General features: G+C 40.2%; 1 protein-coding gene and 1 long non-coding RNA gene across 2 annotated transcripts; both read left to right on the plus strand.

Annotated features, from left to right (window-relative positions):
* The first annotated feature begins 9,357 nt into the window (after positions 1-9,357).
* Positions 9,358-47,070, plus strand: piwil2 (piwi-like RNA-mediated gene silencing 2). The gene is made up of 23 exons (XM_048243459.1): positions 9,358-9,511; positions 10,280-10,751; positions 10,858-10,957; positions 11,107-11,215; positions 14,455-14,667; positions 15,661-15,771; positions 16,409-16,526; positions 16,690-16,814; positions 17,247-17,327; positions 17,415-17,528; positions 20,582-20,770; positions 20,875-20,959; positions 21,833-21,922; positions 22,120-22,260; positions 22,598-22,711; positions 28,970-29,158; positions 29,289-29,390; positions 30,113-30,229; positions 31,026-31,114; positions 31,208-31,313; positions 31,504-31,757; positions 46,257-46,364; positions 46,575-47,070. The coding sequence occupies exons 2-23, from the start codon at positions 10,314-10,316 to the stop codon at positions 46,729-46,731; spliced, it is 3,150 nt and encodes a 1,049-aa protein (XP_048099416.1). The 5' UTR covers positions 9,358-9,511; positions 10,280-10,313; the 3' UTR covers positions 46,732-47,070.
* An 850-nt stretch (positions 47,071-47,920) lies between these two features.
* On the plus strand, positions 47,921-53,755 carry LOC125294947. The gene is made up of 3 exons (XR_007193593.1): positions 47,921-48,069; positions 53,204-53,332; positions 53,626-53,755. It is a non-coding gene; the product is annotated as an uncharacterized LOC125294947 (long non-coding RNA).
* Positions 53,756-54,853: the final 1,098 nt, after the last annotated feature.

Genomic DNA, 54,853 nt, shown 5'->3' on the forward strand with positions numbered 1-54,853 from the left:
GGAAAACAAAAATAAGATTGACATACAAAAAGCTGATTTTGGCAAACAGTTTGACCACTCCAGCAGTCTCTCATGAAAATGTGAATAGACACAAATCTAAAGGAAACAGATATGGTTAGACTACCGGAAAAGTACCAGGATGTGGGAACCTTGTTTGTGAAACAGCCATGCTTGATGACCCTTGGGGTTCTGGTGACCATGCATCCCAACACTGCAGCTGTCATTGCTCTGTGTGTGCTGGCAACAGCAGCCCTCACTGGTCATTAGACTCTTTCCAACCTGATGGACAGAATGGTATTGATGTTTGTCACTGCAGATCATGGTTATGGTTATGTTTTCTTTCCCAGTCTCAGGATAAACAGCAATTGCAGGCCAAGATGCACACTGTTGTATGTAAATCATGCCATGCAGGTTTTATATTTTTATATCACCGTAAACATGTACATGGACAACCTTATTCTGATCCCTCAAGATTGGGCCCATTTGCCCATTTCCAGCCTCAGTTTTCATTATATCCACCCCAATGCCATAATCATGATATACTTTGAAGGGGACATTTCTCCCCCAATATTCAAAAATGCTCAAAATGTCCCCCCAAATACCAAGACATAAATTGTTAGGCTACAAAAGTATCACTCACTGTTGTGAAAAATAATCACTTAAAGCTGCAGTTGGCAAGATTTTGTTTTAATCATATTCACTGAAACCGACACTATGCTGTTATAGGAAAAAAAAACACACTTCTACCTCCACCTAGAGCATGTTATTTGTTTTGCAAAAATCCACAGCTCCCGGTTCTTCTGGTCCAATCAGAGCAGGGCTGTGTGAGATCTGACTGTCAATCACAGTCTGGTGCAGTCTGGTGCGCACTGACTCGATGAGAAGGTGCTCAGTGGTATCATTTTCTATTTTATGTGACCATATAATATTAAAATCAAAACAATAGCACCCTAGACAAAGCTATTTTCAACTAGATGAGTCAGTTTTTGCTCCTTTACTCACCCCATGCCATCGTCTCTCTGCCCAAAATTGAATCACCCCCCCTCCCTCTCCCTCTCTTTAGGCACATGAAAGCACATGCAGGTGTTGCACAATCAAGTTTTTGAATGTTTGCTACTTTGACCACAATATCTGGACTTATTTTCTATACCAATGCACAGATTTATGTTCATATGATTATAATGATGGTTGTAATTTGTTCATTTGTTGGCATAAGATAGAATGGCATATTAAAATGGGAAAACATATAAGACACTATTGTTTAAATGAAAGCATACACATATCACCCCATGCATTTATAATAGAATGGCAGGAACTGCACATTTGTTTTTCAGCCCTGTCCCTTGTTTACAAAAATGTCTGAATATTTTAATGAAATTAAGTATATGATGAAATCCTCAAAGTCTTTGCATTTCATGTTGAGGAAAATGTTCTTATATTGTTGATTTGTCCACATAGGTTTTCAGAGTGACGAATCTGCATTTCTGCCTCTTGTTTTCATACCGGTGCTAGTTAGTTGTGAAATGTATTATCTTTCACATTACAACTTCTCTAACTTTTTGTTGCCCCCATCCCAACTTTTTAGAGATGTGTTGCTGAAAGGCTTTTGAATAATTTATTAAAGGTGGTATCTAGGAGACAGTTGAATTTGTAACAACAGATATCAACAGATCAAACAGATACAGCTATTTGAATACATTTTCATGAAGCAACACTATGCAACTAACAATTTTTCACTTTTTGGGTAAGCTTTTATCAGTCAACTAGTTATCATGTTCAAATTGATTTTGATTATATTATCATTCAAAGGACAAATATCCTAAACATTCGTTCCCATCAGCCATCCAGAATGCACAAATCAGTTCGTTGTTCTGAAAGAAAGCCTTTCACGGCATGGCATTAGGATATCGCCAAAAGACACCAGTTAGCATGTTAGAAAGCTTTTAGCAGTGCCAGTAGGCCTCTGTGTGGTGTTAGCAAGATTTTGCAGCATGCCTTTAAGTAGCTATAGCTCATTTTGGAACAAATTTCAATGCTGCTTTAAATGTTCAATTCCAGGTCATCATGGCATGTTGTTTCGATATCAAAAGAACCCAACTACCTTAAAATCATGTTATGAAATGTAGCCTACATTTAAAACCACATGGTTTATAAAAAGGCCTATTTGTAAAAAAAGTGGGGCTATAGGCCTCGGCTATCTGTTTTTTGTTTTTTTGTTTTCACATCAAAGTGTTTCTTATTTATGCCAACACCACTCACAGATGGCTTGTCCCGAAAATCTATAGATTTTTGTTTTCTTGATACTGAGCGGCCTTTATTTATTTATTATTTTCATAATTTAAGTTGTGCTTTAATATGTGTAAACTTATTTATTTTCATCAGGCTCAAGTAGGCTAATGTAATTTTGTTTGTAAAGGCTCATTTAGATTATTATGACCGCAAGAGTTTGCCGGGCGGTCATATAGGTTTAGTCAGATTTTTTTTTTTTTTTTTTTTTTTTTTTTTCGCGATGCCCAAATTTCCGTCAATGATTCCGGGACACTGAAAGACCGGGGTACATTTAAACTTGGTAGACATGTAACCCCACATGGATAGCATGGAACCATCGTTTTTCGTTTTTGATCTGTAGGCCCCTCGCTGAATTGAACCTCGAAAGGAGGGTAGGGCAGACACAGTTTTCTGTGAATATCTCAAAACCGTAGGGTTTAGGAGGACCATTTTTTTTTTGTATGTTGATCTCAAGGGGCCATGTCAACCCATTCCATAACCACTCATTTCATGTATAGCGCCACCTAGTTAAACACAAAAAGTAAAAATGAGGTGGTGTAATTGAAGGTATCTGTGACCTAACATAGTCAAAACTGCACGAAATTGGAAGTGTAGGATCATTATGACACCCTCTGTATGCACGCCAAGTTTTGTGGAATTCCATTCATGGGGGGCCACACAATAAATTAATTTATGTTACTATACACCAACTTGCCTGTAGGTGGCTGGAGACAGTTTTCTGTGAATATCTCGAGAACTGTAGGGCCTAGGAGGTCCACCTTTTTTTTGTATGTTGGTCTTAAGGGGGCATGTCAACCCATCCCATTACCACTTATTTCATGTATAGCGCCACCTAGTTAAAAATTAAACAGCAAAAATTAGGTGTTTTCATCTCAATATCTCTGGCTGACAAGGTCAAAACTGCACGAAATTAAAAGTGTAGGATCATTATGACACCCTCTGAATGCATGCCAAGTTTTGTGTACTTTCGTTCATGGGGGCCTACACAATAAAATAATGTATGTGTACATTTAGTGACGCATACACCAACAAGGATTCCCGGGACACTGAAAGACCGGGTACACAAAACTTGGTGGGCATGTACCCCCACATGGATAGCATGGAACCGCCATTTTTTCGTTTTCATCTGCAGCCCCCCGCTGGACTGGACCCGAAAGGAGGGTAGGGCAGACACAGTTCTCTGTGAATCTTTTATGGTATGTTGGTCTCAGGGCCCACATCAACCTGGCTCATAATCACTCATTTGTGATTTGCCCCCGTAAAAAATGAAAATCAGTAGGATTAAAAGAAAGCCAACATAAATATTCATCATCATCATCATGGCTGCATTTTCAGTATTGGCGTGAAGTAGTCTTTTGTCCACTAGATAGCGATCGTTGCAGTGAGACGTAATTTTGTTGGAAGTTAAAGTGGGTTGGAAAAACAATGGACGCTTCATACAAGGACTGTAATTTACGAGCTTAACATCTAATAAGGATAGGACGATGTTCACATGAAGTGTAATTCCCATTTCTTCTTGAAGTCTAAATAAATCTGAGGATGTTTGGTTTTACTGCAGGCATGCGTTAATCTTGTAATATCAATAAGGACCTAGGTAATGTTACTGTTAGCGTTGGTTGAGTGATGGAGGCATTTGATTTATTGTATTTGTAGAAAACTATAAATGCGGTTATATCAAGCAAATGTATAGCAGCACTGTTTGTATCTTTCGACTGTCATTTATTGCACGTGCTACAAAATCATTCTGTGCAATGGAAGATTTACCAACGATTACACGGTCTGATACAGTTTTGCCTATACATGCGTGAGACTGAGACCCTGTCTGTTTATTTTGTTTTAAGCGTGCAGGGTGTGAGAGGGGAATCGATGTGCTTTGATTCCAGCTTGGTAGTTGTAGTCTGTGAAATTAAAAAGCACGCGGTGTGTGAAGTATTCAAACAATGACACCTTCATTTCATTATGGCTGCTTTTAGCAAAACACCTTTAAAGGGGTCATAGAATGCAAAACCGAGTTTACCCCGTCATAGATGAATAACGATAGTTCAGTGGGTGAAATGGAGATACAGAGAAGTTCAAAACCCCATCCACGCCTCCCTTTCCTTGCAAATCTCACAATTAAAACCCCGCCATAAAACGGGCTTAATCCAAAGAAGCTCAGAGTTTACGCAAACTCTGAAGTGGTGCCTTATTTGGCTCTGGCCTGTACATTTGTCACGCCCCAACATTTACATACAGACCAGCCCACTGGTTCGCTGGCCCAAGAACATGAATAGAGGTCGAAGATGTCAGACACTAGTTTAGCTAGCCTACTGTTGGGTTTACTTCTACAAGAATTACAAAGCAGGCAGTTTCTCTATCAAAATGAGCCAGAGAGGTAAATGCAGTGTTCCAGGCTGCACGGAGAAAGGGAAGTTTGTCACAGTCTTCCCAAGGATCCAAGACTGCGTTAATGTTTGTCTATCAGAAGATCCTGCAAAGTTCGACTCAGCTGTTCATTTGCTCTAAACATTTTACCATCAAGACAGCTTTCAAAATCTTGGACAGTTTAAAGCAGGATTTGCCAAACTTCTTTTACTGAAACGAGGGGCTGTTCCGACCGTGAAGGTCATCACAACCACAAGCTGTAAGTATTATTTTGTCGCTAAACGGTTGATAGCAATGCTAGCATATATCGCGGTATAGCAACATACATGTACCGAGAATGTGTTACGATTCAGTTTGTTAGCAATGGGGGTAACATTATTTCATTCGAATAAATAACATGTTGACATGTAAATCTACACTTTACGATGCACGTTTGTCCAGGTCTTCGTCAGGTTATTTTGTTATTCTATTCCAGCAAGATAGCTAAAGCTGAGTAGAATCACGATAGTTTGGTTGCTAGAAGCTAGCACTAAGCTGTAATGTTACCCACCTAAGTCGATCCTGTTACCACTTTTAGAAGTGGAAACTAGGGAGTAACGTTAACATTATCGTGGTAAAATGATTTCAGAGCACATCACAAGAACAACAAGAACAACCACGAACAAAAGTTGCAGCATGCCAAACAGATCCTCATTGTGTGGCATCTCAAGGACGCAGCTTTCTTTACTACATTGAGACCTCACCAACGAAGCAAAGGTAAACGTTCTAATTATTCTTATGTTATCATGAATATTATCAGACGTGTTATGGTGTTTGTGTGTTCCAAACATGTGTAGCATTATTACTGGGTAGCATTTAGTAGAGCAGTGTTGCCCAATTACTTACCTTGATGACTGAGTACATTAGTGAGCCATTCACAACAAATTAAAGAAGTATTCAGAGTATGAATAGGCGATTCATACTATTCATCTCACTGAATGACCTGCATTTACTTTTTGTGGGGAAGGCTGGTGAAAGTTATTTGTTCAACCAGTATGAATGGGTCTATATACAAAAGATATGACTGATTAGTAAATTGTATGTTGTATCACAGCAGTACATTGTCCTTCGGCACCGAGCAATCCATATGACACCCCACTAAATAGTCTCCCCCTCCCCCTTTGAAGGCATACAGGCAACGCCGCAATGCCAAAGTGTGGCAGTAGGCACAACGGCTCCTTCAGTCTCTGGGCCATTCTCTTCAACTCCTTTGAAGGGTCAGAGGCCAGCAGAGACCTCGCCTTGAATTTGAGGAGGTGGAAGATGTTTCCTCTGCATGCACTGATCCTCAAGATTCCACATAACGATCCTGCACAGTCTGCTACAATGGAGACAGAATCATCTCAGCTTTTTGTAAGTTAAGTTACAACTCTCACAATGCAGCAGTGCTATTTATATGCATTGTGACTGTTGTCAGACAGTACAATTGTTTTTTGACAGATTTTGTTTTGAGCAATGCCTCTTCAGCCTGTTCGAGATCTGCCCTGTGTGCACAAGAACCTGTACATTCCTGCCACGCAGAAGAGGGTCCTTCCTAGCGTCGACCAACTATGCCCCTCACTGCAAGTTCTTCCGACAGTGGAAGAGTCAGCCAGTTATTGGGAGCACCCCTGTGGGCAACCTTCAGCTGTCTGCTGCCATTTACTTTTTGTGGAGCTTCATTTTCAAAGATGAAAAAGGTATCATTGTGCTCATTGTCCCTGCAGGAAGTGTTTGTCTTTCACTGATGACTTCACAACTGATCTACTTTTAATTATTTTATAGATATTTGATGCAATGCAGCTGAGAACACACACGCCTGATGCCTTCAGAAGACATTGTGTACAGAAATGGGTTTTGTTTAGTGAAAGTGTGAGATCAGGCCTAATTGCCAGCCATCAAAATGCAAATCATTACAGTTTTAGGCTGCTCTAACTGAAAGGCACTTGTAACAACACCGGTTAGAGTACAGCTTTGGCACAGCCTACAGGTTTTAGCCAATGCTTTTGCTGTGAGTTAATAGTAGTATTTTGCTTGGTGTGTGCTTTACAAAGTGACAAGTGACAATTGTTACAACATTTCTGCTGTTTCATTTAGGTTGTACCTTGCAGCTATGCATTTCAATGAGAATGCTCAAAGCCTACAACGGAAGACAGCCAAGGGAAACTAATGAACAGGCTTGTGTTTCCAAAGGCCAAAAGGGAGGTTACACGGTCAAAAAGTGAAGACAGAGCCAACGATTTGTAAGTTTAAAATGTATATATTTTTTCATACAAACGATTAGTAAACAAATGTGCAACGGTATAGACACTAACAATAACTTATTAATTCACACACAACAGGCTATGTCTTTTAACCTGATAAGACTGGTGTTCGAAGAGATCGTCCATGACTCCCTTAAGTTTATGTGGATGCCGCCCAGCAGATTCCTGTGCCCCCAAGACTTGTGTGCTCAGCTTCCCAGACCTTCCAGGGAGGATGCTGTCGCTGAGCATGTGTCACGGTTCAGTCGAGGGGGGGTCTGAACCCGACATACTGCCCTGATGTTTCCGGAAACTCCCTCTGTATGCGCAGCACCACACACAACTTCGCCCAAGGAAACCCCAGCACCAGCTCATGAAAGATCTGTAGGCCAAGTGTCTGCATTGCCTTCAGAGAAATCAGAGTGGAAAGGCACACTTTTTTACTATTTATTTTTTGAATATTTTATATTTTTGAGTATAGCACTGTATGATTGTGTTGAAACAAAATAAAGTTTGTCATTTTACTGTTTGCATCAAACTGTGTTTTTTTCGGACCTGCTGAACTAATAATGAATGCATATTGGCTAAAACATTTGATTTATATTATATAGCTGGTAACACTTGTATCAGATTGTCCCTACCTTTCCATCCCTCTTATTCTCAACTGCCCATGGTCAGCTCTGTAGATGTTCATTGCATTTTGTAAAGAATATATGTTGAGGCACACGGTTCAAGGCCAGGATGGTCAATCATACAGGTTATCTCCTCCGGAACCTGGGTCATTCTTCTCATGACCTGTAAAAACAAATATAAAGACCATGCTGTTATTTTGTCATTTTGAATGAGCAGAAAGCACAAATTAGCTTGAGTAAATATCTCCAGTTTTAGTTACCTGGGGTACTTCTTCCGGCAACATATATTTTCTCTCTCCTGAGGCATGCGTTCATAGTTTCCACACGTACACCTGGCAAGGGAGATGGATGTAATTGTAAGTTCACATATCACTACAAGGAACGGGGGTAATAATCTTATAATCCAGATCTAATCAGCAGGATAGAAGTTAGCCTACCGCTGATTAGGCCATCTGGTTATGAGATTATTGTCTTCGCTTCATGTAATAATATATACAACAAGGGACGATGTCAGTTAGTTAGGCAAGAGCCTACTATTAGTGGTAGTTCAGAGGTTATGGTGTTTAGAAATGAGTAGTTTGCTTTCAAGGTCAACAAAAAATATTACCCGTGACATGACGGTGGTAATATTTTGTTGAAGCGAAAGTGAGCAGTAGGCTACTCATTTCATTACGGCCATAACATACTGAACTGGTACTAATGGAAATAGTCTCTTGCCCAGCTAACTGGACGCCTGTTGTAAGATCACATATTACTACTAACGTTACGTGGCAAATAAATGTAGGTAACTCCTAATCAGATAACCCATTCAGCAGGAGAGAACGGTAACAATATACTGACTAAAACGAGAGTATAGGCTATTTTCCTTGCGAAAGCAGCACTCATTTCATTATAGCTATCTGCACGCCACACATTGGCTATGGACTTTCTCGCTTAACTGGACGCCGACAGAAAATGCACGAGGGGTAGCGCTACATGTTGTAAAAAACATTTGTTTGTGTGCAAATGAATAACTGTTATGCTGCTTACAAAGTTAACATAAGACTAATACAACGCTATGCTTAGGCTAGGACACTGAAGTGTGAGTAGGCTATTACATTAGTATTACAGCTAACGGTAGTGCTACGTGTAAAATGATAAAATGAAAAACTTACCATTCTGAAGTAGTCATTTGTAATCTATGGGCGACTGGTTGCTCCTCTACATCAGATTCTTCCTCTGATTCTGGCTCCACATATATGGTTCAACACCTAATGTGTCCATATCAACAATTTCGATGTTTCAGTGAGTGAGTGCTTGTAATATGACGCTGTTTTGTTCAAGAGCTTAAGCTCGTTGTAAACCAACCAATCAATCGACAGCTCATCTTAATATTCATGAGCATACCATAAAGGAGAAAACCTCTCGTTTCATTCTAGGGCTTTTAACCAGGCTTGCATTAGGGCGCATAGGAACAGCACATATGCCATTTTCAGCCCAACCAATGTACACCCTATTCAGAGACCTTAAGGACCAAATAAATTCTATATAATCATTCTATCACCCTACTGTGTAGTGGGTCCCATTTAGAAGTGGCTACTTTCTGTGCATTGCACACACACACTCAGGCATGCCAAACAAAGCATACACAAAAGTTTCAAGAGTGGGGAAAAAAAAATGCAAATTGAAGTGTGATTTAGTGAACGGATGTACAGGACTGTTAGTATCGTGTTCTTTTTTTAAGAAAAAAGAGGGAAAACAGTCATCTGAAGTACCTGCTGTCTGCTTGTTTGGGTGGTGGATCCATGCATCCTACACGTGCAGCTCTTGAAGTGACGTTTTTCCCGGGTCTCCCTTTTCTCTCGCAACGGTCTGTCAGTGCACAGCACGTCTTGGTCTTACCATATAACGGGTCATCAGAGCTTCATTAACGTTACAGAGACATTGGCACAGAAGGCAGAACGACGAGGAAGTACACGTGTTCAGGTATGAATGATGTACCAGGTTGTGTTGTGACTTGATAGATGGAAATATATCCATATTGTTGCCATTTTGAGACCTATTTTACTAGACAAACATTCTGCCATAACATATTTGGCAAAACGCCGAGCGCACCTGACCTGACATCTGTTAACGTTAGACTTCTGACACGTGCCTTTCTCCCATGGTTCAGAAAAGTTAGACTGTTGGCATTAGATACACCTTTATTCATTTAAAGTGAAGAATTGTGAGAAGCCTTACCGTATCTCTACTTGCACCGTAAGTATACCACATAGGCGTCGTTTTTCTCACCTTTGGTAACATTATAGATAAAATGTGGAAGATGGCTAACTAGCATGTTAATAGGAACGTGGCATAGCTAGTCAGCTGTTTGTGCTGCACCTGAGCAGCTAGGTAGCTAACTTACAAGGCAGCTGTGTAATATGGAAAGGAAATCTTTTAAATTTGTTTTAACATTTTGTACATTATGCGAAAGACTTGATCACATCATCAAACTGTTCATTTATTTATGGGTAAGGTGTGGTGGCGTGTTTGCATCAAAAACACGAATCCTACACTTCAAGATTTATGTGAAGATTTCCGATTAATGTTAACTAGCACTCAGTATTTGGCTTACAGTATGTCACACTAGCGGCAAGTTAAGCTCCAGTGTGCCATACTGTATTTTCATGTGGAATAGTAGAACTAATCACTATTCTATATCTAGTTTGTGAAGTCAGGAGTAGCGTGAGTTTCAAGTTAATTTCTTTGCAGGTGTGCCCAGCAGTTACTGGATCGCACTGAAAACATGGATCCGAATAAACCACCATTTTTTGGAACCCCTGGTGCAGTCCACAAGCCAGAGGAAGCTCTCATTGGCCGTGGTCGCAGTCTGTTACTGCCACCAGGAGATGCAAGCTTTGGGAGAGGCAGGGGCTTTGAGCTCATGGCCAGTGCACCAGGTGGTCAGTTTGGTAGAGGGTTGATTTACCCAGGCAGTGAACCCTCTACAGGACTAGCAAGGGGACTGCCTTTGCCTTCAGATGATGGAGGCATGGGCCGTGCCAGAGGGCTGTTTCTTCAAGCTGTTCAACCATCAGTAGGGCTTGGCAGAGCGGCACTCCTTCACGTGGAACCCAGTGTGATGCCAACTCCTCTGGCTCAGCCTGCTAAACCAGATTCGCCTCAAGGCATGCCATCACTGCAAGCTGAAGAGGAGGAGATGGCCAAGAAAAGCCAAGAGGAGGTACATTTCAAAGATTGTGTCATTATTGTGAAAAGTGATTAACATAATGTATTGGCTAATTATCCCTCTGATCCTGACTAATGTCACAAATGATTTTTGACCGAAGGTCGCAGTGACAACTCCTGGCTCTTCCCTGGTCTCCATGTTCAGAGGCATGGGCATTGAGTCCTCCCGGACCACCTGGGGAAGAGGAATTATGCCTGGGGGTGAGCCAGTTTTGGTTTTAATGACACAAGTTCTGTTCTGTTTGTCCACTCACAGAACAGATACAGGCTTCAGTTTGAATGACATTATGTAATGATGTTTGGATGTAGTAGCTATGGCTGCATAACATTCTAAATTGTTATGTATGTAGTGAGTAGAGGTGCAAGAGGAGAACCTGTGACACCCCAAGTGGGTGTAAGCTCAGCCATCGGTTCCGAAGGAGACGGACCAGTGAAAGAGGAGATGGGTCGTGGCAGCAGGTACATACTGATATATACTCATATAAGCTGAACAACTAGCCTACAGTAACTGAAAGCTTACTTGTTAAATATATTTCCTGAGACATGGACTGGTTTGGTCATAGTTCCAACAGTGGTGCCTCTTCCATGCCTACACATTTAGGCTACTCAGTCCATGTTAACTTTGTTATGGAAAATGGAAATTAATCTTCATAAACAAACCTTCACTTTTTGAGAGATGCCTTGTGTTTTATCAGGCCGTAAAGTTCAGGCACTATGTCTGAATTCCGACATGGGTCGGGCCATTTAAGATTTGAAAATACATAACCAGGGTAGGAATTTCATGACGGCCATGGCCGTTGCCCCTTGCGTTGGCCGTGATGCCTCTTTGAAAATCAGAGGTTTACGGGCCTTGGTGCCCCCTTCTTTCAATATTCTGCTTTGCGTCTGACTAATAGCGATATTTATTTAGCCTATGGTCTGTCAAAATAATCTTAGCATTCACAGCGCAAATTAATTTAGTCGTTTAGTGACAGCGCACGGCAAGAATGAAGTGCTTCCAAATTCACCCATTCACTTGAACTACTCTCGAAGTAGCCTATTTGTTGCCGCGGTGAACGGTTCCCTACCCATCCATCTCGGTGGAATACTTCACGAACCCTTCATTCAACACATGCCCCCTGTACAGTTAGCCACTCCAGAGTAATCCAGTTTTGAATTTGCAGCAAATTTCGACATGCATGGACGTCTCCAAAATTGGGCTTTAAGTTTTACAATGTGTTTAAATTATTCTACATGATTTCATAACGGGCCTAATAGAAATAAATAGTTACAAATATCGCCTAGATATCGGTAAATCAGAGGACAGCTGACTAAGGTTAAGTAGCCTTAATGATCACAAAATGCTAAGCATGCATCTAGGCTATTTGAGTTTCTTAAAGCTGAGCTGTGCTTAAATTGTTCAATACATGATTTTATAACAGGCCAAATATAAAATAAATGTTAAATATAGCATAGATATCTGTAAATATTAGATGATTTACAGTTCTATGTAATATGTCATGTTTCATGTTTTTTGTAATGTTTCATACAGTGATGCAGATCTACTGCTGTGAATAGGCTAAATACAACTTTGATCATTTTTATAGCCTACTACAGTATAGTTAACTTTGGTCTTGGTGCCCTGACATGTGGCCTTTGTGCCCCCCACCAAATATGCCCAACTGAAGGCCAAGTGGCCTTGCCCCTAAAATGATGAAATTCCAGTCTGTACATTTGCCTGTACATAACTATTTAAGGCACAGAAATTTTCCTTGCTTTAAGCCCTGTATGATCGGATGCATTTCTACTATCCTAAAATTAAGAAATATCATTTTAATTGGTGCACCCAACACACTAAGGAAGGACCACACAGACCCAATGTTTTTCTTGTGTTTTTTCCCCCACCTACATGGCATCACAACAGTGTGAAAATGCACAAGCATTTTTGCATAAAAACATCAAATACACTACCAATCAAAAGTTTGGGGTCAGAAATTTGCCGGTAGTGTAAATGTGTACACTTTGTGAAATCTAGATATTTTTTCCCATATTCTTGTCATGATATGCAAGTTTGTTTTTCTCATAAGACACTCTGTTAAGTAATATTTTTATCTTTCACCAGGTTTATAAATATAATCTTTACTCACATAATGTTTTGGTTTTGTATGTTTTTCATTTTCATTCATTTTATCAGACAATTAGGCGATGGCTACTGCACTCTAGCCCAGTTCCTTAACCACTACACTACCACCGCCCCACTACACTACCACCGGGAATTACTGATTCTTGCCGTGGTCAGCAAGGTATAAGTTTTGAGCACCACTCTAATATTAACATCCTGACAAAACTTCGTTTCCAATAATAACAGACGTGGATTTCGGTGCCTCATTTTAAACAGTCTCTGGTTTTAAAAAAAAAAAAAAAAAATTTATATGAGGCATCACTGCATGTCATGCGCCATCTGTAGCATCTTGCACCACATTCAATATACAGTTAGCTAACATAAACACTTCAAGATAAGCTTAAAGCAGAGGGGCATAGGCTATTGGACTGTGTTTGACAGCTCATGTGAGCCCATGCCATTGCCAAGTAGCCTACTTTAAAGCAATATCACAAGCTCTTGTCAAAATCTAGCAAATAACTACACACAAGCAAAAGGCTATGAAACAACACCAACAGCCTAGTTTACAAAAAAAACTTGCTACAGTAATTTCCTGTGTATTAGCTGCATTGTGTATAAGCCGCAGGATAGCATTTCATGCAGGTTAAAAGAAACGAAACCATATTAATACCATATTAACTGGCCCCGTGGACTAACCTCATAGCTGAAGAAGTTTTGCAAAATCAATGTATAAGCCGCGGCTAATAGTTTAAATTAGTAGAAATTACGGTAATGCGCTAACTGGCGTCTATTTAAAATGTTATCAGCAAAGTTGTAACGTGACAACTGTTTCAAGGTATGTTTTGATAACTTCCGAACTACATAATGACATTAATCTTTCATATGCATTAGGCCCATATAGCATGAATTTGAAGCTAAAAGTTTGCTTGTAAAAACATAAATATGTATGTGACAAACATACCTCTGCTGCATTGATATTCCCGAACTGTCAAAGAGGCTATGGAACCATCACCACACTAAATCGCTAATTAAGCTTCTCTGACGGGAGGTAGCCTAATGTTTTGCGCATAGCCTAGTTGCTGTTAAAATGCCTACTAGCGCTGGGAATTTGAAATACTTCATCAATGGCATATATAAAGTTAAAATGATTGTGTTTTAAGGGGGAAGACATTTGAGCATTTGAGAACACATTAGATAAATTTGAAAGCTGAATCCATAGATAAGACTAGGCCTACTTGCAATTGCATTGCCCATGACCTGGCAGTTCCAAGGCAAGCCATTTGAACATTTAAAGATATCATCTGCACTGGATAAACTTTAAAGCAGAGGAAAGATTGATTAGGCTACTTGCCAATTCCTTGTGTGTGCATCCATGGTAAGCCATTTTACCTTTAAACCGTTTTGACACAGACACCGTATTAGTATTGATTTAGCACCTGTATCGGATAAACCCCAAACGATACCCAACCCTAGTCTGGAGGCATAAAAAGAGGGGCAACGTTTGATTTAAAATGTCTGAGGATGTGCACAGTGCTTAAAATTATTTGGCTGTGTGTGAGACTGAAATGTGTATAAAATGTTTGTACAAATGTTTCAGCTGGCTCGGGCAAGGACTTGTCGGAGCAGGCCGTGCCACTGTTCCCACCATGGGCATTGGCAGAGGGCCCACCTCTTCGTCCATGCTCCCCCCGGGCCCAGCGGCCATCTCTGCCGGCCTCAGCCCTCCCCTGACCGGCTCCCCTCCCAAAGAACCCCCTATGCACCCCGAGGGCTCTCCACCAAAAGCCCCTTTACAGATGGAGGCCTCACGGTAAGTGCCCTCGACTGAAAAAGGACGGTTTCTCTAGACACTGTTGTTAACAATGATTTAATTTTTTTGTCTAATTTGTTTGATGCTCTAGTGCAGGGGTCTCCAACCTTTTTCCCTCTGAGAGCTACTTTGACAAAATGGACATGGCCGAGAGCTTTTATGTTAGTAGTAGCATGCGTGTACAGGTATTCATTCACATAGCTAATCTCCACCCAAAACCGCTGAATAAGATTTGTATGCTTTTTAAAGGTTCCTTTCAACTCATTTACTTTCTCTCTTTGTAGACTGAATTTGATTTCATAGGAATTTTAACATGTTTCCTAAGTGACTGGGTTATCAGATTTATAAACGTCTTCCTCCAACCTTTTGGAGAGCTACTTAGAAACAGGTGGGAAGCTACTGGTAGCTCGCGAGCTACCTGTTGGAGACCCCTGCTCTAGTGGCTCTGTGTGTCTTTCGGCTACACTTTGACTTAAAACTTCACTGCACTCTCATACTTTGGTGACAGTATTAATTGCTATCCCTAATAGGGCTGCAACTAATAATTTTCATAGTTGGCCAATCTGCTGATTATTTTCTCGATTAATCGATTAGTTGTTTGATCGATAAAACACCAACCGTTAAATCGATTATTAAAATAGTTAGCAATTCATTTAATGGTCAACAACTAATCGATTAATCAATTAATCATTGCAGCCCTACTACATAAGTTCTCCCTTGCAATGGAGCTTGAATGTTATTACTCATTTTTGTCGCTTAGGATAAAAGTGTCAGCTAAATGAATAAATATAAATGTGGTTAAAGATCAGTCCTTTCACGTGGAATTCACAGAAGGTTGTGCGTTCAATCCCAGGGGCTGCCTGTCAACATTGGAGCCCTGAGCAAGGGACTCTGGAGGGAGCATCCCTGTAGTTAATTCACTCGGAGTTGCTCTGGATAAGAGCATCAAATACATGACATACTATAACGTAAAATCGTGTTCTATTGTTACAGAGAGCCACTACAGAAGGCCGGTACTAAGGGTAATCCTGTTAGGGTTGGATCAAACTACATTGCTATTGGATGTAAGAATGATGCTGTGTACCAGTATCACGTAACCTTCACGTGAGTTTTGTATTTTCTTTCTCTTTGATTGTTTTTGCAATTTATCAGAAAAAGAGATGTCTTCAAAATATATATAAATAAAAAGAGTTCTTCAAATATATTCAACTGACTACACAATAAATCAATTTGTTTTTTAAATCGATTCAATGAACACTTATGTCTCAAATCGAACAGGATTTTTTCACAAAAGTGACAGCCCTATCCAGAACATTCACCTTGTTGTCTTTAAACCATTTCTCTATAGGCTTCGGCTCATTGTCCTGCTGCAGAGTAAATCTTCTCCCAATTCATAGTTCTCTTGCAGACTGAATCAGATTGTCCTCCAGAAGTTCCATATATTTTGCTGAATTCATTTCATTCCTTTATTCTCATGCACTATGTTCACCTATCAGAAGTGGCCCAACTTAAATTGAAATTTGGAATATTGAACTGAATATTGACTTTCAGAAATTATATCACAAATCAAATAACAATTGCAATATATATATATATATATATATATATATATATATATATATATATATATATATATATATATATGAAAAATAGCAGTTTGATATTTTCCCCAATTTGTGCAGCTCTACTGTAAAGAGAAATGTTGACCTGTAAAAAAATCTGCACTATATATATTCTACAGCCCAAATGTTGAATCCATGGGAATGAGATTTGGAATGATGAAAGATCACCGCTCCATTACTGGGGATGTGATCGCTTTTGATGGTTCAATCCTCTATCTCCCTGTTCGCCTCAACGAGGTTGGAATTGTCTCAACATTACATTACATGACTTGGTTTTGATGTGTTTGTCATAGAAAGCAAAAGTTAATCTTTCAAATTAGCCCACTTTACAATTTTGTTTGCCTTACAATCACCTTACAATTTCACCAGCACCGGCAATAATCCAATGTTTCCACTGTAGGTGGTGCAACTGAAAAGTGAGAGGAAGACCGATGGTCAGGAAATTGACATTAAGATCCAGATGACTAAGATCATTCCCCCTAGCTCTGATCTTTGCCTCCCATTCTACAATGTTGTGCTGAGGAGGTAAGGCAGAGAATGTCTCGCAAAATCCGCAGACAGACATTCATTTCGTATAATGGACATCAGTTTTCACCCACAAAACCCCCGAGACAGCGTTTTGGAGAACACCCAACAGGGTGTGCTGTCTGCAGCTGGCTAATCTTTTCTTTGTTCTCCACATGAAGTTGAGTGCATTGTGCACTCTTCATTGCCTTGAGCAAAAAAACATGCTTTCTTTTGAGTGGTCTCAGCTGTAACACAAAAGCAGGACAGACTTCAGATAATGTCTGTTTTCTATGAAGCTTAAAAAGCTCCCTTTCATAACAGTATTTAATTATCCATGTCAAATATGATTAGCTGTATAAGCTTTGAATTTTGTGCAATTGGTGAGTTGAAGCCGAAATCATGACACCATTGTCTGTCTGTCTGTGTGTGTGTGTGCGTGCGTGCATGAAGGGTAATGAAAATCTTGGGATTGAAATTGGTCGGGCGAAATCATTTTGATCCCACCTGTGCTGTTATTCTTGGAAAGCACAGGTATGTAATATTCTTTTGACCTTACATTTTACTTCAGCACAAGTGGAGCGTAAGCGGCCGCTGACCCAGGATTGTGTTTTGTTGCAGACTTCAGGTGTGGCCTGGATATGCCACCTGCTTCAAACGCACGGACGGAGGCCTGTATCTGTCTGTGGATGTGACCCACAAAGTGCTGCGGAACGACTCTGTTCTGGATGTCATGTAAGTTCAAGCAATCAAAAATTGCTTTGGTCGGTGAAATGGCTTAGGTTTGCTTGCCCAGACAGTGACACTGAACTCTGAATGAGCGGCTTGACAGCAGGAGTGTTTTACTGTGAGTTGTGCTTGGAAATAGTCTCTATTCATTGAATGGATGGAAGGCAGACTCCTCGGTAGATAGTTTATGACATACAGAAACACAGTAAGTGCAGGATTTAACATCAAGTTGGTTAATGTTCTGCACTCCAAGACAGATGAGATTTTTTTTGGTCTTACTGAGGGAACTTGAATGGATGGAGAAATGTTAGTTGATTTATGATAATCTAAGTGTTATGTACTAACTGGTGTTTACGCTGGGTTTCCACGGATCATGTACTTTCTGGAATATCTTGGAATTTTAAAAAGACATGTAGTATCAGGGAATTTTGTTGAAGCATATTCATAATTGGTACTAGTATTTTCTATGTAGTATTTTTTTAGTCTATGGTTAAATCACATGCTTGCCATGGTCATCAAAGGTCATGGGAGTTTCTATTTTTTAGTCTCTTAAAGTCAAGGAATTTGACATTTTACTTAGAGTGGGGAGCTAATCACATTAATCTGTAAACAAACTTCAGTCTAATGTTTTGCACTTTTTGCCTTTCAATGAGGTCTCCAGCAAATTGACAATCTTCATGGATTTTGTCCAAATGTCAAAACAAATCACAGAACTCATTGGTAAAACATTTAAAGATAACTCCATTGCTTGGGCTGTCACAATATATGGATCCTCTTGAAAAAGGCAAAATCACCCACTTCTAGGGCTGTCACAAAATCAGATTTTCACTACATGCTTATCAAGGCCAAGAGAATTAAATAGTTATAAAAAGGCAGTGAAAAGGCAACCAGGTGAACTGATGAAACATTTTTACAGCGGGGAAAATAAGTATTGAACACGTCAACATTTGTTTCAGTAAGTATACTTCCAATGAGGCTATTTGCATGAAATTTTCACCAGACGTTAGTATTAACTCGGATAATCCACCCATATAAAAAAATCCAAACATTAAAGTCCATAGGTAGAGTTATGTGCAATAAAGTGGAATGACACAGGAAAAAAGTATTGAACACGCCTGCTGAAATTTCTTAAATACTTTTGTGGAAAAGCCTTTATTAAATGACAGCTTTAAGGCATTTCCTGTATGGAAAAAAGCCTTTATTCTTTTAAACAGATAGTCTTTAATATTGAAGATTTCAGGGGTCCCTGTGAAATCTTTGACAAAACTGCTTTAAGGCATTTCCTGTATGATGAAACTAATCAGTCACAGTATTCTGGTGTGAGTTTGGCCCATTCTTTTAAACAGATGAGTCCTTTAATATTGAAGATTTTCAAAGGGGTCCCTGTGAATCCTGATCTTTAGTTAACTTCAAAACTGTTCAAAATTGAATTAAAGTCAGGGCCTTGATTTCCTTTCTCTGAAACCAATTGAGAGTTTCATTTTGCTGAATGGTTTGGATCATATTATATCAATTTGTACAGATGGGAGGGATGAATTTCTCTAACTAACTTATAGATTCAGTTTGTTCCTTGCCCACCATTCTTTTGCGTTTGTGTACTGCAGTTTGTTCCTTGCCATTTTTCTTAGCGTGTTCAATACTTTTTCCCTGTGCCATTCCACTTTTTTTTACTCATAACACTACTTTTTAGACATTAATGTTTGGATTTTTTTATATATGTGTGGATTACCTAAGTTAATACTAATGTCCGGTGAAAATTTCATGCGAATAGCCTCACTGGAAGAATACTTGCTGTTGAAAAAAATGTTGACGTGTTCAATACTTATTTTTCCCGCTGTATGTCATTGATTTCATGGAGAGATAGCCTTATCACTTACAAAAAAGCACTCAACGAGGCTAAACATAATGGTTATGGTCAGTGCCAGTATATGGTGACATCCCTACCCACTACGGGAACGCCATGCCACAATACTGACCACTGACTTAATCAGTGGGAGTTTAAGCAGAGACATTCTAAAGAATCTTTAAAGGCAGTATGAAAAATTACATGTACACTGCCAAATTCGGCAAAACAAAGGTATCATAGAAGAAAGAATCACATGTAGAAATTTGATTCGGACATGCCTCGATGCCTTGCTGCCACTGAATGCCATCATAAGCCCTATTCGAACAGGATTAGTTTTGTACGTCTGTAATATAAATGGACAATCCGCACGGAATTAAGAAACCTCTGTATTTAATCAGAAGTGGAAGGAGTAACTCGATTTACGCACTGCTGTCATCTCCCTGTCACCATGTGCAAGCTACTTTGCTTCCTGATATTGCATTCATACATGCAACATGGCCTGAGTAATGTTTACTCATTATTTCAGTGTGAATTTCAAGTTTATTATTCACCCTCCTTGTCGATTACATTGGAAGTCTATACTTTACTATACCAGGCAAAATCATCATCCTGTGGTTGCCTTGCATTATTTATTACCGAGTGATTCTTCATACGCCTCCATGCTCAAAAAAACGCGGAAAACCATGTTTAAACAGGATATGACGGAATATCTACATACATTTTTACAGAGGGTTGTATTCGCACAGGATTAATATTACCTGAGGTATTTTTTCTGGACTGTTTTCCAAAAGTCGCCCGTCATTTGTACTGACATTCTCCGTAATTATTACTGACGTGGCACATTCAGACGGGACTAAAACCCCTGGTAATAATTACTTTACCCTACGTCCCCACGTAAAACTAATCCCGTCCGAATAGGGCTTTAGAAGGCAGGATTTTTCTGTTTTGGACACGGCCATTGTGCCTTTTTTGGGGTTTGCCATTTTAGGGGTTGGAAAAAAAATTGCAGTTACCGGTACTCTGATATTTTACATTGCTTAAATACAGCGTCATCTCCTGGGATTTGCTCAAAAGCATCTGCTTGAGACATGAATGGTAACATTTTACACTCCGTAAAGCGCCATGAGACATGTGCAATGTTTTGGTGCTCTATAACTGATATTAAATTGAAATTAACAATTTCAATTAATAATATTTTTTTTTTTTTTTCCAGGCATGCCATTCACCAGCAGAGCCGAGAGAGTTTCCAGGAGGTGTGCACCAAAGAGCTCATCGGCAGCATCGTCATCACTCGCTACAACAACCGCACCTATCGCATTGATGACATTGAGTGGTCGAAGTCCCCAAGAGACACCTTTACCCTGGAGGATGGAACCCAGACCACTTTCTTGGACTACTACAGGTGAACCTGCTGTAGTGCGACTAGCATGTGGCCGTTTCACACTTTTTTTTACTCTACTCTCAAAAGTAATTACCCATTTGTTGCTTTGATTTTTTTCCATGTAGCAAAAACTATGGCATTACCATCAAAGAACAAGATCAGCCTCTCCTCATGCATCGTCCAAAAGAAAGGGCAAAGCCGCGGGGAAAGGTCATGTATTTTCAAAACTGCACTCTGCATGATTCAGTTCACTTACGTTGTTTATGCAAGATTGCATTAGCTTTGTAAACAAATGGTTCTTGGATAGGCTGTCTCTGACCATGTGAGGCCCTGATGGTCAGCTCTGCCCCGAAGGCTCATGTGTCCAGCAGGGGCTAACCCACCATCTGACTCGAGTAATTAGCTCAGTTTTTGAATCACACAGATTTAACTGATTTGTTCAATCATGCAACACTGTTTTTAGTTTGCTCAGACACCTGCAGGACATATTGTCTATTTTGGAAACCATTTGGGAAGAGTTGAAAGGTTATTCTCTTGTCTGTCAATACAGTGTCACCCTGTGGCTGGAAATGGTACTGTAGGATAAGCCTCGGTATCACTTCACTCAGTATCACTTTCAGGGTGTTTTATTAGCTGAGTAATGCAGTTCATTGTTATCCTGGAAAATCAGACCCTGATAATCTAGAAAGATTAAGGGTCTGGCCAAGAACAATGTAATGGCCCAACTCGAGGGGCGGCAACAAGCATGCATTTAAAACTCTCACTGCACGCAATTGGATAACACTAGACCATGTTTACTCTGAATGATTTCGCACTTCGACGCAATCGGATAACACTACGACCAATGTGTACTGTCCTCCAGCGTTGCAGCAATGTCTTCATCAGTTTAGCTGGTTCCCCGAAATGTTGGGGGTAAAAGTAACGTGGATCATTGCTCTTTACCAGAGTGTCTCGCAGAGACAATTCCATTGTGCTCTTGCGAGAACTCTGGATATCCAGGGTAGTTCATTGTGAGAGTTGTCATTTATCTTTGAGGTACTATCTCAGATTGTCAACATTTGGCTGTGAATGTGTTTCTTCTAGGTTATAACAGGAGAGATTCTTCTGCTGCCTGAGTTGGCCTTCATGACTGGGATTCCAGACAAGATGAGGAAGGATTTCCATGTCATGAAGGTGAGTACTGCTGTCCAGCATTATTAAATGTTACCAGTGGAGCAGTATCAGTTCGAACATTGTCTCTCCGCTTGTCTCTAATTTTTGCTGCTCACTCTCTTAGCCCTCAGTTTTCATTGTTTGTTCTTCTTCATGGAACTCTTACTTCTTTCCATGGATGACATGTTAATGTATTGTGGTGTTGCTCTCTCGGACAGGACCTCACACAGCACATTAATGTGGGTGGCGAGCAGCACACCCAGTCCCTGAAGCAGCTGCTCATCAAGATGAACACCATTCCAGAAGCCCAGACCGAGCTGGGTCGCTGGGGGCTTGAGATAACTACGGACATCCTCATGGTGAGACAACGCACATCTAGTGTCTTGTTTTCTACCTCAGGTTTTTTTGTCATGGAAAAGTACTTGTCAGGTGTTTGGTCTAAAGTGTTTGATGTGCTTATTCACAATCAAGAAAAGGGTTAATATCAAATGATTATGTCCCAGGAAATATGTGATTTTGTGAGTAAGAACAGATCATTTTCTTCACTGAAGTGTCAGTCTTTGAGAAATGTCCCATTGTGGCCATTGGTGAAGTATTGACTAAAGCTCTACAGTGCAATGCAACAGCTGGAACGCAGTTATTTGGGGGAAAGGTCAAAACACACTTAATTTACAATGACCTCCATGTGTCTTTTAGACTCAAGCGAGGACTCTGCCTCAAGAGACCATCTGCCTTCAAAGGGCCTCCTTCCAGCCAGCCCCTGATGCCAGCTGGTCCAGAGAGGTGACCAGAGAAGCCTCTATCAGCTGTGTAAGTATAAGTTCACATACATGGCCTTTGTTTGTTGACTGAGTTCTTTGAGTGATATATTTGCTCCTTTAACAAAGTGCTAAACTATCATTGACCCATGGATGTAAGGATGACCTACACGATTTTCCCTTGGCAAGTCTGGAAATGGGTATAAAATATCCCCAAAAATGGTTAACCAGTGGAAAAGTCATTTTTACTTTACATTGACAACAAATTGAGAGGACCAGTTGCTAGAGTTTTGAGAATTAAATGTTGTTCCATTCCTGCCCGATATAGGATTTTAGTTGCTCAACAGTATAGGGTATTCTTAATGATGTTTGTCATTAATTAATAACTAATTTGACAGGTCTGGACTGCAGACAGGCCATTTTAGCACCTGGACTCTTACTATATGGAGAATAGTGTTAATTTCGTCAGACGAGACGAGAGGAAATATGTTACAATCCACCTTTTTTTTTTCATGACTAAGGCGAGGCGATGTGAGGCGGCAGTAATGTCCTGAAACACTGACTAAGACTAACTTAAGATGCATTATTGTTGACGAAAAAAGGCTAGAGACTAAAATGTTTTGCATGAAATAAAAACTAAGATAAAATCTCTCTTCATTTTCGTCTACAAAATGAGAAGACAGAATATCTAGCTGTTATGTTTTCAAAATATTCGAATGAGTTCATACGCAACAGCTTTCCTGTAGGCTAGTCTAAGTGCTGTTGCTGCAACCCTGTGGCTGCAACACGAAACTACATGTAACAAGAACACTGGAGATTTCTGCCAGAGTTATTAGCAAGCTAACTACCTAAGCTTTATGCCACAATGCTACATACCCAGAAGTTGAAGCTTCTCTCATACAAATTAACATCCCCAGAATGTCCATAACGAAAATGTTCATCATGTAATGTCAACTATTTAACTAGTTAGACTGATGATGCAAAGTTTGCTAGCAAGTAAGCTAATATGGAAAGTTTGCATAGCAAGTTAGCTATGGCTAAGATGGAGAGTCTGTTTGGGGAATGTGTTGTGTTTACATATCGCCATCTAGCTTTGGTGCGGAGTAAAACATTAATACTTTGGCCTATGACAGTGTTTCTCAAACTTTTTCAGTTTCAGGACCACTTAACTAACCCTAGCTAAAAAAAAAAAAAAAAAAAAAAAAAGATTAGACCTACTTCACCAGTAGCCTATAATTAGTCTACACAATAGGCCTACTCACTGAACCACCTTGCTTATTGTCTTTGCACTTTGCTTATTTGTGTGGATTCATACTGTATGATTTAAACTGGCATATCTTACATAGACAGTGTTGCAGAACTGTTTTTACATACAAGTTGGTTCAATATTGCAAACAACTCATCTATATTATATTTTACCACGTCTGCTCATGGACTACTTGGGATAGCTTATGGACCACCAGTGATCCCCGGACCACACTTTGAGAAACACTGGTCTACGAATATGACAGTGGTCCCATCAAATCTTTACTGTCTATGGTCAAAATCCCATCCGAGCTATAACTGTAGCTCGACTTACCTGTGCATGTAAACATACTGACTGACAAAAATCAGAATGAGTAATTATAACAGACGAGTAGCCCTGTGGACACACAATATTGTTGGAAAATTGAGAAACACTATTTGACTCAAATGGTAATCAGAAATAATTTGTTATAAAAAAAAAGACTAAAATGTGTTGACTAAAACTGACTAAGACTAAGATACCTTTAGTTTTCTTTTGACTAAAACTAGACTAAAATGACGGAGACTTTTAATTAGAGCTAAAACTTGACTAACAAAAATGATATTTGAATGACTAAATATGACAAAGACTAAAAGGACATTTTGTCACAAGACTAGGACTAAGACTAAATTAAAAATAGGTGACAAAATTAACACTAAGAGAAATACTTTTTAAACATGCAGAATTAATTTGGGCATTGTTTTCCTGAAATATTCAATGTCTATCCATTGCCTGGATGGCAGTATATGTTGCTAAAAACAGCAAAAAAAGCATTGATTGTGCCGATGCCCATGCTTTTATTTTTTAAAAATATATTTTAAATGTAACACCACTTGATCCATAGTGAAACGTTGTTTCGTCTCACTATATACAGTGTATATTACCAGCCAAAATCTACCAGCCACTCAATAATATATGGTTGAAATGACAATAAAACCCACTTGAATTGACTTGACTAATGCACCTCCACACAGTCATAGATGTTGGGTTTCGAACTGAGCACTAAAACAAGTTGGATAGGTCCTTTCTTCTTTAAGCCAGATGAGTCCATGATTTCCAAAAAGAATTGCACATTTTGATTGGTCTAACCACAGGACCTTCTTCCACTTCACCTCAGTCCATTTTAAACAAGCTCAGGCCTCAGGGGGTATTTTTGTATCACGTCAAAATACAATTTTGGCTGTTGCATGATAAAATCTACAGCATTTCTGAATTGAATATCAAACTGTGCTCATAGACAATGGTTATCAGAAGTTTTCCTGAGCCCATACAATGATTTTCTTTACAGAAACAGGTCTGGTTTTAATGCAGTGCCATTTGAGGTCCACAGGACCATAGCAATCAATATTGTTTTTCAGCTCTAACCCTTGTTTGCAAATGTTTATCTGGATTCTCTGAATATTTGAATGATATTATGTACTGTAGATGATTAACTCACCAAATACTTTATAACTTCATGTAAAGGAGCATTAAAATGACTGTTTCATCATTTGTCCGTACAGGTTTACACAGAGTGATGAATACCCCTACATCTTTACTTCTAAGAGACTGTCTCTCTGGGATGCTCTTTTTCATACCCAATCATGTTGCCAGTTACCCTAATTAGTTCCTCCTTTTGTTTTCTTTATCATTACACAACTTGTCCAGCATTTTGTTGTCCCTGTCCCAACTTTTTTTGAAATGTGTTGCTGGTATCAAATTCAAATGAACATATATTTTCCATGAAATAGTAAAATTAGTCATTTTCAACATTTGAACTAAATATGCGTTTACAACAGGGATGGAAATTGAATATTTTTTCTACCTGCCACTGTGGCTGGTGGATTCCAAAATCTACCAGCCACTCAACTTTTTTACCAGCCACTAGAGAAACGGCATGAAAATGTGATGTGATATGATTATAGTAGGCTACCCAAAATGGTCATGGTAATCGGCATTATTGCGAAACGACTAAAATGTTATCGGTCGACTAAACCTTCCTGCTGTCCTCCAAGCACAGTAGCAACAAAACTAAAGGTCAACAGAACCACATTCATATGCCTTAGTGTCTTGTCATAAAAGTGGTGTGGCTTCTTTAAGACTCCGTTTGTGTGAGTTCTGGAGCATCCTATAATCCAACTCTCCAACTTGATCTAACTATACTGTACATCATCTGATTTAAATATTTACAGGTATCAAGGCTATAACATTTAGCATTTATTTTTTATTTGGCCTGTTATGAAATCATGCACTGAACAATTTAAGCACAGCTCAGCTTTAAGAAACTTAATATACATGCTTAACATTTTGTGAAACTACATTGGAAAAACTCTGGTTTTACAGTTATCTAGGCGATATTATTAACAATTATTTTGTATTTGGCCATATCATGTATGACAAAAGCCCAAAGTCTGAGACATTTGCTTCAATTTCAAAACCGGATTACTCTGGAACGGCTAATTGTATAAGGGAATGCTTTACACCTTTGTGTTCGGTAAGTTCTGCTGTTCATTCTGATATACGGTTTGTAATTTTTTGAATGAAAAGTTTGTGAGATATTCCACCACGACAAATGCCACCGTCCACCGTCTGTCTTTCTCATAGGTCTAAATAGCAGCGTGTCGCAGGCCGGATTAAAATAGATATAGCCTACGGGCCAATTCAAAAGAGAACTATTTATGTATTAGCCTGTGAAGATACAATGCAGATCCACAGATCTCACTAGATTTATGTTAATGCAGTCATCCTGAAATAAACTAACAGTGGCACATGAAAGCATAGTGACAGTTTCTTAATGGTAGTGAAGTGAAAGTGAAGCGCTGCACCAGTGCCTATAGGCTATGCTGCGGGTGGCGTCTCACTAGGAGTTGGTGTAGAACTTCAAATCAGCACAATTTACCCTTATAGGCTGGTAACGTTACATGATCCCTAAAGACACTTTCTTATTTTTAACCGTAAGTTTTTAACACTTTTCCCAGTGAAGATGTCATTGTGATCTCATGAGGGAATAACTGATTGGAAACTGGGAGAGGTTTGCTAACAAGAGTTGCCCAGTTGTGGGCTTGTCGTTACTTGTTGATGATTAATAACCATATGGTCATATTTTTGTAACAAGTCCACTTCAGTCAGTGTTCACTTCTGCTGTTTTGGCCAGCTAACATTAGCCGCTAGTAAAAAACAGACTGGAAACAATAGACAGTGCTGACAGTAAGCTAATAAACTATAGGCAGACAAGCTTAGCAAAAATACAAAATCATATTGTTTACTATTAAACAAAATGTTTATATTTATGGTTGTATATACAGCAGCTTGTATTAATTACCCAAAAATCCCAGTTAATTCCCAAAACTTCCTAGGTATGCAACTTGGAATATTCCCAAAATTCCCCAGTTTAACTTCCCATGGAAATTTAACGGAAATGTTCCGCCCCTTTGCAACCCTACTAATGAATAGAACAACATGGAAACCCAAGCAAAATTATTTAGACCAGGGGTCTCAAACTCCCGGACCGCGGGCCAATTCCGGCCCGCGACCTAATGTCAATATAATGATGTAATTCGGCCTTTGAGGGTATTTTTAATTGCGACAAACAACAACACTGATTAAAATAGACAACAGATCCAAGTACAGTGACATCCCATTTGTACTCTGCTCCACTAGTTGCTAGACATCCAGAGCTTCGATTAAAGCCCAAATTTGCTGCACAAAGTTTTCAGGAAATACTTGTAGGCCTATTACACGCGAGAAACACAAAGACGTGCATTTGTTTGTAATGGCGCGGCAGCGATGCAGGCCATAATTTTGCACAAACTGAAGCAGAAATTGGCCTACACCAAATGTTGGAAAAACATTCACGTGTGATGAAGTCTCGGGTAGGCCATGTTATTCACCTATTCTGATTCTGAAGGAGAATATCTGCCTTTTGGAGATTATGATCGATCGTCTATTGACAGTGATAGTCACGGTGTGTCTGTGAATAGAGGTGCATCTTCGCCTGTATACAACGGTGTCCACTAAGCATACCATGCTTATTTCGACCCTCTGCCCAACATAGCTGGAGGTGGCAGTGGCAATCTTGATGATAGTGTCCGTAATGGACGTGGTATAGACAGCAGGGGTGGTACAAATAGGGCTCTGAAGAACTACAAAGTCACCCACGTTAGGAACAGATTTGACCAGGCTACTTTATTGTAGGCCTATAATAATGGTTTGTTGTTATAGGCTAGTACCGGTAATAGTTTACTATTGTTGGTATACATCTTAGGCCTACTGTTTTCCTGTTAGCTAATTTGTTATGTGGGTAATATGACAAAAAAGAAAGTAAACCTGCTCAAATATGTTCAACATCCAGTATTTACTGAAGGGTGCATAATTTGAAGTGCTAGCCATCCAGTGGCAAATTAGATGGGTACATTTACCCCCTTCATACACTTTTGATTATACTCAGATTTTTAAATTTACAGTAGGAATTTATCTCTGACCACTTTCAAGCCTTTTGCGATGTCAAAATCCAATGGTGTTGTTTTCTTAACCCTGGTGCCTAAAGTTTGCCAGGTTTAAATAAGTGGAAAATATTTTTATTTGGTGTGAAACACACACATAGGCCTACCTGTTTTTATGCTTTTTGTTTGTTTTTATAATTTGTATTAATTTTATCATTTTATTTATAAGCTAAGTTTACTGAAAAGAGATAAAAAACTTGCACTTTCTGTTTGCAGTTTGTGTAGTATTTGAAAAAAAACCCCATTGCATTTTCAGAAATAGGTGTATTATTCTTTAACACTGATGTGGCCCTCCAATCAGATGACGTTGGCAGAAGTGGACCCCAGCTCATTTGAGTTTGAGACCCCTGATTTAGACAGTAAAACATTTGACACTGCTTTGTTTTGCTGCAAAAGTAAAACTAATTTTACTTGACTACATTAGCCATTTTAATACAGTATACTTAGCTTTTCGAGATTTCTATTTGGTATGAAATGAATGAACAGGTAGAGGATCACTTTCATCATCTTAATCTGAGCTTCCATATCTCCGTGTCCCTGTCAGGTCCCTCTGAATTGCTGGGCCATCTTCTACCCGCGGCGGGCTGCTGATCAGGTCGAGGAGCTGGTGAGCACCTTTGGGAAGGTGGCGGCGCCTATGGGCCTCAGGCTGAACCGACCCACGCGCGTGGAGCTCAGGGACGACCGTACCGAGACCTACATCAAAAGCATCCACTCCCAGCTTACCAGTGATGTGAGTCCAGAGCACTATCTGTACATGTGTTGGCTTGAAACTCTCCCAGAACTCAAACTCGGGAGAGTGTGACTTTTTTTACCCTACACTACACTGTAATTTTATGATCACATTTTATGTTTTTATCTAGCCTAATTTACAGTTGGTGATTTGCATTATAACGGGCAACAAAGATGACCTCTACAATGCCATCAAGAAACTGTGCTGTGTCCAGAGCCCAGTACCTTCACAGGTGCGGTAGTTATATGGAAACGTATTTTTTTTTCTGGGGATGTTGCACCAGACACTGAAATTATATTCATTTACTCTCTGTGGCCTTTCATTGATCCACTAAACTGAATTTAGGATTTATTAATGTAGCCACTAACCATGTCGATAGAAGTTAACTATAATATTGAAATTCGGTAGATGAATAGTTATTGTTGCTGATATTGATCACAGCAACACAAACTTAGTTGTGTAGATTTATTGAATTAAACCTTTTGAACTCAGTAGGGTGCTTTTACCCTGGGACCTTATCAATGTTACCACGCTGCTGAAATAGACTGAAAGGCAGCATCTTTTCTGACCCCTTTGAAAGTGCATGTGTATTGACATTGTTTGGCACTTCAAATAGACTTGTCCTCTAGAAATGAAAAAGACAAGAAAACATCACTAGATTCTTTATTCAGTAGCTCAGCTCATCCCCAGATTATAATCTAAGAGAAAATTGAGATATGGAAGCACAAGACAGGTTATTAATGTTAATATGACACAAACCTGCAGTAATGTATTCTGTAAGAAACCATGTATTCTTACATTTTCAGAATGATTTATTCCTTGCAAATGCACACTTTGACACAGTTTGCTCCCATACATTCAGTTTTAACATTCCTTGTATGTAATACACTTAATGACATCTAATATAACTGAAGTGACAATAGTAACTGCATACTGTTCCTGTATTTGTAATAGGCCATCAATGCACGGACCATCTCCCAGCCTCAAAAGCTGAGGAGTGTCGCTCAGAAAATCCTGCTTCAGATGAACTGTAAACTAGGAGGAGAGCTTTGGTCAGTGAATATCCCATTGGTAAGCATGTTATTCTTTAACAAACTCTTAAAAACAAATTGAAACAAACAGAAACAAACCAACAACAACAGAAAAAAATAACAAAACAAACTTCATCCACAGAATAATCTGTGTGATGCTGGCCCCCCATATTATCCAAAAATTATTTACAATACAATGTAAAGTTTTGTTTTCGAGCTGGTTTGCTAAGGAGGCAAGTGTAGTTAACAATAACAATAGCCCCCTCGTGGCTCGAGAAAAACGCACAGCACTTGTTGAAATTAAAAGTATGATTAAGTTGGAATATGAATGCAAGTGTAAATCATCCCGTAGCTTGCTTAGAAGAGCCACAAGCTTGCTCTCGTGTTTTAGGCAAGCGCCCAGCACTACCGAGACAGCTGCTGCCCTGGTGGCGTCCATGTTCTTTCCCACAAAGACAAACTGTAACGTATTGGAACCGGTTTCCAAATTGGTTTCGGTGCCCAACCCTATGAGTGATGTCACTGGCCAGAAAATGTCAAGTTTAATTACTTAAGTTAAAACCCTTAACAGCATGAAGGATGATTTGTACGTCACAAACCGGCACAAACGTAGCACAAATGAATAGCAGTGTTTTTAATAATTTTTAGATGACATGGGGGCTCAGCTTCACACAAGTCATAGAATAAGAGAAGATGACAAAATTGAGCACCAATATAGATTTGATATGTAGATAAATTTACATAAATGAACATAACTGCACAGAAGGTTTTTTTCAAGTATCAACATATAAACATGTTTTTGATTCTACCATTATTATTACACACTCGTTTTCTAGAAACAACTGATGGTTATAGGGGTCGATGTTCATCATGACACCAGCAAGAAGTGCCGCTCTGTCATGGGATTTGTAGCCAGTCTGAACAGGTATGAAAAAAAAAAAATTCTTATGGACCTGTTGGTCAGTCTCGTGGCAAAATAATCTTTTCTTCTATCTGGCTCTGGATGATCTCTTTCCAGCACGCTGACCAGATGGTATTCCAGGGTGTTTTTCCAAATGCCTAATGAGGAGATCATCGTTGGGTTCAGGGCATGCCTGCTGGGAGCCCTGCAGAAATATCATGAGGCGAGTGTTTACATTCAACAAGGGCTACCACGGTAATCCCTTTGATCTGTAATCATTTAACATTGAATGCCTTCTTTCTCCTTGTTGGGGGGGTTAATTAAATGCCTTCTTTCTCCTTGTTGGGGGGTGGGGTTTTGAAATTCTCTTGTGTTTAGAGTAATGTCCTGTTTTTTTCCCCCTCTCTCAACAGCTGAACCGCAGCTTCCCAGAAAAGATTGTGATCTATCGGGATGGTGTCTCTGAGGGTCAGCTCAAAACGGTTGAGCACTATGAAATCCCACAGATTCTCAAGTGCTTTGAGACGTACCAAAATTATGAGCCCAAGCTGGTCTTCATCGTGGTCCAGAAGCGGGTCAGCACCACCATGTACTCATTCTCAGGGGACCGGATTGGGGCACCTCCCCCTGGTACAGTCCTGGATCACACAGTCACCAGCAGAGACTTGTGAGTCTTTTTGACCTGATGACATGGTATTGCAGAAAAATATCTATTCATCTATTCAAGTATTGGCACCCTTGAAATGTTGGTTTTTAAGCAAATACACTTTTGGAGGGTTTTTTTTTTGTTGAGAAAACAAACAAACCAGGACCATTTCAATAGCTCAACACAACTGAAACAACAATTGGTTTCCCCAAATTCAACACAAAATATCACCTAAATGCTGTGGGAAGTGAATACTGTCAAACTGACACGGTCAAAAGTCTTTGCACCCTTTTCATTGTTAAAATCCAGTGCTAAGGTTATGGGTAGTCAGACGTCAGCTGTGGTAGCATTCCTGAGAAATATCAGTCCATTTCTAAAGAACAATAGACTCAAGTTCTATTGGTTTCTATGGACAGTGTGATGTTTTCTCCAAGGATTTCAAAATATTTAAATAAATCGATAACAATTATGTGACCCTGCAAGGCGAAACCAGTTGTTTTGCGCACGGTGCTATTTTGAGATCCACGATAAACAAACGTACAGGTTAAAATGTTGAATTTCACGTTTTTGCATAATTCGACAGTATACGGTCTACACTTTCATATTGTGAACAAATTTCACGGATAAACATACATTTTGACTGTTAAACCTTTATTTAGGTGAAGATTCAACACATTAACAGTGATTCCCTTTGTCCACGCCGCTATAAGGTTTTTTACGGTAGGGTACGGTAGAGCTAATTTACTCATTAGGCTACTCATTACTCTTTACTCAATGTGTCAGCTCTATATCGTTCTTGGCAGATGTAACCGAATATGAATGTGAAAGACTTGCCTTTCAGGGCACGAACGGTCAAAAGCACAAACTTTTAGAAATATCCTGGGACCAGGAGAAGTTTTCCATTGAAGTAGGCTAGCGCATTTTAAGAGTAGGCTAGGCTATATACAATCTGTGTACACAGAACTTCCTCTCCCCTTACTTCCCCCGAAATACATTAATTATATTAGGGCTGCAGCTATCGATTCTTTTTGTAATCGATTAATCTAGCACTTTATCGATCGATTAATCGGATAACATTTTTTTGTATTTTTAAACAACCAAAACAAATAATGCATAACGAAAATGACATTGCTGTAAAATGATCAAGCAATTGGCACAGAGGTATTTGTTCTAACTCCAACATTTGGCTCCAAAACTAAGCCCATTTATTGCAATTTACCCATTTAGTGTTTATAAGTGCCAGTGCCAACAATTAAATAATGTTCAAAATACTCTCTCTGTAAAATTGCAACCTCTTGTGCATGACTTTCAAAGCTGTCCATACTATGTTGTGAAGTGCTGGGAGGGAGAAGAGGGAACGCAATGTAATGTATTAATATGCACAACAAGTTTCATGCTGTAATCTAGACCTGACATCAAAGTAAATATCTGTTTTATGTAGATTTCTACACCTGCAGCATTTGCCATTAGGCTACTAACAAATAATTTTACCATTACTAAAAAAATAGCCTACCATTAGGCTACTAACAAATAATTTTACCATTAGGCTACTAAAAATGTTTTTTTGGGGTGAGCCTATTTGCTGTGGTAACCTAGCAACCTGTGTGTGTGTGTGTGCACGCGTGCGGTGCGTTAGAGAAGATGAGGGTGCATGCATGTGTATAAGAAGGGGTTCTTTTTAGGCATAACCTACTGTCTTGCAATTGAACGTGAATAAGTTTACTACTTAAAAACATCAAAGCTAAACATTATATCACGACATCGCTACAAATACAGTATGTGATTAAAATCAGCCAACATCAATGTAGGCTATAGGCTACATAGATAGATAGCCTACTTTATTGACGTTTAGTGAAACAGCATAGAGTGGATGTTTTCGGTTCAGATGCTTGTTCTTTTCCTTTTTGAGTAATGATCCCAAAACTTTACTTGAAAACTTTATAGACATTCTCTGCCATTTATGGACATCTTGACTGGTCGCGAATTAGCCAGCTAAATTCAGGAATGTATCACGATTCACGCTTAATGGTGTGCTTCCTGAACAACCTGTCCGTGTGGGAACAATCAGATCCCCGCGCACAGATAGTACGCTGGCCATAGGAATTTAACGAGGCTTCGAGGCAGGGTTTTTGCCTCGAGTAATTTTTGTAATCGAGTTATTCGAGTAACTCGATGAATCGTTTCAGCCCTAAATTATATTCTATAGTGACACCTTATGACTGTCCCAGATATTAACTAGGGGGCAGAAAAAGACTCATTGCACGGTTGAAACTATGGTTGAAACTGCATAGTCAGTCATCCGCTTCAAAGTCATGCTACCGTAAGGCTAATCATAGCTGTGCCCTCACACTATCGCATGTGACAATTTACTTAACCCAGTACATTAATAGTGACCCGCATTCGGGACAAATACAGTGCCCCCCACCTCCCCCCAACAACCCCCATGCATTTTTTTGCACCTTATCATGAACTACCATAGTCATGCTATATACCATTTTAAAGCTGAGAATCTCAAGAATCGATATATGTAAATATATGTCTTTCCATGAATTAACATATATTTTTTGTGTAAAATATAAGTTTATCCTGATATATAACATACATCAGAATACCCCCCTCCACCACCCCCAAAGTTGCTGCGTTCATACTTTGTCACTTGTCTGTATGGCGTACCAATAAGTTAACCCAGCATGCTCTGGTCTTGAAATTTTCGTAAGAATCCATAGATGTAAAAATATCTACATTGTTTTATTGCCAATATATTGAGTAGTTGTACACGCCAGTACAAACAAAACAGATACATAAATTTTAAAAGGCGAAGTAAAACTTATTTTTGGAAATCCATATATTTCGGTTCTACTTCCATTATTGTCGCTGGATTCACGGTACTCTGCGTGTTCACGGGGCTCTTTCTGATTCCATCGATACCAATTACATGTCTGTAGGACCAATGAGAGTCGAGATAGATGCCATCAAAGCCAATGAGTCAATGAAGCCATGAATCTGACAACCAGTCTTTGAATGGCCATTGCGCTGCATCTGATTGAGCCAATGAGATGGGACCTAGATGTCTGTGTAGCCAATGAGGAGAGCTTTCTTTAGACATGTGACACATCGTCACATTCTACTTCCTTGTCGGCTAAATTCAATCGTAAAACAGATCGTAAACATAGTAGTGTTAATTTTGTCACCTATTTTTAATTTAGTCTTAGTCCTAGTCTTGTGACAAAATGTCCTTTTTAGTCTTTGTCATATTTTAGTCATTCAAATATCATTTTTGTTAGTCAAGTTTTAGTGGACTAAAAGTCTCTTGCCATCATTTTAGTCTAGTTTTAGTCAAAAAAAAACTAAAGGTATCTTAGTCTTAGTCAGTTTTAGTCAACACATTTTAGTCTTTTTTTTTATAACAAATTATTTCTGATTACCATTTGAGTCAAATAGTGTTTCACACATCTCAATTTTCCAACAATATTGTGTGTCCACAGGGCTACTCTGCCTGTTATAATTACTCATTCTGATTTTTGTCAGTCAGTATGTTTACATGCACAGTAAGTCGAGCTACAGTTATAGCTCGGATGGGATTTGACCATAGACAGTAAAAAGATTTGATGGGACCACTGTCATATTAAGTAGACCAGTGTTTCTCAAAGTGTGGTCGGGATCACTGGTGGTCAGTAAGCTATCCCAAGTAGTCGAGCAGGCGTGGTAAAATATAATATAGATGAGTTGTTTGCAATATTGAACCAACTTGTATGTAAAACAGTTCTGCAACACTGTCTATGTAAGATATGCCAGTTTAAATCATACAGTATGAATCACACAATAAGCAAAGTGCAAAAGACAATAAGCAAGGTGGTTCAGTGAGTAGGCCCTGTGTGTAGACTAATTATAGGCTACTGGTGAAGTAGGTCTAATCTTTTTTTTTTTTTTTTTTAGCTAGGGTTAGTTAAGGGTCCTGAAACTGAAAAAAGTTTGAGAAACACTGTCATAGGCCAAAGTATTAATGTTTTACTCCGCCCTCGCTAGATGGCGATATGTAAACACAACACATTCCCCAAACAGACTCTCCATCTTAGCCATAGCTAACTTGCTAGCAAACTTTCCATATTAGCTTACTTGCTAGCAAACTTTGCATCATCAGTCTAACTAGTTAAATAGTTGACATTACATGATGAACATTTTCGTATGGACATTCTGGGGGATGTTAATTTGTATGAGAGAAGCCTTCAACTTCTGGGTATGTAGCATTGTGGCATAAAGCTTAGGTAGTTAGCTTGCCTAATAACTCTGGCAGAAATCTCCAGTGTTCTTGTTACATGTAGTTTTCGTGTTGCAGCCACGGGGGTTGCAGCAACAGCACTTAGACTAGCCTACAGGAAAGCTGTTAGCATTATGAACTCATTGAATATTTTGAAAACATAACAGCTAGATATTCTGTCTTCTCATTTTGTAGACGAAAATGAAGAGATTTTATCTTAGTTTTTTATTTCATGCAAAACATTTTAGTCTCGTCTTTTTTTCGTCAACAATAATGCATCTTAAGTTAGTCTTAGTCAGTGTTTCAGGACATTACTGCGCCTCGTCATCGTCCTCGTCTTAGTCATGAAAAAAAAGGTCGTTGACGAACATATTTCCTCTCGTCTCGTCTGCCGAAATTAACACTAAAACATAGTCACCGAAGCAGTGTTTTGGAAGTGTTTTACTGAACAAGCAAGAGGCAGTTTTGAAGGTTTTTGTTTGTAAAACATGCCAAAAAAACAAAAAACGAAACATGTTGAACGAGGACATCGATGATCTGGAGGACATTGATGAAGGAGCGAAGTAGTTTCTCGAATGCGACTCGAGGAGGAGCAATAACTTTTTAGCTGGGAAGGACCCTGATTTCGAGCTGTGAGTATACTACTTATATCCATATACAGTTACAGATACAGTTTCGTTTGCTTTTGTAATGTTTAGTGCATAGTTTTTCATTTAGCTTAACATATATGCATGGATAGCCTGTGCATGGTATGCGCCAGTGCATAGTTTTTCCATTTAGCTGAACATATGTGCCATGTGTGTGTGTGTGTGTGTGTGTGTGAGAGTGATTTGTTTATCTCCTGTAACAGTACATGAACATGTGTTCTTTTTTTTCTCCTAAACGATTTTGTTCAGTTATTATTTAGGCAGTTCTAGTGTGTGTGCATAAACATGTCTGTGGATCTTCAGTGTGCATGGGGGAGGGTGACACCCTTAGATAGTGTGACCTGGGGGAGGTGTGAACAGTGTTCTGGTATCTGGGGGAGGGGAGTTAGGTGAGAAATGCAGTGTGTGTGTGTTTGTGTAAAAAAGAGTGCAGGGGAGGTGTGACCTGAGTACACACATTTATATAATTTGTATAAGTTGTTGGGAAGGGTTTTCATATACTTTAGTGGGTCTGAGTCTAACTTCCATCTGTACAATTGTTTCAGTGACAGCAATGAAGACTGGGTCCCATGCCAAGCAAAAAAACATCAAGAGCTGAGGATCCTGTGTCTGAGGAAGAGGAGCCGGTGGCTGAGACCAGTGGGACACAAAGGAAAAGGGTGCTGCAAGAAGCAGGGGAGAGGCAGAGGAAGAGGGAGAGGCCAAGGAAGGGGAGAGGCAGGGGAAGAGGCTCCCTCCCACAGCAGACAGGAGAGTGGAGGCACAGAACCATGGCATGGGACGGACATCCAGACACCATACCACCACAGCCCACGTTTCTGCCCTATGAGGGACTCCTGGCTCCCAGCTGATCTCTACACAGTACTCAATATTACAACTCTTTCAGTTATTTATTACACTACTCCATTTTGTTGACTGTATTTAGCCAACATCCAGCAATAGGATGTAGCTGTGAACTGTGTGAAATTTCCATGTAAATAGTTTTTATATTTTATAGCTGTGCACTTTTAGTCTTGTAAATAGTTTATAAGTAATTTTGTATACTATGTTTTGCACTGTTATGCTGTTTTGTAATTGTTGTACTACTTTGAATTTTGCACTGCATTTCATTTTTACCTTTTATATTTCTAATATTTACTATTTTTACCTTTGTTTCATTTTATAATACAAATGTTTGCTGCATTACCTTGTTTGTCATTTTTCATGGAAATCTCAAAGGTGTTGGAGCAAAAGTAAGAGTTCAGGTCAGATAATGCATCTCTAAATGTATGGCACAGCCACCAAAGCTCTCCAGTGATCACTCCATCATGAGACACAGACTGTAACCTTTCATTTTGACACCAAGATCATGGTTCTGCATAAAGGGGTTCTTGTATAGGAAGAGTTTTAGTTTTGGTAACAAAGGTCCTTTTGGAGTCTCCAAATGGACACTTAGCAAAACGCATGTGTATGCCCACGACAAAAATGGGTCCCACACAGTCATACTTCATCCTATAAGGATCTACTTTGACATACAGATTCACAAGACCTGGTAGTGGGCTCAGTGGTGTTTTCTAAGAGAAAATAAGTTACCAAGAGGGCAGAATGTGGGTTTCATTCTAGAGATGTGCATAACCGCCTATAAAAAAAACTATCATTCTACCCTTTGCCAATGTTAAAAAGGTGATTTTCTCCTCTTCTGGCGTATCGTGACAGGAGAACCATGCCAACTTTGGATGCAGTTATCTTAGCGATACTTTTTGCAATACCCTCGATATACATATCGTTGGAAATAGTACAATAACTTAAATTTGTAAATTTTACCAAAACGACTGGTTTCGCCTTGCAGGGTCACATATAACAATGAAAAGTGTGCTTTTGTCAGTGTAAAATACACTTTTTGTCAGTGACTGCACATGAGTGCTGGTTTTGAATCACATTTGCACCACTGATAAAGCCAACAACCATTTAGAACACTTTATCGACTGTATGGATCTTTGACAAATGGTAGTGATCTTTCAAATGAGCAGTTTTTTTTGTCAATGGCCATAATGGTCTACCACAAACCCAAGTAGTTCATGTTGTAAGGTGTGTAACACTTTTTTACAGGCTTATAAGCCACTTGAGATATATGTGTATATATATCAAATTATTTATACCAACTTCAGACATCCATTAGCTGTTCTGTCTGTTATGGATGCTAATGAATGAGTAAGAATTAACTAGGGATTGGAGTGGGATTGCCTACATTAACATTGTAAAGAAACTCACTGAAATATGCATTGCAGTTGACAAAAATGTTTGTTTTTTTTTTAACCTTGTTGGGGGATTTTGCAGCCCCAAGCACTGTTGCCTAGTGACTGTAGTCTTGGTAGCTGCAATGCTAATGCCTCCTCAATAAACACCACTGGTGCACATGATGACTCACAAACATAAGTTTCAAGCAAGTTCCAAGAAGCCACTTTCAACATTAACAGCCCCGCTTCACCATTCACTGTTGACTGAGGTGACTGCCTTGCAGGCTGCTATCACAAGTCTGGAGGTGTATGGAATTATGAAGTCTGAATTTTTTTTAGTCATACTAAGACGTACATGGAAAAGTCAACATCCCAACAAAAACAATGCACACTTTACAAAACTACAAAAGTGGAGGGCTTGTAATAATCCATTTGGAAAGTCGGAGAAATGTCTGGAATTTTTATTTGGGAAAAGGCGGCAAGCACCCTGCCTTGCTCCTTGGGGGGCAAATTCTCCCATGTGCGAAAAGTAAAAAAAAGGTATGTAACTAGGTGCTTTTCACCCTACGCGGATTCTGCTCTTAACTTAAGTTTGTCCCCCCAGTAATTTACTGTTCGCTGTCAAATTTGACCGGACCTTTTTAAGCGGGGAGCTTATGGGAGCTTCTTGTGTGAGCAACCCTTACGGACATTCTGCCATTGACTTGCGCACATTTTCTGCTAAGCACTTCTGAGGGCTGTATTAAGGCACCATGAAACACCATGGCTGCATTCCAAAGCTCTATTTGCATACGGCCTCTCTCCTCAGTCCTCCAGCTCGTACCCCGGAAATCGTTCAAAGTTCTACGTCATCAAGGACATCTCATTTATTTAATTGCAACCAGAAGAGGTGAGAACGAGGAGAGAGGCAGGGATTAAAGTATTCCGGCACCGTGCCGGATTTCCGGCGTTTAGCATTTGGCTGCGGAAAAAAAAAACATCTTATATTTTAAAAAAGACTTTCGATATCATCCCCATCGCTTTCGAGTGTATGCGTTCGTCTGCCAATGATATGAAAGGAGCACAACTCTCCCGCTCTCAAACTAACATATTAGCCAATCAGAAGTAGAATGGGGCGGGGAAAATATGCTTCAATTTGGGGAAAATAAATCTGGGGAAAATATGCTTAAATCTGGGGAAAATGTGCTTCAATCTGGGGAAAATAAATCTGGGGAAAATATGCTTCAATCTGGGGAAAATAAATCTGGGGAAAATATGCTTAAATCTGGGGAAAATGTGCTTCAATCTGGGGAAAATAAATCTGGGGAAAATATGCTTAAATCTGGGGAAAATAAATCTGGGGAAAATATGCTTCAATCGAGTCGCTATCGATGTTTTCACTATCGCTCCTCTGCGTAGATGCCCGGGTAGAGAGACGTCACATCGAAGGAGAGCAAGATGAGTAGATTCATGAATCCTGGGGAAGATGCCCTCCTAGTTGATAAAGCGTTAAAAAATAAATGGAGCTGGGCATGGATAGAAGAGATAGGGAAGGAGAGTAAGCCTTTTAGTAGCTGGTGTAAAAAGTTGAGAGAACCGGGTGCTTGGTTCTGCACTCTGTGCTCGAGAAAGCTAGTATAGGCCTATGTAACTAGCGGCAAAAAAGTGCTTCACGACATGACCCCGCTCACGCTCTCCCACACACAACGCGTTTACCAGGAGCAACAACCACAGCTGATGTACCGACATCAATAACTGACCATGTGTGTGATTTGAAAATACGCGTGTGCGCATTCATCGCTGTCTTTCAAGCTTGCACAACCCCTGGTGAATTTATGCAAAAACAAAATAGCTGAAGACAAAATTGCTTTGACTAAACCAGGGGTGTCCAAACTGCGGCCCGCCACGCACTTTAATCTGACCCGCCGAGCATTTATTGGTTTATCAGAGATCCGCCCCGCCACGCACTTTAATCCGGCCCGTCGAGCATTTATTAGTTTATCAGAGATCCGCCCCGCCACGCACTTTAATCTGACCCGCCGAGCATTTATTAGTTTATCAGAGATCCGCCCCGCCACGCACTTTAATCCGGCCCGCCGAGCATTTAATTAGGTTATCTTAGGCCGCTCGCTATTTTTTTTCAGCGATAGACGACGTTGTGAGTAACTTTAGGCTACTGCAAACTGCTTTACACTCTTCTTAGAGAGCGATGTCAATGTCAAAACAGCTTGTTACATCGAGATACATAGTATCTCCTTTGCAGCAGATCTAACTAGTTATGCTATTCCATTTAATTGGGAATGCATTTGAGCCTGCATGCACGAGAGGGAGAGAGCGCGGCAGGTTCCAGCTGGCTTGTCATTGTTGATAATTGATATCTACTTTTTAAATAAGAAACTTTTAAAAGGAAATCACGATGGCAACAGTAGTTCCCACTACTGACCACTTATAAACTGTGAGAGGGCACGAGCCATAGGCTATTGACTGGAGCTGGCAAAAGAGTCTTAAAGTGACAGTGCACCATTTATAAATGAATTAAACAACATCAAATGAACAGTATTTCTTAAGTAATTAATTTTCTACAACAAAATTACTTTGTCATTTAAATGATATAATATGTGTGTGTATATATATGTGTGTATATATATGTGTGTATATATATATGTGTATATATATATATATATATATATATATATATATATATATATATATGTATATATATATATACTTAAAAATATATATACACACATTATTTTTTGTTGTGTGTCCCGTCGGCCAATTTTCAAAACCCAATGTGGCCCTTGAGTCAAAGTTTGGACACCCCTGGACTAAACTGTCAATATCTAATCAGCATGCCAGCTATTTGAACACACACGGCATAACACCAGAGTTTAAAAGACGTATTTCGAAAAAGCTAAAAAAACTGCTTTTCCTTAAATGTCGATGAAGCCACCAACACGAACATGGACAAAGTCCTCAATGTCCTCGTTCATTTTTGATGAAGATGAGAATTCAGTAAAAACGCAACACCTGGCGAGCAGGAAAATTAATATAGCCAATGCCTCAGCACTTATGCTAGAATTAAAATATGTCCTGCAGTCCTATGGTTTGGGGCTGCCACAGGATGACCCACCACCCACTAGGGATGTAACGGTATGAAAATTTAACCTCACGGTTATAGTGACCAAAATTATCGCGGTTTTTCGGTATTATCACAGTATTTCTAAAAGTGTGTTCAATATGTTCAGAAAGCACTGATAGGCCTACACAAGCTGAAATAGTTTAAAAAAGTGCCCCATTCACTTTTTTCTTCATGTTTAATTGGCTATGTGCTTATAGGTTAACTTACCCTACCATAACTTGGAGTTTGCTATTTCTGTTATTTAGATCCAATGAGTGAGACCAAAGTAAGCGTTTGAAATAAAACTTTAGGCTACTGTATTCTCCTGATAACATGAGTGGAATGGATTTAATGTGGACGCGAACATAAAAAGATGCAGAGTGGCTAAATAATACAGTGCACATTTTGCAGTGAAAATGTTCCGCCTTTTAAAATCAGGTGTAGCCTAATCCGAATCGTAGTTAAAACCATCAATTAGACAACAGAATCAGTATGGTAACCAGTTTTGTTTCATTGTACCAGGCCTACTGTATGTCAAAAGCAGGCTCAGATAAAGCTGGGAAGGATTAAACACACGGTTTCCATACTGCAGTAATTAACCGTGACAATTATGATATTTGAAAAGAAAACGGTAATTGTTATCGTCAACATTTTTATCGCGCTTTACCATTATACCGGTAATCGTTACATCCCTACCACCCACAAAAAAAAGTTCAGGCTCAGGATTTTTTAAAACTTTAATCCCTGGAGAGGCGAAAGGGCCGATAGAGGAAACACAAGAACATCCTATACTTAAGCGTTTCCAGTCGGAATTGTGCGTTCATTGGTCCAAGGTGAAAAGTTTCCTCCACGTCTAGTCTATCAACTTTCGGTTTCCAACAAGTTCGTAGGGATTTATAAGCGACAATAAATTAGTAGATGGTCAAAGAAAAGATATTTTATATGCTGGAATTATCATAAACTACCATGCAATTTAAAAAAAAAAAAAAAGTTCATGCCTGCTTTGTTCACGCATTGTATAAAGAGTATTCATTCATGTCTCGAACTATCAAACATTACCTCATTATCAGAGTCAATAAGTTCAAGTTTATTTATAAAGCACATTATCATACAAAATGTCACTCAATGTGCTTAAAAGAAACAAAAAGAAAAAGAAAAGATTAACAGTAAAAATAATAGTAATTAATACAAAGTAGTACAAAATAGATCAAGGGGGAAATAAGACTGAATGAATAGGAGGTAAAATAGAAATAAATAAATAAAAAATAAATCTAAAAACTAATCAATAAATGCAGAATGAAAGTTCAGTTTTTAGTTTCTTTTTAAAACACTTTAGTGTTGGGAAAAATCTAATATCTATTGGAAGCTGATTTCAGCGCTGTGTGGCAAGTGGGAAGAGTTCATGTTCATATAATATTTTTAGCCTTTGGTATAAGTTCATATTCCCTGTAATTTGAGTGTCTGTTTGTGATGCGCACATCATCAGTAATAAATGATGCATGAGTGAGCAGGACGTCTCATTTCTCATATCTGTCTCAACTTCATTCCTCCATCCTCCTATCATTCCTTACTTGTTTCCTTCACAAAATGAATTACAAGGGGTTAGGAAAACAGGAAGGAAGGAAGGGAGGATAGACAAAAAGACAAATGATCTGCAGCCCAGATTGCTTGATGCTGGCAGTAGGCCTAGTTCTAACAACATGGATGTTACATGTTCAAAAAACTTTACAAAACCACATTACAAAAAATCAGAACTGTTCATCAAGGTCTGCCAGTGTAAATGCAGCCAGAGTAGCTCACAAATCAATGCTGTTACAATACTTTGCCCACAATAACATCCTGATACAGCGATTCTACAATACTAAATATATTGCAAAAGATTGATTTTACAATACATCACAATATCTGTGTAAATTAAGAAGCTGGCAAAAAGCTTTTCCCACTGAATTGAAACAGTGTAAAAACTGCATAAAGTTTTAGGTTAGTGCCTCTTAAAATAAAATAAAAAATTGGCTGATAAATCCATTTCAGGGTTGGGTAGTAACGGATTACATGTAATCTGGATTACGTAATCAGATTACAAAAATCAAGTATCTATAATCAGCCCAGATTACAATAAAAAAATTCAGATTACAGTTACATTGTTGGGGATTACCTGATTACATTTTATCATGCAAACAATGCAACTTTTTTATGATAGCCTAGCTATCTTTTAATTTGACAAGCTTCAGGCTTGCCGGTTCGATCCCCGACCAGTAGAAAAAATGTGGGCGGGGGAAGTGGTTGAACACTGCTCTCCCATGCCCACATCCACGGCTGAAGTGCCCTTGAGTATAGGCACCTAACCCCTCACTGATCCCAGAGCGCCGCTGTAGCAGACAGCTCACTGCTCCGGGTTGGTGTGTGCTTCACCTCACTGTGTGCTCTGTGTGCTTCACTAATTCACGGATTGGGAGACCAAATTTCCCTCACGGGATCAAAAAAGAGTACTTACTTACTAACTTATTTACTATTGGGGCAGGTCTCTCGGCACACTGCCTGGTCTTTTCCTCCTAATCTTAATGTAGCCTCTTGTTTTAGTGTTACCATTTACTTTGAGAAAGTCACCTGGGGGGTATTCCATCAACCTCGCTAAAGGCCAAACCTGGCTTATTTCGATAAGTCTCGCTAATTTTAGTGAGAAGTCCGTTCCATTAATGAGGTTAACGTGAATCCCAGCTTGGTAACCATGGGAATTTATGCCACAGAACTAACCTGCTCCGTAGCAGGTTAACTTTCAAGCTAAATTAAGCTGTGTTGCAAAAAAAACCAATCAGTCGGAAAACGAGTCCAAAAAGATGGTTCCGTCAACCTGTGCTCTCGTCACCTGTAGCCTACAACTTCAAAAATAGAAGTAGGCCTATAGAAATGTTTTTTTCCGACAGTGCACCAAGCATGGATTTACACATTCACTACCTCCAAAGAATCCAAAGTCTATGTGTTCAAGAGTGAAGCCAATCAAACTCGCAATTGATTTCAAACCATTAGCATTGTTGTTTTAAATGTATGCTTTCATTATTCTCCAATTTCTGTAGGCAATCTATTTTTTTTTTCTCTCGATGTTAAATTTGATGACTTTCGATGAAAATCCTGTAGATGGCGCTTGCCTATCGAACAGAAATCATCTAGTATTGTCTTAATTTTACGCCATATATCGTCTTTTCGTCAATCTACTGTTTTGGTCTACTTTTCTACCTCGTGCACGAGCAGAGATGAAGCTGAACTAAACCTCGCTTGAATAAACGAGGCCAAGATGCCGCTAACTTGAGTTAATGGAACGGCTTCAGCCCCAAGTGAAAGTCTACGCTAGTTCAAGCCAGGCTATTTCTGTTAAGCGCCGCCTTCATTAGCGAGGTTGATGGAATACCCCCCAGATCCCCCTGGTTGAAAAACATCCCAAAGGAATAATTTTCTCACCCCCACAATTGAAATGGATATGGTGTCATTCAATCTCAGGCCATGTCCCTGGGTCAAAAAAATCCAGCAAAAGCTAAATTCATTGTCCAGGTGTACCCCTATAAAGGTTAAGCCGAGTTGTGCATGTTTGGAGAATAGTGATCCATGATCACATCCATGATGACTAAGTGATCAATTTTAGGATGGGGTGAAAATTTCAACCACCAAAACACCACCCCCAAAGTGGAGAATAGCTATAGAAATGTATTAGTTTGGGGTGTTTTTCAGACAGTGGGACCTGGTGACCTCAAAGTAACACTAAAACAAGGGGCTACATTAAGATTTTTGGAGGAAATGATCAGTTAATTCACACAGGAATGCTTTACTCAGAGCAAAGATATTTCTTAGATGTAATGAAATAAGAAAGAGAAAAATAGAATGAGAATTCTTTCATCAATTCAGTGGTGGTGTCTTACTTAACGGACATATTTATTGAAGTAATCTAAAAGTAATCCTAAAGTAATCAGATTACGTTACATGTTTTTGGTAATCCAACTGATTACGTTACTGATTACAAAAATTGGCATGTCATTTGTAGTCAGTAATGGATTACATTTCAAAGTAATCTGACCCAACCCTGGTCCATTTAGACTATGAATTGTAAAACATTATTTCAGTAAACATAATACACTTGCCTCCAGTGTATCAATAAGGTATGGCAAACATAAGTTGTACGATATATTGTTGTATCAATATTTTGCCTCTCCCCTATTGCTCATAACCTCTTGCGCCCCCATTGCGCATTGCTATTGTGTTGACCTATATTCTGAAAAATGGGTATTAATTTTCTTTAATTGTTTCTAGGATGGATTTCTATCTGATGGCTCACAGCATTCGCCAAGGTTGTGGTCTTCCTACCCACTACATCTCACTGTACAACACAGCCAACCTCACTCCAGACCACTTGCAAAGGTATTCAATTCCCTGAATGTACAGATGGAGAAGCTGGATAACTTGTGTTGTTTTTCTTATAAAAGAATGTACTGCGTATCACAAGGATCATTGAATAATTAAATTAGACCATTACATTACTTAGTACCATTATATTACTTTTTATTGATTGAATGTTTGATTGTTATTCATTATTATTTGATTATTGTTTATTATTGGGCTTCTTCACAGGCTGACCTTCAAGATGTGCCATTTGTACTGGAATTGGCCTGGCACCATTCGGGTGCCAGCACCATGCAAGTATGCCCACAAACTGGCATTTCTCACTGGTCAGTCCCTCCACTCTGAGCCTGCCATTAACCTGGCTGATAAGCTATTCTTCCTGTGAGCACTTGCGTATGTACCAATTATGAAGCTAATTGAAGTGTGGTTCGGTCGTTGTCAGTTAACGTAAAATGACGTGAGCACGGCAGGTGACGTGTTTTAAAAAAAATTATGGGGGGAAAAGAAGCTTGAACATAACTAATTAGGCCATGTGTCAAAACCAGAACTAATGATGGTCATAACCAAAGTATGCGAGAAAGTCCGTTTTAAGTTCAATCATAAGCAGTAATGTTTTTTTACTGACTTCTTAAGACCCTTAGTTTTTAGTTTAGTTTACTAGTTGTGTGTGGGTTTATCTGTTAAGTTGGCTGTTCAGGTCTAAATAAAAAATGTGTGGAAATTCTGTCTTTGTATTTTTCCCCTTACTGACAAGTTGCATAATTTGAGGTTGTGCCACTAGATGGCAGCAACACAACGAGGAAGCTCTGGAGGAGGACCAAGCGTATGGGCATTTTGGGTTTTGGAGGAGGGAGGTTGAAATACCAGGTCATACCAATAATGTCATAGTTTGTGGTAGTAATGTGTGTTTCTGGTCAAGTTTTATTCAGTTCTTTAGAAGCATATATCTATCTATTAATCATACTTGATCATTTAAATATCAAAATGCATCCACAGGATGGGTTTGTATATGCCTGTCCTGGCCCTTACTTGAGGAGGTGAATTGTCTGAATGTACAAGTAGGGATTTCCGAAAAGGAACCCAAATCTTGTGGTTGCGGGGGGAAAACGCCACCCCATTCTTCTGGTTCCTGTTATTATCCCCAATACCAGTTAGATGAGAACAAAAATTAAGGTTTTAATATTTTAAGGTCACTGAGCTCTTACCCTGTTTTGAGTTGAAGTATATTCCTACACTTCTGGATACGGCAGCCTGTCCGGAAGCGCAGACCTACATGTATCTATCTTTTGTAGAAAGGAAACTCCACAAAATGCTTGCTTTAACAAACCCGAAGTCTGCTCCACAATTTTAAACAAATCATTGATCATTATTTCCATTTTAACATAGACCCTCAAATTTGGTTGATATAATTTAAATACCATGTGAAGGAAGAAGGTTAAAACAAATTCACCTAATCTGGCCGCATTTCTTATAATTGCCATTCACTGTTGTGGGCCCGTCTGAAAGGGGGCGGAGCGGTACACGTCTGTAGCTTCTGAATGGATGGATCACGGAGCAACAAAATTGGTCTCATTTGAAGGACTGCTCAATGAGCTGTCTGCTCAGTTAATTTGGGGATCTAGCTATAGACGTGGCGCATTGATGGGAAGAACGCGTTCACTGCTGTCTGTTTTTACTCATTCAGCTTCCAACTAAATCTGAGTCTACGAGTCATGTACAGTGGGTAAGTACAGAACGTGGCTGGCTAGTCAGGGTTGCAGACAAGATTTTCGTAGATGCTAGCTACATAGCTAACAACGCCACCTCAGGTGGTAGCCGGTGTCTGATGTGGCATAGATAGCTTAACGATGTGTCTGACCAAGGTCCTTGCACATTCTGTGCAAACAGCAGTGGGTTGGCAGTCTGAAACTAATGTGATGCCATTTTTCAAGATAACGTTATGGTGAGGTTAGCACTAGCTAGCTTAAAATGCCTATGGTCTTAATAACTTTGAATTAGCCAACTCACGTTAGCATGGCAATATTGTTGGGGGATTAGCAGCAGGTGACTTACATTGAAGTGATGGTCACTAATGTTAATATGTCGAAAACAATTGTTTGAATGTGCACAACAACATGAAATTACATCAGCTATCTATCGAAGAATCATCCTGTGCTAACAGTATCACTAGCATGCTGGATGGATGCTGTGACGTTGCGTGGGAGTCTGCTATCAAGCCCCATAAAAAGGGCAAACCTCCGTGTTGAAGCGGTGGTTTGTAATCAAGGATCTTGGCCATAACAATCCCTTGTCAAGTATCCATCGTTTGTGTCGTATGTTTATCTGGACTCTGTTGTCCATGGTATGAAACATGGGGAGGTGATAGAACTCTACACCCTCAACTATGGCTAAAACGATTTGCCGAGTGTTTTTGTTCCTCTTAGTAGCCAAGTCTCGAATATCTACAGTAACAATCACGACGACCCTTTACCATGTAATGTTATTGCTACATAACACGTAGGACACATAGTATAATTAGAATGGCATGTAGAATTGGACGATATGTTGACGCATCTGAAATGTTGCTTTATGTGCTGTAGTTACATTGTAACTTATTAGTTTGATTAGTACTAATTAGTTTGAAGAAAGGGCTTGGAGAGTTGCTCAACACAGGTAAGTAAATGTTGCATAGGGTTTGAAACCGAGTCTCACATCGGTAACTTTTGTGCAGCACCACAGACTCTACAATGAAATGCTGATAACATTTTGAGAGTCGCTTTCTATCTCCCTGTTGGCTTTAAGCGTATGTTACGACCCCCTGAAGACTACTGGAGTTTTTCCCCTCTGAAATATTGCGCATGTCCTTTCCTTTCCGGTACCTTTGCATTCTCTCACAGCAGCCTTGCAAAGTTTAGCTCTCCCTCCACCTTTATCCCACAATGAAAACTGTGGAACACTTTGAAGGTTATTTGAAGCAGGGTGAGAATTGCTGCGTTGTTACTTTCCAGCACCTGCATATAGGTTTCGTCCTTATTGTGCTGATCGTGCCAGCAGATAGTTAGGAGAGCAAGCGTGCTTCCTGTTGGCAACTGCATCTTTGTTGTCAGCAAATTATGACCCCATCACTTAGTGCCAGCCTTACCACTCTGCCTGTCTTGGAAGTGTTCGGCCTTGTCAAAATGAAGTCTCTTCACTGAATGTTTTCCACCCCCCACAAGGTCTTCTTGTAAACTAAACCTTTGTAGTCTATGTGGTCAGTCACAGTCAATGTACAACCCCAAAACAGAAAAAGTTGGGATGTTGTGTAAAATGTGAATAAAAACATATTGTAATAATCTGCAACTTTATTAAACTCATATTTAGTTGCAAACGGACACAGACAACATATCAAATGTTGAAAATGACAAATTTGACTATTTCATGAAAAAATATATGTTAATTTCGGATTTGATACCAGCAACATGTTTCAAAAAAAGATGGGACGGGCTAACAAAATGCTGGAAAAGTTGTGTAATGATAAATAAAACAAAAGGAGGAATATTTCACAACTAATTAAGGTAACTGGGAGTATAAGTATACGTATATAAGTGTATATATACTCTTTTGATCCCGTGAGGGAAATTTGGTCTCTACATTTATCCCAATCCGTGAATTAGTAAAACACACACAGCACACAGTGTACACACAGTGAGGTGAAGCACACACTAATCCCGGCGCAGTGAGCTGCCTGCATCAACAGCGGCGTTCGGGGAGCAGTGAGGGGTTAGGTGCCTTGCTCAAGGGCACTTCAGCCATGCCTACTGGTCGGGGTTCGAACCGGCAACCCTCCGGTTACAGGTCCGAAGTGCTAACCAGTAGGCCACGGCTGCCCCAGCAACACGATTGGGTATGAAAAAAGAGCATCCCAGAGAGGCCGGGTCTCTTAGAAGTAAAGATGTAGGGGTATTTATCACTCTGTGTAAACCTGTGTGCACAAATGATGAAACAATGTAATTTTAAGATTTCTTAAGATGCAATTGTGAAGTATTTGGGCAGTTCATCATCTACAGGGACATAATATCATTAGAACATTCAGATAATCCAGATAAGTCTTTGCAAACAAGGGAAAGAGCTGAAAAACAAATTGGATGGCTGTGGTCTTTTGGACCTCAGATGGCACTGCATCAACATCAGACCTGTTTCCAGACCTGTCATTATTGGGGATCAGGTAAACCTCTGATAACCATTGGTTATGTGCACAGTTTGATACTCAATTCAAAAATTACAGCCAAAATTGTAAGTCAAAACAGCCAACATTGTATTGAGACATGATTCAGACAATACCACCATCTTATCTGTGCCTAAAATGGACTGAGGTAACATGGAAAAAAGTTCCTGTGTTTAGACCAGTATTTCTCCATAGATGATGTGTCCAGGTGCTAAAATGACCTGTCTGCAGTCCAGATTTGTTAAATTAGGTGCATAATGGAATGAAAAACATGACTTAGAATACCCCTACTGTTGAGCAACTGAAATCCTATATCGGGAAGTAATGGGACAACCTTTCACTCTCAACTCTAGCAACTGGTCTCCTCAGTTCCTAAACATTTACAGAATTTTGCTTTAATTGAAGAGTTGAAGCGCACAGTGGTAAACATGCTCCCGTCCCAACTTTTTTTGAAACATGTTGCTGGCATCAAATTCAAAATTAACATACATTTTCCATGAAATAGTCCAAATTTTCATTGTCAACATTTGATATATTGTCTATGTCGTTTTTGCTGAGAAATATTGGTTTACGAGACTTGTATATCATCACATTCTGTTTTTATTTGCATTTTTACACAATGTCCCAACTTTTTCTGTTTTGGGGTTGTAGGTTTGCTCAATGTTAAACCTTGTTGTAGAGCTGACAAGTTAAGGAGAGACTGAACTTGTTTTTGTTACTACTTTCACTCAGTTCTTGAATCTGCTTGATCAGCAATAAAAAGTGATGATTGAGGGAAACTTCCTAAGAGTCCTTTTCTCTCCTGCGTTTTCCTTGTCAGGAGGAGAGATTATACAAGTGATGGCGCTATTGATGGCATCATGATTCAATCACTGGCTCTTGTTTTCTCTCTCTGGATGTGGTGTTGACTCAGGGCCACAGTTGTTTGCCATTGGTTCTGATAAGTCTTTGTGGTCTACATTTGTACGCTGTGGGTTTTGGATGATGCTCCATTGATTCTGATTCTGTTGTGGCTTCACATTCTGTCATAAATCCACACACCTTATCGACATTTGACTCCTTATCGTTGGCAAAGTACTTTATTATCTGGACTGTGATGAGCCTTATTGTATGTAGACTCGTCAGATTTTTCCAAATCATAGAGCAGCTGCTGTGTATCACTATAGCCCTCAAAATTGATTTCTCTTTAAGTTGGTATTGTCGAGACATTTAATGGCAATTTAAAAGGCATATCTGGAATCCATTATGTCATCTACTGAATAGTGTCGACTAAAATGTTGTTTGGTTTGTTTTGTTCTCCTTTTAAATCTCTGTCTGTCTGTCTGAGAGAGAGAGTGTAAGCGATAAGATGAGCTGGACTCTCTAGTGTTTTGCAGAGATAGGAGTGAGTAGGGGCTGGCTATGCCACATGTCTGTGGGTTTGTTATGTGATTGTGAGGAGGAGCTGGAAGCTCTTCTCTGATGTTTGCACTTTCTTTTTTCTTTTTAATTGCACAACACCCACCACATTCCATAGTGCGTCTGTTAAAATGGTCTCCCATTATCAAGCTAGTTAAACCAGATTCTAGATTAAACCAAATCATATTGTGTAAAATGTACAATCAGTCACTGACACACAAATATCCCACTCTTTCTGCAAACGTAGAGTAAAACCTGTTTTGTATTTTGTTGTGTAGCTTATGTTTTAAATACACAGTGAAACACATTACTGAGGTTTCTGTGAATCGCATAACTGAGGTCAGGCAAATTTGCAATGCCACAACTGCATGCTGCATGGTTTGTTTATTGGGGTCATCACGCAGAGAAGCCGTCGCTCCCTGGACTTGACAGGATAGGGCTGCCATTCTGGCCCAGTCTTATCATTGACCAGATATAGCCATGGACAGTAAGAGTCCATGCACGTACACAGCCTTGGACTGACCCTGCGTTTATCATTATTGGAGGCTGTGATCCTAGCCTGGTATTCATAAACAAAAAAGTCTAGAGTTTGCATTTACTTAGTTTATATATAATCCCACAGTGGGTAGTTATTCATACAGTCGCACACATATATAATGGAAGATGCCTCATGAAAAATATCCACAGGGTTCAGTTTACCTTTAGCCTGAAGCTAGGTATCATAGGAGAACCTGGTTTTGAGCCAATGCTGTAAGTCTACTAACCTGCCCTGACCACTTAAAGGGACACCAGGCAACGTTTTCGTGTTAATTACTCATCTTCGTAAGTCGGTATTATGGTTAAATGACTCGTTACAGGGCAAATGAAGACTCTCTCGCCCGCCCCTACTGCCTGTAGGAAAAATATCCCGCTTGCAAGTTCAGTGTATCCTACCCGCCGACCGAAGCAGGCAGGCTAAAGAAACGCTAGAGATTGTTGCAAACGTGTGTACAAGGGCAGAGCCGGCGAAGAAGCAACGAAAAACCCTTGACAGAAGACTCAAAGAAAAGGAAAAGAGCTTCAGACCAAGCGAGGGGGAGTTTCGTAGAGGAAAAGCATCAGGCTTGCCTGGTGTCCCTTTAAACAGTGATGGCTTCCATATATTTAAGACAGTCAAATAATCACATACAAAAAGCATCTAATGCAATGCAGTGTTAGGATTGATGGATGGCTTTGTTGTTTTATGTGTTAATTTCACAGCTATATTTCAGTGTGCCCCTCTTTTTCTCCACAGATGACCAGGCTCTGAAGTGTTTGCTGTTCAACCCTCTTTTGTGTTCAAGTTCCCCATCCTGCCTTCCTCTCCAGCGGCTCTTAAGCCCACCTGAGGAGTTCCGCTACAGGCCAGCTGAAGTTGGTTGGGGTGAGTGCCTCCTGAATGAATGGGATCCTTGAGTCTTTTAGTTTATTTTTCCAACACCCCTCCTTCATCTTATGCGTAAATGCACTCTGGTAATTTTCCTTTAACTCTAAATTTTCTTCCCCCACTCTGCTTGTGTGAAAGAGGGATTGTTTGTGTGTGTGTGCCTCTCTGTGTGGTGAACTCCTGAATATCACGTCTGCGTCAGCGAACGCTTTGTTTGAGTGAGTGAGGAGGGTAATTGATGAATAATTGCAGACTAACTTTGACAGTGTTCCTGTTCCCCCCCCACTCAGGCAGTGCTGTTGGGCGTCATGGTCCAGAGGCCTGGAGATGGCGGCTCCCAGCTGACAATGACCCGGGCTCTGCTGGCCATTTTGTTTGTGCTGCTCGCGTCCGGCGGCAAGCCTGTGGCAGGCGATGGCGATGGCGATGGCGGTGGCGATGGCGATGGCGATGGCGATGGCGATGGCGATGGCGATGGCGATGGCGATGGCGATGGCGATGGCGATGGCGATGGCGATGGCGATGGCGATGGCGATGGCGATGGCGATGGCGATGGCGATGGCGATGGCGATGGCGATGGCGATGGCGATGGCGATGGCGATGGCGATGGCGATGGCGATGGCGATGGCGATGGCGATGGCGATGGCGATGGCGATGGCGATGGCGATGGCGATGGCGATGGCGATGGCGATGGCGATGGCGATGGCGATGGCGATGGCGATGGCGATGGCGATGGCGATGGCGATGGCGATGGCGATGGCGATGGCGATGGCGATGGCGATGGCGATGGCGATGGCGATGGCGATGGCGATGGCGATGGCGATGGCGATGGCGATGGCGATGGCGATGGCGATGGCGATGGCGATGGCGATGGCGATGGCGATGGCGATGGCGATGGCGATGGCGATGGCGATGGCGATGGCGATGGCGATGGCGATGGCGATGGCGATGGCGATGGCGATGGCGATGGCGATGGCGATGGCGATGGCGATGGCGATGGCGATGGCGATGGCGATGGCGATGGCGATGGCGATGGCGATGGCGATGGCGATGGCGATGGCGATGGCGATGGCGATGGCGATGGCGATGGCGATGGCGATGGCGATGGCGATGGCGATGGCGATGGCGATGGCGATGGCGATGGCGATGGCGATGGCGATGGCGATGGCGATGGCGATGGCGATGGCGATGGCGATGGCGATGGCGATGGCGATGGCGATGGCGATGGCGATGGCGATGGCGATGGCGATGGCGATGGCGATGGCGATGGCGATGGCGATGGCGATGGCGATGGCGATGGCGATGGCGATGGCGATGGCGATGGCGATGGCGATGGCGATGGCGATGGCGATGGCGATGGCGATGGCGATGGCGATGGCGATGGCGATGGCGATGGCGATGGCGATGGCGATGGCGATGGCGATGGCGATGGCGATGGCGATGGCGATGGCGATGGCGATGGCGATGGCGATGGCGATGGCGATGGCGATGGCGATGGCGATGGCGATGGCGATGGCG

This window comes from Alosa alosa, chromosome 5 (assembly GCF_017589495.1).
Source record: "Alosa alosa isolate M-15738 ecotype Scorff River chromosome 5, AALO_Geno_1.1, whole genome shotgun sequence".
Classification (NCBI taxonomy): Eukaryota; Metazoa; Chordata; class Actinopteri; order Clupeiformes; family Clupeidae; genus Alosa; species Alosa alosa.

Excerpts from the sequence above, each read along its gene's own strand:
- piwil2 (XM_048243459.1), top strand. The coding sequence starts at position 10,314 with ATGGATCCGAATAAACCACCATTTTTTGGAACCCCTGGTGCAGTCCAC. Across the intron at positions 29,159-29,288 it reads ACTCCCAGCTTACCAGTGAT|CCTAATTTACAGTTGGTGAT; the intron begins GTGAGTCCAGAG and ends GTTTTTATCTAG. Across the intron at positions 31,758-46,256 it reads ACAGTCACCAGCAGAGACTT|GATGGATTTCTATCTGATGG; the intron begins GTGAGTCTTTTT and ends AATTGTTTCTAG.